Here is a 72,089-nt window from a genome sequence, read left to right on the forward strand (position 1 = left end):
AAATATTCTCTCCCAATATTGTGAAATAAGAAAGTGCACATCTACAGATAAACTAATAGACAACATTAAAATTGGAGACAAAGTCATTCTTACAGCAGCTTCAAGGTCATATACTTTATACAGGTGTGTTGTGTTATTGGGTGGCTGTATTTAGCCTTCTAATGGGCTCTGCAATCACTTATTGATTCATTTTCAGAATATTCCTGGGGTAGTACTAGTTGACGGTAGAAGGGTTTTGGATGGAAATAGAATCAAACATAGTAAAAGTAATGTAAAAAGTAGCAAAAAGGTGAACATTATTGATCATAGGAGGTGATATCTCTGTTTCAACTTACCTTTCACATGGGGAAGTGGAAAGAGTTCCAGCTGTGGTGTCAGATAGACCTGGGCCTCATATGTGGTTCTGCCATTTTCTAGTGGTTGGAATAGAGTTACTTAGACTCTCTAAGCCTCAGTTTTCTTATCTGTAAAACAGCACAGTGAGAACTTCACCTAAGAGCTTTGTGAAGATTAAAAGAGATTATTCATGTAAGGTGAGAAGCACACACTCCCTGCCACATGATACCCCTCATGAAATGTTAGGCTTCTCTCCTATAACGTTCACAGGAATTGACTGAAGTTAATTAAAATCAATACACGAAACATTAGGGAATTACACTTTATATTTATTTAGTGGCTTGTTTGGTCATCTGAAATCACATTAGCTGCCAGTAAGATTTTCACATGGACATTTGTCCTGCAATTTTTATTACATTCTGATGAGATTTGGGATGCAAGTGGAATTCACAGAGAAATGTAACTAAGAGATAGATAACAAAACCACCACTAATTTGACTTCGAGGTCATATTAAAAAGTGATTTTTCCAGGGACTTTCCTGGTGGCACAGTGGTTAAGAATCCGCCTGCCAATGCAGGAGACACGGGTTTGAGCCCTGGTCCGGGAGTATCCCACATGCTGCGGAGCAACTAAGCCCGCATGCCACAACTACTGAGCCTGGGCTCTAGAGCCCGTGAGCTCAGGGAACTGCCTGTTTGAGGTTAGTAGTCATATTTTTTAATACTCCCAGTTACTGCAAAGTTGGGAGGAAGTAAACACTGTCAAAGTTGCTAGATTCCATTTCCTTCATTTTTTGTTTTAAATTTTACACCAACTTTAAGGGCAGGAAGCAGAAGAATAGAGGTTTAGACTAGAATTCGAAGAGATTCCCAGGCTTAGAGCTACATATACCACTCTCCCCTCCCTGGGACATTAGAAAGCAAACAACCATCTGAATTGAGCTCTTTTTTTTTTACCTTTTTTCTGTTGTTATTTGCATGAACAGTCATACTGGGGCAAGAACATTAAGATAAGGGAGTAATTTGCAGGATTACTCCAACAATGGGCTTAGGGTGCCTAGGCATAGTTCATAATACCTACTGATATGTTCCTCAATTACATTGAATTTATTGTCACTTCCATTTCTCTGTCCCCTTTCATTTATTTTTCTTTTGCCTCTGCAGAAAGGATGAGAAGATAGATTAAAAAATAAATACAGAAAGTATAGTTTTTCTCTGATTATAAAAAATATATGTGATAATTGGCAATATAAATTATTATCTCATCACCTGGAGAACCCCCTCCCTAATATTTTAGCATAATTTCTTCCGGACTTTTTCCAGTCTATTTGAGTACATGTTTACATTTTTGTATGTAATTATTCTACAACAGAAATTTTCTTGGTTGAATTATATAAAATTAACTGAAACATTCACAAAATATTTAGTTATTTGGTGCATTACTAGTTTTTCTCGATTATGCTAAATTTTTGTTCATATCTTTGTTTCCTTAGACTACATTCCTAGCATTAAGAAATACCAGGTCAAAGGGTATGAACATTTTTCAAATTTTTGATACATGTTGCCAAACTGCCCTCTGAAATTTTATACCAATTTATAGTCTTATCAACTGTGCAAATAAATTTAAATCTAGATTTTCAAGCCACAAGAAATTACACAACTATTATAATAAATTTGATTCTGACGACAGCCAAAGAAATAAAAATGAATACTACTTTGGTCATTCCTTAGCCTCATTTCATGAACTGGGACTGCTGTTTTGCCCTTATCTACTTTGAGATATCTTTAGATAGAATGAGGATGTAGGATGAAGCCTGGATACAAACTAAAATTTGAAGTACTTCTAGAGGCACTTTGTGAAATGCTCAAGTGATTCTATTACTGATAACTCCAAAGGCTCCCTCTTACCTGCAAGGTGGAATCCAGATTCAGGCATCTCTATTCTCAGGCTCAGCAAGCAAAACATATTTATTGAGCCTGCTATGCTCCAAGCCTTCTTCAAGGCACCAGGGATACAGCGATGAACAAGATGAGGTCCCCTCTTCATGAACGTTGCAGTCTGGTAATCCCACTACATTGAGCCACACAAAATTGTTTGCTTTAGTCAGACCTGTATTATGCTGCTTTATGCTCATTCCTGCCTGATTAGTTATCTTTTCCCATAAACCCTAAGCCTTTCAGTCAAGGCTTATCCTAAGTCTCCTGTGACACTCTCTCCAGCTAGTCCAATCATCTAAGCACTTAAGTCTGTACTCACAATTTAGCACTTGATTAGTCATTTTCTTGTTCAACTCTCTAACACCCTCCTGAGAAAGGCTGCAAGCTCCTTACCCACAGCTGCCCCAAAGCACCTAGTGTAGTATATGTGCCAAGTGGTCCTTTCTTTACCAGAATATTGCTTTAATATAGTAGGGTGGCACACTGAATAAGGCTTCTCTGTCTTGGACCAACCCTGTCCAAGAAGATTTCATTACTTAGGTCCCAAAGGTCAGTTTAGTTGCAAGGATAAGGCAGAGCTCCTAAAGTGGGGGTTAGAGTGGGGCTCCAGCAAAGAGCACAGGTCTGGGAAGCAGGGAACCAGAGTTCATTCCTGGCTCTGCCACTCACATAGGTGTCCTTTGAAAACACAGTATCTTGGGAGAATCCTATGCTCCTTTGTGTTTTCGATTCTTTTGTAAAATGGGGTCAATGATACATTTGCTACCTATTTCATAGTGTTATTGGGAGGATCATACGAGAAGTTATATGTAAAAAGTTATATGTGCTAAGTGTTATAGTTTTCCTCTTTTTTAATTTATTTTTTGAGATATAATTGACATATAACATTATGTTAGTTTCAGGTGTGCAACATAATGATCCAATATTTGTATATATTGCAAAATGATCACCACAAAAGGTCTACCTAACACCTGTCACCTGGCATAGTTACCAACTTTTTCTTGTGGTGAATAGTTTTAAGACCTACTCTTAACCACTTTCAAATGTGCAATACACTATTATTAACTATAGTCACCATGTTGTACATTACATCCCCATAACTTACTCATTTTATAGCTGGACATTTATAACTTTTGACCACCCACTTTGCCCACCATCCTCAACCCCTGCCTCTGGCAACCACCAATTTGTTCTCTGTATCCATGAGCTTATTGTGTTTGTTTGTTTTTGTTTTAGATTCCCCATATAAGTGATATTATGTGGTATTTGTCTTTCTCTGCTTGACTTATTTCACTTAGCATAATGCCTTTAAGGTCCATCCATATTATTGCAAATGGCAAGATTTCATTCTTTTATATGGCTGAATAATATTCCATATATATATATATATACACATATAATATTCTTTATTCATTCATCCATCGATGGACACTTAGGTTGTTTTCATATCTTGGCTATTGTAAATAGTGCTGCAATGAATATAGGGGTGCATATATCTTCTCGAGTTAATGTTTTTATTTTTTTCAGATCAGTACCCAGAAGAATTGCTGGATCATATGGTAGTTCTATTTTTAATTTCTTGAGGAGCCTCCATATTGTTCTCCATGGTGGTTGCATCAACAGTGTACAAGGGCTCCCTTTTCTCCACATCTTTGCCAACACTTGTTATTTCTTGTCTTTTTGATAATAGACATTCTAACAGGTGCGAGGTGATATCTCATTGTGGTTTTAATTTGCCTTTCCCTGATGATCAGAGAAAATATCATGTCGTCTGCAAATAGTGACAGTTTTATTCCTGAGGTGTTTTTAAGGGTCAGGACACACAGATTCAACACACTGTGGTTAAAGGCAATAATCAGAAAAAAGTTACATGTGTACCCACCACTGTTCAATATACTGGGTATCAATATAAGTATTTTTTCTATTTCCTAAAGGACATCCTAGTCAGAATAGGTAATAAGATTTAATACTTATATCATAGAATGCTGCCATTTTTTCTAGCTCCATAGAGTTTTTTTTTGCACATCAAGAATTTATGAGACAGCAGCGTGAGTGATTTTCTCTTAACAATTTAGAAAAATAGGACTAATACACTTTGCACCTATTTCACTTAGCATACCTCATTGGAATAAGCAACTCAAATTGGTAAAATGATTCAATGAAAAGGTATTACATAAGAGGTGGTATTTTAATTTTTCCTGCATTTTCAATAATATTTCCCAGTAAGTCTTAATCATATAGCTCTTTCATTTCTAGACACAAAAGATCTAAACAAATGAGTCAGTCTGTAACCCACACTGAGGCATTAACTGGTGTCATGTAATTACAAGACAGGTGTATCAGCACTCCTAAGCCTGAAAACAACAGCATCCCAATAACACGGGGTCATGGGCAGCCTGAAATCCTGACCACCAGTGACTGGTTGCTGTACCCCACAGTTGTTAATAACTATAAGAGTACCGATTATGGAGCTGAACTCCATTTTATTTACAAGCCTTTCCTCCTATGTGTATTGGCAGAGGTCTTGGTACTGGTTACATAAACTGATCTCTGGTTGTAGGAAGTTCATGGAACTGATCCAACTGGCTTATACATTGAATAACCACTCCTCTCCCAAAAGAGATCCCGAGCTTGGAGAAGTGAGATATCTGGCAGGTTTAAGGCATTATCTGTTCAGGCTGGTGATGGATACTAATTACCCTTTGTTGTGTTTTAAAGAGAGACTGACTGAAAGGGGAGGGATAGAAGGAGGGGAGACTGCCAAGAAAGGGAAAACAATTTGTAAGAAGGACTGGGTTAGGCATGATACAGTGTAAAGGAAGGAGAAATAAAAATAAACAACAAAAGAGTGGAATGCTGAGAGGAGGAAAAGAAGTTATAGAATAATCAAGAAAGGCTGAGGTGGGAAGGAGAAGCCTCATAGTATGATTACTGGTTTTGTTACTTAGGTTTTGTTAACAGAACTGGGTTTGAATATCAGCCCCTACATTTTCAAGCCCTATGACCTTGGACAAGTTATTTCATCTCTCTGTGCCTGTTTATTAATCTGTAAAAATAAAGATAAGAATAGTACCTATTTGGTAGAGTTGTTGTGAGGATTGAAAATAGCATAAAGTGTGTGGCGTATGGCAGCTATTCAAAGAGTAGCTGATATTATTACTGTTGTTCTGGTTATTGTTATTGTTGTTAGAGGCAATAACATTATTGTTGTCAGTAACAGTACTGTTTGACAGTAATAAAACACAAACAAATCAGTTGCCATGAAATTCAGCAATAAAAGAAAGTGCAAGATGAAGGAGGCCTCAGATGTCAATTTTAGCAAAAGAAGCTAGAACATCGCTGTGCCTGGTGAAGGAAGAAAGAATTGCATTATATTATTCACATATTAGACATTCTACTGCACATCACTTTTAAATTAAAGAACTTCAGCCAAGCAAGAAGAAATAAATCCTATACTATATACACATGATTGGTTTTGTTCATAGCCCTTCTTTTTCCAGTTCTTTAGAATATGTTGTAATGTCAACTCCCAATTTGACCTTTATTAATTAGAATAAAAGATTGAGAATTCCTGCACATCAAAATAGATAGTGTTATCATAACTGTTCTTTAGTTGATTTTATCTTTTTTTTTTTTTTTTTTTTGTGGTACGCAGGCCCTCACTGCTGTGGCCTCTCCCTTTGCAGAGCACAGGCTCTGGACGTGCAGGCTCAGCAGCCATGGCTCACGGGCCCAGCCGCTCCGCGGCATGTGGGATCCTCCCGGACCGGGGCCGAACCGGTTTTCATTGTTACTAACAATTTAAAGAGTACCTCTAGTGGGTACATAATCAAAGTTTCAGGGTGATAGAAAAAGTAAATATTGGTGTCCTGAAGGAAGACCCTCTCTGTCCTGGGAGAGAACATTTATTTTTAAAAAAATCCACCTTAGCTCCATTGCCTAGTGTGATTCAGATATCTCTTATGTTAAAAAGTGCTTTGGTAAATGATATTTTGGAGAAAAATCTGCATTGTATGGGATGGTTAGTGACGCACCTAAGTGTTCCGTAGGCTCTAAATCCTATGTGTTTGTTACACCTTAGAGAACAATGTGTGTCTCTCTTTGTTTTGAAGTTCTCACTACTGAAATCCAGCCCTCACCTTGAACACCCAGTACTGATCATCCCCACTGTGAGTCAGTTGAATCCAAATCTCTCAGTGATGACCCTTGAAAATTGACAATGTGAGACTCCGCTGGGAAGGAAGCAGAGATGTTGTCTAAGTTGTGACTTCTCCTTCAGGGAGGGAATACAGATAAGCTTATTCAATCTCACTGAAGATGAAATTAAGCAGAGTTTCACCTATGTATACTGTTCTACTGGATATGGAGGGTCTATTGGTGCCTAATTACTCCATATCGCCATTAATGCTGATGGAATACCAAGCCCTATGCAGCAGGAATGCCACAGATAAAGCATTTTCTAACATCTTGTCCTCATGTTCTCATAGTAAAGTGGTCCGAGAGCACAGTATTTAGAGTCACAAAGTCTGGGTTCAAATATCAGACTTGTCATTTACTAGTTGTGTAACTTCTTTAAGCCTCTGTTTCTTCATTTGTAAAATGGGGGTTATACTCGTTTCTACCTCAAAGGGGTTCTATGAGAATTAAATGAGATCATAAATATAGATCACTTAACACAGTACTCCACTCGGTAAATAATTATTTCTTCTCTGTTCCCACCAAGCACCCTCTTCCTTCCATCTTCCTTCTGCTCCTTCCACAGCCCATTCTATTCCATGTGACCTTTAAAAATCTATGGGTAAAATGTAAAATCGATAGCTAGTGGGAAGCAGCCACATAGCACAGGGAGATCGGCTCATTGCTTTGTGACCACCTAGAGGGGTGGGATAGGGAGGGTGGGAGGGAGGGAGACGCAAGAGGGAGGAGATATGGGGATATATGTATACATATAGCTGATTCACTTTGTTATACAGCAGCAACTAACACACCATTGTAAAGCAATTATACTCCAATAAACATGTTAAAAAAATCTATGGGTAGTGCTGGTAGGAATGTAAATTGGAAAATCACTTAGGAAAACTGCTTGACAACATCTACTGAAGCTGAACAGGGTATACCTTGTGATCCAGAAAATTCACTCTAGCTCTATACCTAATAGAAACATGTACAGAAGACAATGTTGCAGGAAAGTTCATAGCTGCACACTTCAAAACAGCCCCAATCCAGAAACAGACCAAATGTCATCAGTAAAACAGATAAATCAATTGTGGTATATTCACACATTGGAATACTATACAGAATTACAATAGATGAACTACAGATCTGTGTTATGGTACAGTTGGGTCTCCAAAATATAATGTTGAGCCAAACAAAGTCAAGCATAGGGTGTGTATGCCATAATATTCCACTTATGAAAAGTTCAAAAACTGGCAAAACTAATTTACCGCGTTAAAATTCAAGATAGCAGTTAAACGGGAGGAAGGTAAGGAGGGGTCTTCTGGGCTTCTGGCACTGTTGTTTCTTGAACTTTGTGCATGGGAGTGTTATGTTTGTGAAAACTCATCAAGCTGTACACCTATGATTTGTACACATAATACTAAGAAAAGCTGTATGATATGCTATGGCGAATGTTAAAAAAATAATCATGAAATTTAACAGATTCACTTTTCCTGTTTAGAAAGCACCAGTATGAAATTATGCCTCAGGTGCCTTTGTTTCCTTTCAAGGGTCTCTGGCATGTTATCCTTTAGTATTCTGTAGGAAACTAGTAAGTGTTTTCTCTGTCCTTTCACTAGTTGACATAGCTAGAGAATCATTACCTCTTTGGCTGGCAGCAAGGAAACCTATGTGATTGTCTTTCCTAAGTATGTTTTACTTCCTAGGATTGAATGAAACTTTTTCAGAAATTATTAATATTTTGACTATGGGTGTCAAATGAATGAATAAAGTGGTTGTCTGAAACTATAAACTTTAAAGGGATAATTCATAAACACACATTTACTATGAGAGGATTTTTCCAGAAATATATTTCTTTTTTTTTTTTTTTTTTGCGGTACGTGGGCCTCTCACTGTTGTGGCCTCTCCCGTTGCAGAGCACAGGCTCCGGACGCTCAGGCTCAGTGGCCATGGCTCACGGGCCCAGCCGCTCCGCGACATGTGGGATCTTCCCGGACCGGGGCACGAACCCGTGTCCCCTGCATTGGCAGGCGGACTCTCAACCATTGTGCCACCAGGGAAGACCAGAAATATATTTCTTTTTCCTGTAGGTAGACTAGTAGGGTTCCTTCTCTTATACTTTCAGCTGGTGAAGTTTAATAGGGTTCTTCCAGATGAAGTCTAGAAGACAGTGTGGTTACTCAGTAAGGCACTGGGTTTGTGAGATTGTTCAACTGCCTTCTGATTTGTGCAAAATTTTCACATCCAAATAGCTAGAAGAAAGCCTTAGATAATGATACCCTTTTATACTTAGTGACTAAAAATAAGATCGAAGGGACTTCCATGGATAGTGACATAAATTTAATCTCAGTAAGAAGAGGAAAGAATGTGGGATATAACTACTGGATCAGTTTTTATTTTAATGTTTCTTTTCCTGGACAAAGTCATAGCTAGGAGCTGATTTTTAGTTGCTAATGACTTACTACTAAATAAATCTTTAAAATTCTGTCAATGATTTTTTTTTTTTTTTAGGCTAAGCAGATTCATGGCTGAGGTATGTGTGTCCTGGAGGAGACAGCCCATAGTTTAAAGTCCAGCATTGCACAACTTGATGCTTGAAGGTCATTCGTCATAATTTTGAGGTGTTTTTGCACAACAAAAATAGAGTGTGCTATGTGTGATTCCCAAGTTTACAATCACTTTACTATAGCTTACCAGACCATGGTTTAGGCCTGCGTTTAAAGGCACGTGAATGGTCACACCTTCTCTCTCCAACTTTATTTCTAACCCCAACAAACAGATTCATTTCATATTCTCCCATACTATGCTCATTCCTACCCTGTGACTGAGTTTATGTAGTTTCCTCTCTCTCATGCCTGTAACCGAGCAGGACCCTACAGGGCCTTCCTGGGACAGGTCTTTCCCCCATATCCTCTGCTTTAGCTCCTCTCTGAAATACCTAGAAAACAGTATTTAATGCACATTTCCTGAGTTGTTTTACAGATGTGAAAACCCCCCACCAAATGGAAGATGTCAACTATTTGATGACCATGAGCACATGGGCCCAGGCCTAAGGACTGATAATGTTAACCCTTGTGACACAGTCCTGTTACCTCACCATCAACCAGTCAGAGAATTGTGCATCAGCTGATCACATACCCCGTGACACCCCTCCCTCACCTGGCTTTTAAAAATGCTTTGCTGAAACCCTTCGGGGAGCTCGGGGGCTTTTGGGGGCATGAATCACCCATCTCCTTGCATGGCCTTGCAATAAACCTTTCTCTACTCCAAACTCTGATGTTTCGGTTTGTTTGGCCTTACTGTGCTTCGGGCACACGAACTTGTGCTAACATTCCCACTCAATTTCTACACTTCTTTCAAGTCCCAAATAAATAAAAGAATTCACAAACACAGTTTGTTCATCAGTGAATAAGTCAGACCCCCAAAGAAGAGAAAATGAGCTCCTGGTATTTTATGATCTTTTGGGGATGGATTTTAGACCAGTTGTCTTTTCCCTTCTTTGACCACAAAGTTATTAAATGGCCTTTTCTGAGTCAAATTTTCTAATAAACATTTCCTGAGTGCCTGCTCTGTGTCTGTTAGGTTTTGTGTTAGGCGTTGGAAATACAGGAATGATTAAGACAGTTTCCCTGCCCTCAGAGAATTTGCAGTCTAGAGGACTGTAAGCAAATAATTTCACACAATGTAAAATGAGTATTGAGTAGCATAGGAATCCAGAGGAGAGGCATCTAAACCCAGTTTGTAGTAATAGAGGCGCAACCATTGTGGAAAGATCTGGAGGAGGTAACACCTAAGCAGAGTCTTAAAGGATGAGTAGTTGTTAGCCAAATGAGGAAGGCAGGAATTTCTAGAAGAAGAAACAGCATGAGCAAAGGCACAGAGGTGAGTAACAACATGTATGTGCATGCACAGGAAAGGACACACAAGCTCAAGAGTTTGAGGCAGAGAATGGCAAGAGATGATACTGAAAAGGTAGGAAGAAGCCATGTCATGGAAATCCACGCATGGCAATGGGAATAATATACCTGAAGCAAGCAAGTAAACAAACAATACATTCTCTAAAATATCTTCTATCTTAAATTTTACACCTTTAAACTTTCAAAGTTGTTAGAAGCTTCTCTACTGTATAACAGGCAGGGAAAATTGCTGGTCGTTTCCTCTGCTTACCACCTACCCCTGGCATAGATAAATTCCTAGTCTCTATTCCCACGGTTACCCTCTGTTTCCAGTGCCCCATGCAAACAGAACTTTGATATGGGACTTTGATAGTTTGGTAAATGCTATTAGATTTGCTTTTTAGCTCATTCTTTCATAAAGAGGTTTATAAGTCTTCCTTCCTCTCTTCTCTTCTATGTCCAAGACAGGCTAATGTCATTCCTTCGTTTTAGCCTTTAGGTCACACCAGTAGCATATAACGCTAATCGGTCCATGCACGTGCACATGCGCACATGCACACAGACGCACACACAGACACACACACACCAGCCTGTGCTGTGTTCAGGACAAAATTAGATGAAACTTACTGATACTTTCTCCTTACTACCTTCCCACTTCACTCGTGGACTTTCCTCTGCCTCACCTGCTCAGATTCCCCAGGGTATATTTGTATTGCAAATGGAAGAACAAAGGACCTGCAACATAGGATACAGGATTTGGCTCGAGGCTGGTTCTTCCGTGTGCAGTGATTTGTACTGTGCTTCATAGAACTGCCATCATCTTTTATCTGTCTGATAGAGTTTAAATCCTTTGAGTTTTCTGATGAAAAGGTGCTACACTGGTAAATAGCATTATAATACTACTTTCCTCCCTGGCCAAGCTGGGATGCTTCCTCATAGTTTACTTTCTAGGCCTCGCCTTTCTTGCAAAGTGAAGTCTTTGGTTAGGGTTAAAATTTCCCGTAAACCTGCTCAATAATTTCTTTTGTTTGGCCTCTTTGAAATCAATCCCTGTAAAAGACAACGTTGTCCTGAAGGCTGAAAAAAGTGCTTGAGACTTGGGCTCAGAGTTGCTCTTTTCAGGTAGAGCCAGGTGAGTAATCTTATCTCAACCTGCTGCTTTTCAAGGTGCCCAGTTCTGGAGCTTTCCCTCTGGGAGCAGTGTTTGCCCCAGGGGATCAAGTGCTTTCTAGTGAGGGGCAAAACTCTGGGAAATCCCGGAGCCCAGGAAAGTACAGTCTGTTCAGGAGAATCTTGGGAACGGAATGGACCCCACAGACCATGCCCTCCCCACCTCCAGCCCCAGTGGAGATCAGCACTTGGCCTCAGGACAGAGACCAGACTAAGAGAGGAGGTTACGAAGAAGCAGGGAACCCCAGAAAGGAGGTAAGATTGCGAAGGTACCGCACGGCTCTGAGTCAATGGCTGTCAGTCATCTCGGCTCTGACTGCTCTGTTCTCTCACAGCCCAGCCCTTTCCCGGGGCCCGGGGCAGGGGATTGCTACATGCCAGCTTACCTGGGGAAAAACCGGAGCCTCACTTTAGTCCCTTCCAGTAATTGACACGACAGGGTGCTCAGGCGGGGGAGGAGAGAGCTTACCTCCATAAATGGTCCCACCCCTGGGCATCGTGTCTCACTCTGGCAGGTAGCGACGGGGGAGTGTGCACCTGCCACCAGTCAAGCTCCGCCAGACTGCGAGACCGGCAGAGCAGCCCAGGCAGCCAGTGAACCATGGACAAGTTGAAGTGCCCGAGCTTCTTCAAGTGCAGAGGGAAGGAGGTAGGAGTCTGGGAGCTATGGGAGGTGTGGAGGGCTTGGGAAGGGAACACAAGGGGAGGCAAGTCTCAGACTTTGCTCTCTGCAGCTGTTCCCTGTTTTCCACATTTCTGTTCAACTGCCTTCATGTGTGCCCAAGATGTCCCCATAGAGTAGAGGAAACATAGAGCAGTTCTTACTCTGGTGGCTAGAAGTCTTAGGGTCACCTCATCCTCTGCCTTGGGTGTGCCCACCACCTTGTTGTGTTTTCTGTCCCTCTCCAGACTGTGTCCATATGCCGGAGGGAAATGAGAAAATGTACTGTCCTTATCTGACCTGGGGAACTCTCCCCTGTCCTCTGAAGTGGAGCGAGCACTGCTCCACCTGGTGGGACAGGAGAATTTGTCTCTGAATATTATTTTGTGGCTTTCAGAAAAGCACTGGTTTTACTCTCCAGGATACGGAGAGAAGTTAAACTTCCCTGACAACTCCAAACATCAAAACTACCAGCCAGTATGAAAAAGAGTCTATGAATTTTTTTTTAGTAGAAACTATATTTCATCCTTTTTCTCAAATATCTCCTCTGATTTCAAGAGCATTGATTTTACCTAATTCATCTTTAAGACTTTTGTATTTGAAATTTTATTTTCCCACCTTCATTTGCCCTTCATGCTGGGTGCCACATGTACCCTTTCCACCAAAATTTGGATGATCTAACCCGAAGAAGTAGTAAAAATATCCACCTACAGAGCTTTTTTCATTTCATGGGATAAACGTTGTAAAGTAAAAGCAGCCATCCTCAGAAATCTCCCCAGCCTTGGAAAGTGTCCTCCTTGGCTATGGTTTTCAGGGTTCATTCTCTCAATCTCTCTTTGTCTCTCTCTCTGTCTCTGTCTCACTGTCACTCTGTGGATTTGTGAAATTATGCGTCTGTGGATTTTTTAATAGTAAAAAAAAAAACAAGCTCTTGATATTTTCCCTTTTCTAGAAAGTGACGGCTTCATCTGAGAATTTCCATATTGGTGAAAATGATGAGAATCAGGACCGTGGCAACTGGTCCAAAAAATCGGATTACCTTTTATCTATGGTTGGATATGCAGTGGGATTGGGGAATGTGTGGAGATTCCCATATTTGACCTACAACAATGGCGGAGGTATTTCTCCCCCCCCCCCAATTTATTTCCTCTTCAGTTTTAAGTGTGGTGTTTTATGGCCTCTGAGGATATTATAACAACTGAGGAAAGGTATATGATAATATGGGTTAGTGGGAGGATGGGAAATGAGCATACTGCGTTTTATTATTAGACTGAGTTTCTAGCTCACGTTGGAAAGCTGGCTTCACAAGATGTTCAGATATAAACTTGATAAAAGTTGTATATTTAGCACTTCTGAGCTTCTGATCTGAAATCCCATGTCATCTTCAACTATGACTTAGTCTTCTTAATTTACATCTTCCTATGATAATCTGTTCACACTCAAGTTGTGTTTTGCCTAATTTATAGCTGAACCTAAGCAAAAGGCAGGGAATTCTCGTTCTCATAAGACGCTCAAATAAATTGTTTGCTTAAATAAAATAAGGCATTACATTTTGGAAATTTAAGTGTAGAAGGAGTTGATTAAAAAGTAATTGAAGGTTTTGTACTTTAAGCTGCAATATTCAGTTACATGTATTTCAAATTGGATTGACCATGTAGAAGGTCCTTTGAAAATGCGATAGAATGTAGATCAAGGCTAGGTGTTTAATTTCTGCAAAATAATGCAGTTTATACCTCATAGATCACTAAGGAAGACTCCATTAGAACAAGGAGAAAAAAATAAGTCCGAAGTGACACACAAAAGGAAACAAAATGAATTGCACAATCTTCTAGTAATGTTGAAACCACTTTTCACTTACCATATTTTATTTACTTGTAATTACAGGTTCTGTTAGAAGTGTAAAGGTGACATCCCCTTATATTTCATAATTGGTTACCAGTGAAACAATGCTACTATAAGTATTCTTCTTGGTACAATAAGATTTTGTGTGGTGATATTTCAATCTTATATTCCTTATTAATTGGTTATATTAAACATTCACACTGGCCTTCAGAGAGTTAAGAAAGGGGCTCTGTTTATCAAACACTTTAAGTGTTGGAGACATAAATTACCCTATCTAGAGCATACATTGTTTAATCATGGGTTTGGTATAAATATGAGCTGGAAGATGACTCAGGAATCACAATCTTTTTGGTGTCTATGTCCTAAGGTCCGTGTGGTGGAGAGAAGCATTCAGGCTCCTTTCCAGCTTCTTATGTTCAAGTTTAGAATAGGAAATTCCCTGTGAGTTGACATCATACATAGGCCCAGTACTTACTATAACTTTCCAGGAACCATATTAAACTAGATTTAATAGAGAATTCTTAAACTTAGCTGAAATAAAATGGCATTATTTATTGTATGCTATTACCTCCTTCACCACTTCCTCTAAAAATTAATATATCATATTGGCTCTCAGGTTTTAAAGATCACATCATTTGGGTAATAGATGATCTAGTCTCTCTCAATTGCTTCTTTCTCTTTTACCCAAGAGTAAAAGAGGAACATGAAATTCAAATTTGTCAAATGTTAATAGATTCGATTTAAAATTATGGTCAGGCTTGAAAGACTTGTTAAAATCTGGAGTCATTTTTATCTGTAGGAGCTTTTTAACAGTTTATGAAAGAGAAGTATCAGACTACCTTAGGGTCTAGGTCAGCAGGACTAACAATTGGTGACCACTATATTGGAGTGATAATTTACCAGTTATGGTTGTTATTAATAATGAAATAATATAATGGGTGAAAAGCCTTATACAGCATTGAGGAAAATCCTTTTTCGTGTGTGTCTAAAAACCTATTTACATGGGGCTAGCAAAGCGTTGCTTATTGTTGTGTTTAAACAGGGATATTTTGTATTACTTTTTCTTCATATTTATCATTGGTGGGAATTAAACTTCTATTAGTCATAGTAATGATGTTATGTACATTGCAGCATCTTTAAAAACATATTTGTCCCTATGTTCTGGTGACTAGTGACTTGTATGTAACAAGTACTTTATTGTCTCCTAATTTTTTAAAATTAATTAATTAATTAATTAATTTTTGGCTGTGTTGGGTCTTCGTTGCTGTGCTCGGGCTTTCTCTAGTTGCGGCGAGCAGGGGCTACTCTTCGTCGTGGTTCGTGGGCTTCTCATTGTGGTTGCTTCTCTTTGTTGCGGAGCACGGGCTCTAGGCGTGCAGGCTTCAGTAGTTGTGGCATGCAGGCTCGGTAGTTGTGGCACACAGGCTCAGTAGTTGCGGCGCACGGGCTTAGTTGCTCCCGGCACGTAGTATCTTCCTGGACCAGGGCTCAAACCTGTGTCCCCTGCACTGGTAGGCGGATTCTTAACCACTGCGCCACCAGGGAAGCCCGATTGTCTCCCATTTTTAGTAGGATATATTTTTAGGGTTAGAAAAAGTGTAATTCCCAGGTATGATGTTATAGTACCATAATGGGAAAAACATATGAGGAAAAAAATGTAACATGGCTATATGAAATGTACATAATCCAAAGCCTATTTTTATTCCCTTATCTCCACATTTTCTTATTAAACTTTGTTAAGACTTCAAGAATACTTGAACAATAAGCTTAATATTCTGTCCCTGCCTCTACCAAAAATTGGGTCATAGTTCTAATGAATAGTATTATGTCCTAAAAGCGGGCAGAAAAAAAAGTAAAATAATAAAAGTTTTAAAACAAAAACCCCAAAATGGGCCTGAATAATCTAAATGTAGGAGAATTAGTCCTTATGAAATTGAAAGTTAATTCTGAATGCATCTCAATTGTTCAGATTCTTCTACCAAAAATAATGTTTCTTATTAACGTTGAGTGAAGACCCTTATGACTATTTGGAGAATACTGAACTTAGCTGCAGTAACTTCCACTTTGAACCACATTTAACATTTGAACCCTAAGTCTTAAAAACTGTTTATTTTTTAAGGAGAAAGGAGGGAACTTAACTTTAAAAATATACTATGTGCCTGCCCATTTTGCCAAGTGTTTTCACACAGGCTCTGTGATTTAACCCTTACCACAAACTGATGAGTTGGCATTGTTCTTCCCACTTATGAGGAACCCAAGGTTAAGAGGTTAGGTAAACTGCCCCAGGTCACATAACTGGTATATGATGGAGCCAGAATATAAAGCTAGGGCTATCTGGCTCCAAAGCCTGTGATCATTCAACTTCTCTGGATTGCTTTTTACGGACTCTTGTTTTTTTTTTTTTTTCGGCACGCGGGCCTCTCACTGTTGTGGCCTCTCCCGTTGCGGAGCACAGGCTCCGGACGCGCAGGCTCAGCGGCCACGGCTCACGGGCCCAGCCGCTCCGCGGCACATGGGATCCTCCCAGACCAGGGCACGAACTCGTGTCCCCTGAATCGGCAGGCGGACTCTCAGCCACTGCGCCACCAGGGAAGCCCCGGGCTATTGTTTTTAATAATCACAGCAACCTCATTAGGTAATACTAGCATCCCCATTTCATGGATGAGGAATCCAAGATTTAGAGAATCAACTATTTTCTCACAGACAGTAGTAAATTTGGAGCCTAAACCCAGTACTCTCTGACTCCACTATATCACAGTGCTTTCAAAATGTTGTGCTAGTTGTCAAAGTGCCATCAAGATTTGGGCATATAAGAGTGCTTTTGTTCTTTTTTTGTGTTTTCTAGGTGCCTTCTTGATACCTTATGCGATTATGCTAGCACTGGCTGGTTTACCTTTGTTCTTCCTAGAGTGCTCACTGGGACAATTTGCTAGCTTAGGTCCAGTTTCAGTTTGGAGGATTCTACCATTGTTTCAAGGTTGGTATTAAAATGTTTTCCTTATTGTGCTTATTGGTCTATTCCTGCGTATAGCTGTCCTCATATGAAAGGCAAAAGGGCATACGTTGCTTTTCTGACTATTTGACACTGTCGAATTTAGAAATCAAATGTTAATTTATATTTCTCTTTAGCTTGGGCTGCAGATACGGTAGGGATTAAGAAGGATATGAGAGAGTTGTAAAGGTGTCATTATTTTCCTGTTTTCACCTTTTGAATGCTCTTGGCACACAGTCTTGTGCATTAACTTTATGGCTCTGGCTTTTTTTCTACTTCCTATGCGGTCTTTGTCTTCTTGCTTTTGCATATCCTTTACAATGCCTCCTTCAGAAAAGTTGAAGGGCAGGTCACTATTTTTTCTTGGATGCTCCTAATGGAATAGGACACTAGGAGGGTTTTTTTTTTTTTTTAAGAGCTTTCATTGTTATTAAACATCCAATAGCCTTTCTGTTTGAAGATGAGATATCATTTTGGTATGTGCTAGCTGCTGAAAACTACTTGTAAAGGCTTCAGTGTAACGTCAAAAATGTATTTATAGCGAGGTGAATAGAATATAGTGCTGGAATATTAACGAAGCTACCTCAAAAGCTAGTCTTTTTTTTTCTTTGTTGATATGTCTCTTTGATCTTTTTTTTTTTTTTCAGAGGGAATGGGTTCAAATCCCCACTCTGCCACTAATTGGTCGTGTGGTATGCGACAAAGTATTTATTTTTTATTTTTTTATTTTTTTTCTGCTTTATAACAAGTTTAATCAGTTATACATATACATATGTTCCCATATCCCCTCCCTTTTGCGTCTCCCTCCCACCCTCCCTATCCCACCCCTCCAGGCGGTCACAAAGCACAGAGCTGATCTCCCTGTGCTATGCGACTGCTTCCCACTAGCTATCTACCTTACGTTTGGTAGTGTATATATGTCCATGCCTCTCTTTCGCTTTGTCACAGCTTACCCTTCCCCCTCCCCATATCCTCAAGTCCATTCTCTAGTAGGTCTGTGTCTTTATTCCTGTCTTACCCCTATGTTCTTCATGACATTTTTTTTTCTTAAATTCCATATATATATGATCTTTTTTTTAAACATCTTTATTGGAGTGTAATTGCTTTACAATGGTGTGTTAGTTTCTGCTTTATAACAAAGTGAATCAGTTATACATATACATATGTTCCCATATCTCTTCCCTCTTGCGTCTCCCTCCCTCCCACCCTCCCTATCCCACCCCACTAGGTGGTCACAAAGCACCCAGCTGATCTCCCTGTGCTATGCGGCTGCTTCCCACTAGCTATCTATTTTACGTTGTGTATATATGTGTGTATATATGTCCATGCCACTCTCTCGCTTTGTCACAAAAGCTAGTCTTAACATAGGAGTTACATTCAATATGCTTGCTGTATTTTGAAACTACTGAGTTAAAGAAATTTCAGAAGTTTAAATTTGGATTGTTACTGAGTTATTGAATTTTCTTTACATGCACTTGTAGAAATGCTGTACACTCTCCTTTTGGGACATTCATTCAGAGGATTTATCTTCTACTTGTCAAAATGTTGGTTTATATATGTCCATGCCACTCTCTCACTTGGTCCCAGTTTACGTAAAATAGCTAGCTAGTGGGAAGCAGCCACATAGCACAGGGAGATCAGCTCTGTGCTTTGTGACCACCTAGAGGGGTGGGATAGGGAGGGTGGGAGGGAGGGAGATGCAAGAGGGAGGAAACATGCGGATATATATATATGTATAGCTGATTCACTTTGTTATAAAGCAGAGAGTACTACACTACTGTAAAGCAATTATAATAAAGATGTTTAAAAAAATGCTGGTTTATAGATGAAGAGGGAAGTATTGGTCAGCGAGTCGATAGGATATGAGCTTTGAATAGTTTTTTTTTTTTTAGTAGTATCCACTCTGACCAGAATTTACAGACTTAATAAGAAAGAATAATGAACATGGTTTTCCCTTATGTGAATTTGATGGCTTAATACAGGCCTTTGATCTTAGAACCTTTTTCTGATCAACTAAAAAACTGTCTCAGAAAGTCAATCATCAAAATAATTTTGAGAAGAAAGCTACTCAGACAGTAGTACTGCCTCCCCACATAAAAAAAAAGAGAGAGAGAAAACATTGTTTGAAACAGTTTTCTCATTTTAAAATAGATTTTGTGGAAATTGAGATACAGCTTTATGAATTAGGAAAACAAATTTCACTTGTTTTTTATTTTAATTGTTCTCTTTTCCAGGTGTGGGGATTACAATGGTCCTGATATCCATTTTTGTGACAATCTATTATAATGTCATAATTGCCCATAGTCTTTACTACATGTTTGCTTCTTTTCAACGTGAACTACCATGGAAAACTTGCTCTTATTGGGCAGATAAAACCTGTAGCAGATCGCCTATAGGTAAAATTCATTTATTTATTTAAAAAATATTATTAACTCTGCATCATTCTTTTATATTTTCTAAGAAGATTAAAGGGTTAAATCATTTTCTAACCAATTTAGGTTCAATTTTAAGTGAGCCATAGGTTATTGATAAAAGCAGAATAAAGCATGTATAACCTGAAAATTGATTAATGCAATATGTTAATTTCTGAGGGCACCCAGTAAGGCTAAACCACTACTTGGAGTACTTCTTGCAGGCCTAAGTTGTGGGCATCAAGAAAAGGAAGAAAATGGGAAAGTGGTAAGAGAGAAAAGCACTATTTATGATAGTAGTAGTGTTTCAGTTGATGGTTGAGTGTTGCTAATCTTTGGGACAATGTAGCATCCATACTGTAGACTATTACCACTGGGATTGCCTGTGTATATTGGAGGATAAAGTGATAAAGATTTAACACTTCTTAGGAATTTAAAGGTGTCATTTATCTATATAGGTTAAATAAGTCCACATATGAAAAGTTCCTTAGAGCACTAAGTCCCAACTGAAATGATTGTTACTCTATAGCTGTTATTACTCTAAATAGAACCACAACTTAAAAAGGCAGATATTTTCATACTCACCCCCAGCTTAGTAGTAGAGAGGATTTCAGATGCTGAATGTGCATGGCTTATTCCATTTGTAAGATTTCTACTCCACCTTCACCAAGTAACAATTTAGACAGTACTTTAAATATTTCATCATTAAAACTTTTTTTTTCCAGGTAAGTACTCTTCTAAAACTAAGTATGTGTCTGTGTATGTATTCTTTTTTCTAATTTTTAGTGACACATTGTAATGTGAGTATAAAGCTAGGTGAAATCTTCCAAGTGAATAAAAGCTGGGTAGACGCCAACAATTTTACCTGCATCAATGGAAGTGAAGTTTATCAGCCAGGGCAGCTTCCCAGTGAACAATATTGGAAGTGAGTACAGTAAATTATCTACATCTTAAACGGATGTTATTAAAAATGTTTATAACCATAAAATATTGATCCGCTCTTTTCTTAACTCATATAAGTAGAAAAAAAAGGCAGGGGGGAGTCAAGTCAGAGCAAATTATACTTCTTTTGACTCAAATGTTTACCTAGCCTGTGTGAGTAGTAGTAGCCTGCAAAATTAGCTCATAGTTAATAGATTGTCATTTATAAATTAGTTATGAAATGGGCACAATGTTCTCAGTGATGATTTATACAGTGTTTATTAGCTATAAGCTAGGGCATTGCTTTGAAGGAAAAATATGCAACTTTTAGACTCTAATGAGCAAGTTCTAATGATAAACAGTTGGGTGATGAGTAATATTGGGGGCAAAATTGCTATTTAAGGCTGAGATTCTTCATTATCCATTTTGCTTATAATTGTCATCATATGGTAAAAATAGATGTTTGGGGTTATATTTGCTTTTATTAATTTTAAATGAGCTCTCTTTTATCTCCTTACTGTATACCTACCCTTTACCCTTACATAACTTCTTTGACTATTGCTGTAATGAGCTCTTCCTCAGCTCCATGTTGTTGCTCTTTGTGACCCTTTTAAAATTTGGACCTTGAAATGTTCCAAATATCAAGCTAAGAATTAAAATCCTAGACCCATATATGTCCCTAGTGGAAATCATGGAATTATACCTTTGAAGAAGGTATAAATAATGGGACCATTTAGGTTTGATAACTACAAGTATGATGAATAAGAAAATATTTAATACAATTTAAATGTTTTCTCCATCATTTGAACTTGAGAAAAAACTACCGTAACGAGTAAAATGAAATAATCTGATGTAAGGTTAATTTCTTTCCATACAGGAGCTCTGAAGTATTAGGGGAAAATCATAGCTAAAGGAATGAGTGGGTCTTTTATTCTGGGGTTTGGAACTTTGGATTGGCTGCAGTTGACCAGAAAGTTCAGAGCCTAATTTTTCACTGAACTATGTTTGCCCCTCCATACAATTGTATCAATAAAAGACTCACACAACGTTGATGTATTAATGAAGTACTCATGAAGCTTCTCCCTGGATGAAAGATATTTAAAAAATCAATGTATCAAGACAAGTGATTGTGTGTTCATCAAAGGGCTTATGTGTTTTCAGTAAAGTGGCGCTCCAACGGTCAAGTGGATTGGATGAGACTGGAGTCATTGTGTGGTATTTAGCACTTTGTCTTCTTCTGGCCTGGCTCATAGTTGGAGCAGCACTATTTAGAGGAATCAAGTCTTCTGGGAAGGTAATTTAGAAAACACATTAGACAGTGATGTAGCTGTTTTCCAATTTCATTGTAGTTCAATGCCAGGTAGTACCAAATGCATGTTTTTTCTATGATGGGAACATTCAAATGTGTGAAAAGCTTTCTAAGTAGGCAGCCTCGCTCTAAGAAAATACATAAGAACCCTGCTATTATTAAAAATAAAACAAAGCAAGCAAAAATTAGTACTAGATGTGTGCAGTTTCTCTAAACTTGGGCCCTTCTAGCTGATACAGCATTCTGAGGCTTGGGAGTATTTCTGTCCTACTATAATAAAGAAGCATCTTGAATGGAATTATATATTGCAATGTTTGGTTTGGAAAGTTTAGATCCTTGTTATATACGTTATATAGGGTGACAGTGTCAGGATTCCCCTTGTTAGAGAGAGAAGGAAAAAAACTATACCATTGTTCTCTTAAAGCTTGCCAAAATTGACTCAGAACCTTGTCTCAGCAGAGTCCTCTTCTGAAAAACATTTCCCACTTCATTGTTTTATTTTTTAAACTTTCAGAGAACATGGTGGCAATTTCAGAGAACAGTATGAAATTTTCTCTGTGAGCAGTTGGACAGTACTCAGAAAAGTAAATGTGTATGTGTTTGTAACTACTAGACTGAAATTTCCTTAAAGACAGACAACAGGAATAACTGTGGATACTATCTTTGTGTTCTGGTACAATATCTAGCACAGTCAATTAATGTTACATTGTAATGAGACATGCTGTTAGATCAGAAAAACACAGTGAACATCGCAAAGTCAGTGGAAACTTTCCAAAATAATGCTGCAATTGCACATTTTTGAAACCTTTGGCTCCTTTTTGATGTTAATATTGAAAGAATCCATTAAAAGCCATTTACCCACACAATTAATTTTTATTGGTCTCTGGATGACTTGTTTAAATCATCTCCTTGGGCATATTATCAAACATAGGACATCTATGGACCAAAGAAATCATCCACATTAATGAAAAGCCAGGCTCAAAGGCAGTCTGCTCATCTGGAACCATGTATTATCTAGGACACAAGCAGTTCACACGTATATATGTGTGCTATCAAACTCTCTTAATGGTAGCTTTAAGGATAATAATAGCAAGTGTCGATTAAGTATTCACTTAATCAACTTTCATGGGATTTGGACACCTACTAGGAGATTTTCCTTCTCCTTGGGGATTGAGTATCATTGCAGGGTTTAAAATCATTTCCCTTCCCACATCGATGCAGTAATTTACCAAGAGGTGCTATTCAGTCCCCTCAGACATTTATTAGGATACATTTAGGAAAGCACTCGATCTAGATTCCAAGTCACCGTTGCTAATGTATTGTGTATTTACAACACAAACCTGGTAAATATTGCTTCATACATCAGAGTGTTTTGAAAGTGGATCATTTGAGAGTGGTGAGAACAGAAAGAGAAAGTTATGCCAACATTGGTATTAGTATTATCAGACATTAATAACCTAATGAAATCTTTGATACTTTATTTTACTAATTTCAACTGGCTAATAACTTTATTTGTATATAATTATACACCATGATTTAAAAAAATAACATTAACTTTTGGTTGTTCTTCTTGGTAGGTGGTATATTTTACAGCTATTTTCCCCTATGTTGTCTTGTTCATCCTGCTGATCCGAGGGGCAACTCTGGATGGTGCATCAAAAGGCATTTCATACTATATTGGAGCACAGTCAAATTTTACAAAACTTAGGGAAGCTGAGGTAAGACAATTTGGATTTCAAATTATCTGAGGAGGTAAAACTTAAAAGCCAATATTGAAAATCTTTGATTGCCATTGAGTGTCATAATATAGTAGCTTGCAAAAGAATATGTACTTAAGTTTATTAGTGTTTCCGTCCCCTAGGATGTCTGATTTAACTATTTAACATGGCACTAATGCTCTCTTATTGGAAGTGAGACAATCATTTTTAGCAATAGGATTTTCAAAGTCATTTTATTCAAACTGATTCTATTTGACCAAAAGGATTTGGGGCTTATTAATCTGAAAAAGAATATTTCATGCATGAGTACCCACAAATTGATGACTAGGGCTATGTGACTTATCAGATAAACTCATAGTAGATTTAAAGATTATAGCTGATGGTTTAATGGTCTAATATAAATTTTAATTGTCTTCAAAAGTTAGTATCAAAAGTTAATATTATGAAGTTAAAACATAAATTTGAAATGGATGAAGCATTCCATAAACAGAACTGTTACCTGTACCAGACACATAAATATGTGCCATGAATATGAATTGGTAACCCCTTATAATATTAGTCCATCTCCAGACAATGGCTGTGTGTATCATAGGTACATAAAATCTTTTACAATTTTGACTGCAGACAGCATTGTCAGTAAGTGTACTCTATATACTATGCTTCTATTGATACAGGCTAATAACACTTTCACTTTTTTAGTAGTCATGTCACATTCTTGGAACACATTAAGCTTCTGGTCAGGTAAAACCCCACGATATTACATTAAAATCAAGAAACACTATAATATCTACCATATTAGTAGTGTTAGCCAAAATGGATATTAGTTTTAGTTTGCTATGGTATTCTTTGTGGAACTCATGCTAATTTCGAGCAATTGTGACTTTCTAAATACTCACAATCCAGATATTTAATTATTTGTTGTAGAACATTTCTGGTAAGCAAGTCAAATTTATCAGTTTTTATTCATGGAAATCCATCCTTTACCTTTTTGAAAATTGAGAGGTCAATCTCTGGCCTTCAGTTACCTTCTGTGTGTCCAAATAATTTTCACTCAATAATTAACCAAAAAACCCTAAATTATCTTAGAACCATGAACTTTTATTGTTTATGTGCTGGAGATTAACATAGTTTGATGTGTCCGTAGGCCACTGTTGATTTCTTCATTTATCTTGGGCCTCATATCTTTTAATCTTGTCTGTTAGTCTCTTTCCAACTAGACCATTTTTGGTAATGGATGAGAAGCAAATAAAATGGAAGTTGGGACTCACCATCTTCCCTCTCTTAGGTTATTAAACAAGATAAAATATGTTAATGTTCTTTGAAATGGTAAACCGTTATATAAATATGAGCACACAAGTATTTTAATTATTGCTGTTATATAATACTATATTATTGTAGATGCAACATTTTCCCTAAGAAGTGGACCCTCCATTTTCTTTAAACCTCATAACTTGGAGCACAGTTGAAAAGCCCCTTTGATATTCCTTTAAGTGGCTTTTACAAGCCTCAGATCACCTGGGCTTTATAGCTCCATGAAACTATCCAGAAAATTTTACATGACTATTTTATACTGGTCTGTGTTTCGGTGTCTCTATTGTCTTTAAAACATCAGAGCTAAGCCTAAAGCTCCTTATGAAACATACAGTTTAATCATCCTACCTCCTCTCCCCAACACAAACACTACCCTCATGCCTTCTTTGGGTTTGCTGGCAATGAGAATTTTTTCTTAGATGTTTTTTATTCCTCTCCAATCCATATTCTAAACATGCAATCATAAGTATATATTTTTTTCCTTTTCTTTAAGTATTTGAACTCTACTGATATCTCTAGGAGAGTAGATAACCATAGAAATTTATAGCTAGAGGGGCCTCCAGTGACTATTTTACTAACTCCGTCATTTTACAGTGATGAAGTTGAGACCCAGGAAGAGTCACATTTAATTAAATCTACATAGCCTGCTTTTGCATCTTGAATTAAGGTTTCCTAATCACTCAACTAATAATCTTGTATATAGCTATGAGATGGGTAGATACAGAGATTATAACTATGTTTGGAACTATATTTCACTTTTATTTGCAGCCTAGGTACATCATGGTATGCAGTAGCATTCTTACACAACCCAGACCTGCCACACGACCTCCAGCCTCCTTCCCCCCACTCACATATGCATACATAATGTATCAAGTCAAAGCAGCTGAGAGACCAACATAAGCCTGTTGTTCATTTCTTAATATGTACAACCGCCTAAGAAATAAGAGAGCATTTTTTTCTCACATGATTTTGTTATACATAAGTGAAATAACTGTGATCTAGCTGTCTATCTATCCATCTATTTATCCACCCATTTTACTTCCTACTGGCTTCCTGCCAGTATATATATTATATATATATTTCACTTCTATATAACAAAATCATGTGAGAAATAAAATGTAATAATAATCTAACATCAAGCTGTATTCTGAAGACCTAGTAAGTATTTATTTCACTCCTAACAACTTTATTTCAATTGAAATTGGAAATAGATTACATATCTTTCAAGGAGAAAATTATTGTTTTTAACTTCCACAAAAGAAACCGAGTATCAGTTTATGTTTCTCTTCCATAAAACCAATAATAGCTATCACTGAGTATCCTACTAATTGCTTTACATATGTTATCTCATTTAATTCTCACATCCTTCCTAGGACACATAATTATTACTACTATTATTATCATCATCATCATCTCCACTTTATAGATGATTAAACAGGCTTGAAGATGTTAAATAAATCAAATTCAATGAAAGTGAGACGTACTGGATTTAGGTTTCATTCTTTTTGACTCCAGAGCAAGAACTGTTAGTCACCATGTTATACGGCCTGCCTTCCACTGACCAGTCCTGTTTTCAGATGGACTAAAAACACACTTTTGCCTACATATATGCCAGCCCTATTATGTGAAGTCTTCACAGTTAGATTTTTCTTTGGGGTAATGTTATATCTACAGAATTTTACTATTAAGATGGATTTACCTAGGTTAGTTTCTAAGATTTATTATTGTCCTTTAGCAGAGACATAGGAGGGGTAAATTGTGAAAGGGGGAATGATAAAGGGGTCGAATTAGATGGAGAGATGAGGCCAGCCACGTGGGGCTCTAATCAAAACATGGAATGAGGGTACTGGATGACTGAGGGTATGCCTAAATGTATCATCATTCTTCAAAAACTGCCTAGTACCACCCTTGTTAAGAATTAATGTTTTTATTGTCCCCAAGTTGATATGTGGAGTAAATAGAATTCCAACCAAATTCCCAGCACAGTTTCCATGGAACTTGAAAATTTATTCTAAAATTTATGCAAAGGAGAAAAGGCAAAAAAGCGAGGTGTTTCTGAGGAAGTGAGGAAGACTTGTCCTACCAGATATGAAACAATATTATAATGCTATAGGTATAAAAACAATGTGGTGTTAGCCTAGGTATAGACATACAGACCTGTGGCACAGAATAGTAATCTCGGAAACAGATTCATGGACATATGGAACTTGATATGTGGCAGAGGTGGGGATGCAGGTCAGTGGGAAAGGGATGGACTATCCAATTGATATAAAATTGATATCCAAATGATATAATTGAAAATATCAATTATCTTTGGACATAATTGATAATATCAATTATCTTCAGATCATTGATATTCCATTTAGAAAACAGTGTGTTGGGATTTCTAATTTAATATGCATAATATCAATTTCAGGTGAACTGAAAACTTAAGGCTATAAGCAAAACTCTAAGTCTTTTAGAAGAAAATATAGGATAGTAGCTTTATGACCTTGGGCTAAGGATTCTTTTTTTAAGTCAGAGAAATCAAGAACAATACATAAAAGCAAAGATGAATACCTTCAGCTACATTCAAACAAAATCTTTGGTTCGTCAAAGGACACAATGTCAAGAGGTGAAAAATATAAGCCACAAATTGGGAGAAAAAAACTAACATATATAACAGCTAAAGGATTAGAATCCGAACTACATAAAGAATTCCTAGAGCTCAAATAAGGCGAATAACCCAAACAAAAAATTGGCAAAAAGTATGAACAGGAATTTCACAGGAAAAGACTATGGAATATATATATACACATAAAAACATGCTAAACCTTATAAAGTACTTAGGGTTATCAAAACTCATTTCACAGCCACTAGTTTGGACAGTATTAAAAATTCTGACCAGTGTTGGCAGGGATGTAGGGGAATGGGAACTCTCATACCAGCTGTTGGGAGTGCAAAGTGATGCAACTACTTTGGAGCATAATTTGGCAATATTTAGTGGGGCAATACAGCAGTGGAAAAAAATGTTCAGAACTACATACATTTAATTGAACCATAGGAATTTGCCTATATTCTTTCATTTTTGAGTTACAAAATTGAAATTTCATAAGGTTCAAATTGATAATGGATAAATCTCATACACTACTGAATGGAAAAAGCAGGTTGTATAAGTTTATATGCTTTAAGAAAACTTTTCTATAAACTCAGAAACATGTAAAGCTAAATGCCATATTGTTTAGGTTAGTTAAAAATATAAAGAAAATTGAAGAAATGATAAACACGGAAGTCAGGATAGCAGTTACCACTGAGGTTGGAAGAGTGATATGATCAGGAAGGGGCACAGGGAGGTTTTAATAGACTAGTAACATTTTATTTCTTAAGCTGAGTAGTGGGTACTTGGGTATTTATTTTGTTCTTGTATGAATATTTATTCATTTGTATATATGAAATATTTTATACAAATGAAAAATTAAGAGTGTGTTTTTAAATATTATTTTCTCTTGTAGGTTTGGAAAGATGCCGCCACACAGATATTTTATTCCTTGTCAGTGGCTTGGGGTGGTTTAGTTGCTCTGTCATCTTACAATAAGTTCAATAACAACTGCTTCTCAGATGCCATTGTAATTTGTTTGACAAATTGCCTCACTAGTGTGTTCGCTGGATTTGCTATTTTTTCTATATTGGGACACATGGCTCATATATCTGGAAAGGAAGTCTCTCAAGTTGTAAAATCAGGTATGTAATGCTATATATTATTAACTTTGATTAACTCAATATAGCTCATTTAAGAAACACTGATATATTTTACAGCAATTAAAGCACTCAAGATTTAGGGTATTGTGTTTTCTTTCTCATTTCATCTTATATAACTTGATTGTTTTAATGATTTAATAATTCTTAGATGATCTGAGAAACAACAGTACATTCCAGAACACTTGTTTAAGAATATCTTTTCCAAATTTTGTTTAGTCCTTAATAGGAACTACTTACTGCACAATTGCAAGTATCAGGCATCATGCTATGCACTTTACATGCATTATCTTCATTTGTGTGTATGTATATCTATATACACATACATATATATACATGTGTGTGTTAATATGTATATATGAATATATGAGAGACTATATATAAAAATTAATCCACGTAAAATTACACTATTAGGTCTGAATTTTTAAAATGCACAAGTGTCATACAGATAGAAACACAACTGACTGAGTATACAGCTGTGTCCAACTTGAAAGGAATCTGATTAGTGAACTTCCTAACTTTAAAGACATTAACTAGGGATGCTTAATTATCTGGCTAAAGATTCTCAGGAACAGAATTCTAGGGTTCTTTTAAGTAGGACTTTCTTATTAAATTTCTATTTATGGTTAGTATCATTTGATGGAGAGATTGATGAATGAGAATAGAATGTTAGGACTAGAAAGGACTTTGGAGATCATCTAGTATCCAGCTCCTCATTTACAGAGGAGTGGATTGATGCACAGAAATGTTATGTCTTGCAGAAGATCGAATCATTAGGAAGTGACAGAGCCTAGGCTAGAAGCTAATTCTCCTGACTCCTAGGTCAGTCCTCTGGGAGGTTGGAGAAACTTAAAATACTTAAAACTGAGTATCATATAACATGACTGAAATTTTTTAATAAAGCGTCTCTAAAGGTAACATACATCAAATAGAATGAATTGGGCGATTGGGATTGACATGTATACACTGATGTATATAAAATTGATGACTAATAAGAACCTGCTGTATAAAAAAAATGTGCCTTCTTGATAAAATGTTTAAAATAAGTCAAAAATAAAAACAAACAAAAAAAAACAAATAGAAAATAAGATTCAATTTATAGTTTCATTACATACAATTTTGCAGGTATCCATATAATAATTAAAACGGCACTAAAATTACACCCATTACCTTGTAATAACCTATAATGGAGTATAATCTGGAAAAAATACTGAATCACTATGCTGTATATCTGAAACTAACATAAGATTGTAAATCAACTATACTTCAATAAAAAAAATAAAATGGCACTACACGGCTGTGAAATGTACAGTGAAAAAAATAATTAAATGGCACTACATATAGTAATTTTGGGTAAACATTTGGAAAGAGAGTTAAAGACTAAAAAGTTAATTCCATGAACATATCTTTCTTGATAGTGTAATTTTTTTAGAACTTCTAGGCTAAGGTGACCTAATTTAGGTTTCTGGAGTTTAAGACAATTGTTCTTCATTAATTAAAAAATAAATAAAATCAGCTGAACAAAATCATTGATATAGTTAAGATTTCTTATGTGAGAAATGTACCATTTACAAAATTTATCTCACTAGCTTAATTCACGTCACATGTTCACATTATCACATCGTAGAACAACCCAGTCAAACGCTTTTAAAAGTGAAAGTGAAACAGTTGCTAAAGAATGTATATTTTGGATTGGGTTGCCAAATTAAAATGAGATTTTTCTAGTATCTTATTTTGAAAATGTTCAAATATGTGAGTTTTCTTGGCAACTAATTTTAAATTGAAATGCCATTCATTTTTCTTAGGTTTTGATTTGGCATTCATTGCTTATCCAGAAGCTCTAGCTCAACTCCCAGGTGGGCCATTTTGGTCCATATTATTTTTCTTCATGCTTTTGACTTTGGGTCTCGACTCGCAGTTTGCTTCCGTTGGTAAGTAATACTCCCAATGTTAACATATCCCTCTTATATTTTACTCATGTTTCCTCTACTTAAAAACATCCTTTTCGGGGCTTCCCTGGTGGCACAGTGGTTGAGAGTCCGCCTGCCAATGCAGGGGACACAGGTTCGTGACCCGGTCCAGGAGGATCCCACATGCCGCAGAGCGGCTGGGCCCGTGAGCCATGGCCGCTGGGCCTGCGCGTCCGGAGCCTGTGCTCCGCAACGGGAGAGGCCACAGCAGTGAAAGGCCCGCGTACTGCAAAAAAAAAACAAAAAAAACAAAAAAAAACATCCTTTTCTTACCCTTGTTGCCTCCCTCTAGCTTTTACTCTCAGAATCATCTTTCTGAAAGTTCTTTTTAACTTAAGTTTTAAATATGGAAAAATCCAAAGTACTCATGTATCAGACACCCAAAAGGAGCAGAGATTAATATTTTATATTTGCTTCAGATATTTTTTAGAAAACTAAACTGTTATAGATAAATTTGAAGTCCCCTGTGTCTCTCTGTCTAATACAATTCACATTTCTTCCTTCTTAGAAGCAACTGTCACCATGCATTATGTATGTTATTCAGACCATGTTTGTATACATTTTATATGTATCCATAAATAACATATAAATTTTTTAAATTTCACATAAATGTGAAGTTTCATAGCATACATATCATTCTGACAGTTGTTTTTTATATGTATTATGAATCCATGTTGACACATAGACATATAGTGCTAATTAATTCACAATCTGTTGCCATAATGATGGGCATTTGGATTATTTCCAATTTTTAAAAATTACACACACTGCTGCAATGACTATTCTTGCACATGGTTCTGTGTACACATAGGGATTTCCCCTAGGGTACACACCTAAAGATTCTGAATTTCATCATATTGTGCTCTTACATAAACCATTTTAATAGTTTACAGGATAAGGTCCAGCTTCCTCTAGTTGACTTTCAAAGCCCTCCAAAAATCTCGAATATGTTTCTTAATCCTTTTACTCATATATCCTTCTACTTTTAGCCAGTACCCTGTTTCACGAACACATTTATTTCTTAAACCTAGAAGGCCTTTCTGTCTCCATGTTATTTATTCAAATATTCACCTTATTTAAAAGTTCTACTAGAATTCTTCCTTCCCTATAACCCTCTTTCAAACTACCTCAGCCCTTGGGAACCTGTTACCTTATAATTGCTACCAATGAAAAACCTTATAAAACAGACTAAAAACAACAAATAGAGCCCCATTTGATTTTTATCAGAACTGATGAGTGGTCACTGCCAAGAGAAAGGACCCTGTGGATTTTTAAAAGTAAGAAGTAGGGCCCAGCGTATATTCTCAACACATATTTGTAAGTTTGATTAATAGAAGTTGATTTCTGTGATTAAAATTATTGGCAAATGAGTTGACATGTCATTTTTTCCCTTCTGAAGAAACGATTACAACAACGATTCAAGATTTATTTCCCAAAGTGATGAAGAAAATGAGGGTTCCCATCACTTTGGGTTGCTGCTTCATTTTGTTTCTCCTTGGCCTCGTCTGTGTGACTCAGGTATACTACAGTATTTTTTCATAGACAAAATATTAGTTGGAATGTACTTTATAATCTAAATGAGGAAGCCAAGGTTTAAGAGGATGTTTAGTGACAAGTCCAAGTCTGACTTGCATCAAGATTTTCTGAGTTTTAGCCCAGGTTTTTTCCCCATTATAACACAATTTCAATAGTAAGTATATTTTGCAGAGGGGGAAAAAGCCCAATAATGGACAATTTCCCCAATACAATAAAGTTATATACTTTAAACATAGGCTGTATTTCTTGGCAGCTACTACAGAGCACACACGGCATATCATTTTGATAATCAACTATTCTAAATGCTTATTTTTTAACAGTGACTCAGTATAGAATAAAAGGTACATCCTGTTTGAGATATTTAAAGCCACGTTTGTGTTTACATTTGAAAACATTCCTTTTTGCATTTTGGCAGAGGTGAAACCAAGGAGCATATGTTAAAATCAAATTAGTAGATTCAATTTGAGTACCTCATCAATCATAGAAATAATTAAAAATACACTTAAAAGTAACTGATTTTTTTTGGTAGGCTGGAATTTACTGGGTTCATCTGATTGACCACTTCTGTGCTGGATGGGGCATTTTGATTGCAGCTATACTGGAACTAATAGGGATCATCTGGATTTATGGTAAATAGTGACTATAGAATTATCTACACATTTTACTAAAATGACTTAGTTTGATTCCTTCTCATTATGTTTACTGTAATAGCTAAGTGTAATATACTGGACAAAAATTTATTATGAATAAAATGTAGTTAAAGGTATATATATTCTTCATTGCTGTAGTATTGGAAAAGGTTTAGACATAGAAAGCTAACTTGGGGCCACAATGATTAATGAATGAAAGTATAAATAAGGGCTGAATGCACTCTTTGTTGTTTTTAGGAGGCAACAGATTCATTGAAGATATAGAAATGATGATTGGAGCAAAAAGGTGGATATTCTGGCTATGGTGGAGAGTTTGCTGGTTTTTCATTACGCCTGTCCTTTTGACGGTAAGTATTAACATGCCATGAATTTGGTATCAATAATATATATATATATTTAAACACTTCTAAGGTAAACTTGAATTATTCACACTGAATACAGTAAGGCAAATTAATGTCATAAAGTAATGATTTTCAACTTTTACTTCATGACTGGCGCCTCCAAGTTGCCTAAATTACAATGCCTTTCTTTGTAGTATTATTTTTGAGGCCATAGGCTTAAACAGTTACCATTTGAGAAAATAACCAGGCTCCTATAGACTTAAAGGTCCTAGATACTTAAAAATTATCAATAGGATACATTTTTAAAAGCCAGTCATTTGTTCATTCCCTAAAAAATATGCTGAGCCATCTACAATGTTCTTAACCTCTCTGCTTAAGACCCAGTCTCTGCCTTCAAGGAATTCAATCTAAACATACTAATTGCTAAGAAACAACACTCAGTTGTTAATGCATATTTTTTTATGGGAAGTGTTTAGTATCTGAAATTACTAAAAGAAACTCACGTGTGTCAATAGAGGCAATAGTTTATGTTAAAAATTGGTGCTATTTAAGGAGCTGGGGGAAAGCAAAAGATGTCTTCTTGGAGAAACATGACATATAGACATGATATCTTTAAATAAAAGCTCAGGACAGTAAAAGGCTGAATGCCAAAATAAACACTTAATGGGACAGAGAATTTCTATGGACTAGAGATAATGGTGGGGGTGGGGCAGTGGCAAAGCCTTAGAGAGGATGCTTTGGTTCTCACTGCCCCCATGCTTCAAAGGTTTTCCTAGAAAAGGCCATTACATAATTTGATCTAGAATTTGTTTTAGAGGGTGTTTTTAACATTATAAGGTCAGGTTGAAGTAGTGAGCGATTGGGAACTGGGTGTGCTGAAATAAAATATTTGTATGCTCCATATTCTTGCTAAATGATTTTCACAGTGCTACTAAATGTTGTTTTCCTTACTTCACAAGTCTTCACAAGTCTCCATAATAATATAAGTGCTTTACCAACTTAGAAGATCTAGCTAGACTTTTTAGCCGGCTAATTTTCACTGATTACTAGGTTTGACAACTGGATTTACTTTAAAATGCAAAAGTATTAGATATTAAATGATATACATTATCATCTATTTTGTATAAAGTCATATATATTAGATTCCACTATCCCTCAGCCATTCTCTTGTAGTTATGTAAAATTATGGTAATTGTGAAATAAACTTAAATTACTGTAATGAAATGAAAGAAATTAATCAATTTAATTCTAAAATTAAACTTGAATATCTATAAAATTCAAGACAGGTAAATTTAGAGGAACTACTAGATGATTTTTTAGTTTTTGCTCATTTTGTTTTGTTTGCTTTATAGATTTCTAAATAATTAGTTTTAATGCTGCAACATTCTAGTAGGTTTTTTTTTAACACTTTTAAAAAAACTTGGCCTTAGTTTTCATCTTGAAGAGTCACTGTTTTGCCCAAACATATATTGAGCTTGTTTTTTTCTCAATAAGAAAGTGAAGCGTTCTTTGGTAATTATGTACCAATGTGTGAATGTGTGTGTGTTTTGGGTGTGGAGTAAGGGGTGCTCTGTGTAGTAGAAAATAATAGAAACAACTGCTAAGCAAGGTGCAGAGCATGTTCACTAAAGTGTACTTTACATTCTCATTGAATTGATTGATATGCTGGCTAGCTTATAGAACAGAATAAAACCATGCTATTATAAGTGAAATACGTGTTGTATTTCAGTATTTTATTGAAAAACATGTTGTGCAAGTATTTGTATCTTTTATAAGTATATGGAAGTGCTAATTTTGGAAGAATCTATTCAGAGCCAAATACAAGTTATTTAGATTGGTTCATTTAGTATTTTATCTTCTGGCTAGTTACCTGATTATCTTAGTTGGCTTGAATGTATTTTCATTTTAATTGCTTTTGATAAGGAATGGAATCAAATTGCTAATACTTAGTGCAAATGAAATCATTAGTGCAATAAAGTTTAATCTTTACCATTTTCTTTTCATATTTTACTTTCACAGGCAATCTTGATCTGGTCATTGGTACAATTTCATAGACCTAGTTATGCCCAAATTCCATACCCTGACTGGGGAGTTGCTCTAGGCTGGTGTATGATTATTTTCTGCATTATTTGGATTCCAATTATGGCTATTATAAAAATAATTCAAGCTGAAGGAACCATCCTTCAAGTAAGCATGTTAATATTATTTATACTTTAAAAGTTATGGTATCTATACCCGTACTGAGTTCTACTGAGATGACACAAAGCAAATGACCTTTTTCCTTTATATCTATAATTTTCACCCTTAAAACTTCATCTGGTTATAATACATACTGTAATAGCATGTTAAAGCTGGAAAAACTCTGGTAAATTTCTTGAACCCAGTCTAGACCCTGAGTTATCCCTCTTCCATGAAGGTCTAGGGGAGTTGATTATGACATCTCAATAGGACAATGACAGGGTAGGCTCAGCAGGCAGATTGGGTTCAAGATCTAGGTGAGTGCTTTGTGGATCTAGGTCAATGGTTTGACCCTCGCTTTGGTTCTTGAAACTTCCCAGGCATACACTGGTTTAGATCCTCACTTAACCCTCACCCTAAGGCCAGGATAGAAATGTCTGAGAATTCAGTGAAAGTATATGAAGTGATATTGTTGCTTGAATGGGCTCACAAAACACTTTCTTTTGAAATCATTTACATACTCAATTATCTTGGCTTTGTAGTTAATACAATTCTATTAACAATTGGTTACATTTGAGTGTCTTTTTTTTGGTAGACAGTATATTAAGAATTTAGATGATCATTTTTTACTTTTCTATGGTTCTTATTTCATTTTGGTTAGCAAGGAGACTTAACATTCTAAAACTTCATTTTTTTTTCTTTGCTTTTCAGCGCATTGTAAGCTGCTGCAGACCAGCTCCTAACTGGGGGCCATACCTGGAAAGACATCGTGGGGAAAGATATAAAAATATGGTAGATCCTAAAAAAGAGACTGACCATGAAATACCTACTGTTAGTGGCAGTAGAAAACCAGAATGAGATCTAGTTTTTAAAAATATGTGGTTGTGTAATGTGATTATTTTAGAATAGAGGAAATTTTTATTTATTTGAATGTTGAGTAGAAAAACGTATATACTAGGTTCATAATAGTATGATGAGCTTTTTTCCTATTTAAGCAGGAATGTAATATAAAAATGTGAATCTACTAATGTTTAGCAATGTGATTATTATATTTCTTTTAAGATTATCTTAACACACACATAGCTGCCTCTATTTCACAATAAAATATTAAAAATAATATTTTTCAAATATATTGAAGGCTTTATTTTGAACTGGTTATTTAGAAAATAGTTATATTTTCTATTATACAAGTTTTTAAATATCACTTGCTTACGTTTTCTTAGTACATAATCCTTCCTTTCCATAAAGCTGGGGAAAATAAATCAATATATTTAAAAGACGGTGTTAAAATTGAAAGCCTCACTTAATTAGAAATGCCATATATATGAAAAACATGGACTGTGTATATAATATGATGACTGTAGCTTAATACTTTTGGTTCATATGTCTAAAAACTTCATGTATTCATGGCTCACTTTTTCTAGGTGAACTTAGTGGTTACATTCTTTATTTACAAATAGTGAAGTAAGACAGAAAACTAAGGATCCTATGGCCAGTAAGTGATAAATCTAGAAAATGGAATCCAGAAGCTTTGATTACTTCTAGTTAATAGATCAAGTAGAATGATTTTGTCTTCTCTGAATAAGTTACTACTTATGGGTGGTAACTTATTTACATACTTACAGGAGATAAACCTGTGAAACTTGTCAAGAATGAGGGCAGCCAAATTAGAAAGTCCTATATCCCAGTTTGCTTCCAAAAGATAATGAAAACATATTATATCACTCGTAGATTTTTTTTTGACAACTCATGGGAGTTCTAAGTGCTCCATCCCCTTTTTTAAAATTTAATTTAATTTATTTTTTATACAGCAGGTTCTTATTAGTTATCCATTTTATACATATTAGTGTATACATGTCAATCCCAGTCTCACAATTCATCCCACCCCCACCCCCACCACTTTCCCCCCTCGGTGTCCATACGTTTGGCCTCCACATCTCTGTCTAGGTTTTTCTAGGTTCCACAAATATGCGTTAATATACGATATTTGTTTTTCTGTTTTTGACTTACTTCACTCTGTATGACAGTCTCTAGATCCATCCACTAATAGGTTTATACATTGATTATATATCACTGACAACTGGTTTACTATCACAGCCTAGGATGGTGAATATTACCTAACTATGTAAGAAACTTTTCATTTATTAAGGTTCTTAACCTGGGCTTCAGAGAATGTAGGAAGCTGAAATTACATGTAATATTTTTCTACGTGTATGTGTGTATGCATTTTTCTAGGGTGAGAGTACATAGTTTTCACCAGAATATCAAAAGTGATCTGTGACTCAGAAAAGTTTAAGAACCACATATACTACTGCTGGCTTTTTGTTCTTGTCAAATGAGGAATAAAAGAATAATTTTAAGCCTTAATTTCTTATACATTTTAAATTCCTTTTCGTCTTCCTTTTGATTGAAGATTAAAGGAGTAAGGGATTAACGTGTTTCTTTAATTTACACTGGTAACTTATTTTGGGGGGAGGGGGCATGAAGGTAGGTAAATAGGTAGGCCTGTAACTGAAAAACCTCAGTGAATTATGTACATACATAAGATGAACTCGTGTTAGATATTTTGAGGGTTTTCTTTGAGCGTAGATCAAATGCTGTTAGTGAATGTCAACAGATTGTTAATTCCTCAGTTATACTGGATTTTATAAAATACTATTTGAAATAGATAACTACAGCTTAGACGTTAACTTTAATCCATATTATATTACATGCATTCTACCCTTATATTTTGGTGTTATTTGAAGTGTGGATTTTTCACCAAATAAAAAAATGCATGTAATTTTCTACGATGACTCTTACAGTTCAGGGAAGATTTCTACAGTTCAGGCACACTTCTAATGAAATACTGATAATATCTAATTGGTGGTAGTGCTGGTACTGGAAAGAAATCCACTTCAAGAGCTGACTACAAAGAGTAGTTAAGAGTTTCTGTGACTATCTTTACAATTGTGTAAAGTACAGACCTTAACAGAGTGCCTGGCACATTTTAGGGTGCTCAATGATAGCTCTTAGTATTATTATTACACAGATTCAACAGTGGTAAGAAAGAGTTCCACCAAATCCCATTTACTTTAATGCAAACTTGGAGGCATTTACAGTATTGTATTGTAAACCATTAGAAAAAACTGTTTTTCACACTTGAGTGAAATTAAAATCACTGTATCTCAATATTCTTTTTAGTGTAGCTTATTAAAAAGAAAACAACTCGAACTGTTTCTTTTTCTATTGTGCTTTCATTCCTTTCCCAGTGAAATATATATTAGCAACATAATCAATTCTTTAAATGTGAGTGAGCAAACTGACAGATGTCTGAATTTTGTATCTGACTTGGCATCCCCTCCCTTTTTTTTTTTTTTTTTTCCGGTACGAGGGCCTCTCACTGTTGTGGCCTCTCCCGTTGCGGAGCACAGGCTCCGGATGCGCAGGCTCAGCGGCCATGGCTCACGGGCCCAGCCACTCTGCAGCATGTGGGATCTTCCCGGACCGGGGCATGAACCCGTGTCCCCTGCATTGGCAGGCGGACTCTCAACCACTGTGCCACCAGGGAAGCCCTCCCCTCCCCTTTTAAAATAATAATTCATTTATAATTAAACACATATAATCAAATGAATCCACTCAAAGTGCCTTTAATGATTGCCTCCAGTGTCATTACATTCTGTAGGCTTGTTACTGGATTTCTGGTTAACTTAATGCACGATTTAAACCCTTAGTAACTAGGAATCGTTCCAATTCAGCCAGATTGTATTCCACGATGCTGAGGTTTACAAATATTTTCCTCTCCATGGCTATCGAGTTTTGGAGATTAATATCCCATTGACTGTTGACTGAAAGACACCAGTATTGCTCTTAGTTGACTGAGTGGAAGAGGATGATCTCACAGGCACAAGAGAAGTCGATTTTGATGACATTTCACCAGTGTTTCACTCTTTTTTGTTTTCTGTTTCTTCTGGTCCGCGGCACGCAGGCTCTTCATGGACAGGGGGCGGCGGACGACGGCGCGGACCCGTGTCCTGTGCCACAAGGGAAGCCCCACCAGTGTTTCTCTGTAAGGGAAGGAAATTATACATATGTAGTTTATTGAGTTTAGTAATATCCAAATACCACCAAATAACATCCTTAGTCTTGGTTTACCAAAATGAACTGATGGTCCTCCCCCAAGGTTAAAAATCTGTTGAATGAATACACTGATTTGGAAATATGCCCTTCCCAAACACAGACTGAGAAAAAAAAATTAAAGTAGCCTTTTAATGCCCAAATGCCATACCCTTGGCTTACATTTCTTGGGCATTCCAGTAGGTCTATAATTGGATCCTGTCTGATTCCTATCTAAAGGCACTTCACTTGGAACTTTAAATATCACCAGGAAACCCACATTTTGACCTTAATTACTTGTGAATGCCCCCAAAAGCTCTTATAAAGATGGCTGAAAAGGCAAATACAAGGGAGGAAGAGGCAAACAGAAACACATGTGGCAGTAGAAGCCAAAGAAGAGAGAAAGTACAGATTCTTAAAATGGGAGGTGGTGCTGGGGAGTGGGTGCTTTCTGCTGTACTTTTCAAGTGGGTGAAAAGCTGACCATATCACTTAGTGACTTGGGGCTTTTTATAACATACTTCAGCTGTGGAACCACTGGTCAATATGAGAGAAGTGTGCGGGTAAAAACTCAACATCTGGGTCTCTTTCAAAAGAAAAAGGAATGAGGTGACCTCCCCCTTACTCTTATTTATTTTTATTTTTTGCGGTACGCGGGCCTCTCACTGTTGTGGCCTCTCCCGTTATGGAGCACAGGCTCCGGACGCGCAGGCTCAGCGACCATGACTCATGGCCCCAGCCGCTCCGCGGCACGTGGGATCTTCGCGGACCGGGGCACGAATCCGTGTCCCTTGCATCGGCAGGCAGACTCTCAACCACTGCGCCACCAGGGAAGCCCCCCCTTACTCTTATTTTACTATCTTTCTACTCTCTTAAACACGGCCCCTCCCCAGTCCATGTATTCATCGAGCTTCATCTAATTCCAATTGCTCTTGTACACTTTACCCGAAACAGGGTTTTCCAGAAGACAAACGTGAAGGTGAACAGAAAGTAGCTCACTAGCAGGAACAGGACTCCGCTCATGGCTCCTCTACGGCCTCTTCACTTTTCTTGGGCACCAAAGCACTCAGCTGGCACTTGGGAAGCAGGGGGCTGCTAGCCGCCCAGACCACAGAAGCCGCTGGCCAGTATGCTAAGCGCGCCGCACCGCCTGGTGCGACTGGGACGCGCGGCAGCGTCCAGCCTTTTATACTGGAGAGGGCTTGTGACCTCACAATTAAGCACACGCAGCGGGGCGCTACTCACAACCTGATGACGTAACACCGGCTTTCAGGAAACCAGGCAACGCCTAGTAACCGCCCACCTGGTTACAGTGTTAGAGACGACGGGAGAGTTTGGGATTTTCGGGAAGCTGAAACATGGTAGAAGTACAGACTCTAAATTGACTGGTTAAATACTAGATTTTAAAAATGCTCCCCCCCCCCATTTTTTTGTTAAGGTAAATTTATCTTTGCTGCAACCACTCCATTATTCATTTCAAAAACAAGTTCAAAAACGAAGCAGGGCTTCCCTGGTGGCGCAGTGGTTGAGAGTTCGCCTGCTGATGCAGGGGAGACGGGTTCGAGCCCCGGTCTGGGAAGATCCCACATGCCACGGAGCAGCTCGGCCCGTGAGCCATGGCCGCTGAGCCTGCGCGTCCGCTCCGCAACGGGAGAGGCCACAACAGTGAGAGGCCCGCGTACCGCAAAACAAACAAACAAACAAAGTAGAAATGCTGTAAAAGTAGTTACCTACAAATTGTGAGTCTTGGCCAAATACCTCCTCCCTACCCCCGCTGCTATTTTAGGATTCACTCCAACCCTATTCACACTGGGATAGTGAATGTACATTTGTGTCACTGTACCGTTTAAAAAGTAATTCCAGGGTCATTCCTCCACATAGTTCTCACAATAATTTTGTGCTATAGGTATTTTTAATACTGTGTCTACTTTTGGAAATGCAGAAACAGATTCAGATGTTAAGTAAACTCATTTGAAACTAGCAGCAAAAGCACGACTTGAACCCACAGAGTTTGAGTCCTGAGATAAACTCTCCCATTCCCTTACCCTCATCCCTGTCCCCAGGACTTCTACCTACACTTGTGAGCCTCAAGTATATACTATTCTCCACCCAAGGAATTGAACAGTATATTTGGATTAGATAATGAGAGGGGATAGATACAGGAATCATTGTACTAGACAAGTTAGAAGCATTCAAGAAGTTCAGGTAAATGTACAAAATGGCACTGAACTAAAACGCAGAACTAAAAGCAATAGCCAGGGTAATCTTAAGATGAGTGTCAAAGTGTAATCCAGTAACCCTGCTTGGGGAATAACTCAAATCTTCATATAGACAGGAAGGAGAGGAATTACATTTATACATTTTTCATATCAAACTTATTTCCCAATTATGAGTTCAGAGCTTAAAGATTTATTTAACACGTATTTATTGAACACCCACATAAAGGGTGGGCACTGTGCTGTATTCTGGGAATATGACTTTGAGCAAAAATAAAGTCTCGGGGCTTCCCTGGTGGCGCAGTGGTTGAGAGTCTGTCTGCCGATGCAGGGGACACGGGTTCGTGACCCGGTCCGGGAAGATCCCACATGCCGCGGACCGGCTGGTCCCGTGAGCCATGGCCGCTGAGCCTGCGCATCCGGAGCCTGTGCCCTGCAATGGGAGAGGCCACAACGGTGAGAAGCCCGCGTACCCAAAAAAAAAAAAAAAGTCTCTGCTCACCTGGAATGTGCACTCTAGTGTGAGAGATAGACATTAATCAATCAAATACTCACAGAAATCATGTAAAAGTATTAATGAGATAAGTGATAACAAGAAGTACATGATGACACAGGAGCTTATACTAGGATATGAGATGTAAAGGAGAGTGAAGGTCCTGGCTTTATGGCCTACTCAATTGAATGGATGGGAAATAACCAAGTATGGGGGTGCTGATCATGAATTTGGTGTTGGACATGTTGAGTTTGACTTTGAAACATAAAATAATTGATCTCAGGGAAATAAGTGAAAACATACATTTGGGAGGCATCTGCATATAAATGACAATTGAAGCTCTAGATGTGTAAGAAATTCCCTCATGTCAGTGTAGGGCGTACAAACTGAAAGAGAAGTAAGAATAGAGCATTGAAGCATTTAAATATTTAATAGTTGGGTGATAACACTTCCTTTGGCATGTAATTGTGGTTATATTAACATTTAATTTCTTATTTCATCAAATAAAATTGAGTGAAGCCCAGTAACATTGTCTCTAACAATAGCATTTTGAATTTTGATCTTACTGGTATCCAAGGGAGCACCTCAAAGATTTTGGAAAATAATCTCATCATGCACATTGACTGTTGCTAACATTGACTTTTTCTGGCATTTTTAAAATTGTCATAAAGTATATAAAATATACAACTTAACATTTTAACCAATTTTAAGTGTACAGTTCTGTGGCAGTAGGTACATTCACATTGTTGTGCAGCCATCACCACCATCAATCTCCAAAACTTTTTCATCTTTCCCAACTGAAAATCTGTACTCATTAAACACTAGCTTCCTATTCTCCCCTCCACACATGCCCTGGAAACCACCATTCTACTGTCTGCCTCTATGAATTTGACTATACTACGTACCTTATATAAGTGGAATTACACAATATTTGTTGTGTTGTGACTGGTTTATTTCACTTAGCACAATGTCTTCAAGGTTCATCCATGTTGTAGCCCTTGTCAGAATTTCCTTCCTTTTAAAGCTGAATAATATTTCACTGCAACAATAACTTAAACAAAAAGAGCTGATTAAAAGACAAGCAATTCAGTGTGGGCACGGGAGATTCATAAACGTATTGGGAACCCTGGTTTGTTATACTCTGTCGCTTTGTCATCTTCAACATACATCTTCCACCTCGTGGTCCAAGTTGTTGCTGAACTGTTCCGTTACCAGGCTGGTGGAAAACGTGAAGAAGGACGTGCCTCCTTTCTTTTAAGGACATTTCCCCAAAGTTGCACATGATACTACCACTCTCATTTTACTGGCCAGAATGTAGATACATGGCCAAATTTAGCTGCAAAGGAGGCCAAGAAATACAGTATTTATTCTGGGTACTGATAAGCCCAATCAAAATTTATGGTTATGCTACTGAGAAAGAGAGGATGAGGAATTATTGAAGGATGGCTATCAATTTCTGTGACGTCTTCTAGAGGAGGGGATTTAGAATTTGTCTCAGGATACCAACCATCCTTGCACCCATAAGACACACATGAACTCCATCATTTGTAAGGACTTGGCTGATATTTGAAGATTAGGGAAAACAAGGGGGGAGGACAGCAATCTGGCTTGTTCAGAATTCCACCCATCTACATCTTCCACCTTGCTTTAATTGAAATTGTCTAAAAATGGTTCTTCCCTTCCAATTTGTTGTTCTTCGAGAACAAGTTCCGAGTAGATCACACCTATTCAAGGCCATGTGACTGGACCTACTGCACTAACCATTTATATGTTGATACTTTTTCCTATTAACTGACATAATTTTGTGCTGATTGCTGTAAAAACAGAAGAACATAAAATGTTTATTTTATGAAATTCAATTAGGACATATTTTAGAGAAACTAAACAAAAATGAACTAAGAAACATATGCTGAATTTTTTCTTTCTGATCATGCATTCTCTAGTCACATATTTCATCAACAGAGGGCATTGTAGGTTTATTTCATTTTTTTGGTTGCTCTGTACTTTTCAATTACAGCTTCCTTTCATTTGGAATTGCACCATATTATCCAGGGCCAAATAAATAAGTGATATGTTGTATTTGTTAAATATAGCACAGATCATTGATCTGTGACACCATAATCCAGACTTCACTACATATAAATTGCCATAGAATTTTGCTGAGAACATGTCCTTTCAAATTAATCATATTTGAGTCAAAATTACTAGACCATATTTCTTTTATTTGAAAAGAAAAAGGATAAAGACTGTGTATGTTATGATCAACCCTAACCTGAGACATTTTTTGTTCCTCTACCCCCATATCACCTCTGATGTTGTAATATAGGCAAAATAAAAAGATTATATTAAATGAATGATAATGCTTAAGTCTGGTATTTTATTTTCAGTGGCACTGTTTTACTTTAAGTGACATTTAGAGCTTATTTTAAGTGACCTTTAGAGCTGTAATATGTTCTGGAAAGTATTATGGGACTTGGAAGAAAAATTGCTTTTAGCTTTTTTACTAAGAGAATGAGCTACAATGTCCATCTCAAATTGAGACTTTAACAATTCATTATGTTTGTCACTGAAACTTTGAAATGCCAACCTGAAAATTTTATTAAAATATAATATGCAGCTTTTTTTATAACTTGTAATAATGGAAAATATGATCATTGTTCTTAATGTCAGTGGGAAATTTAAGTACAATACATGATTTTTCTAGTAATACATATACTTGAGTTGTCTAAAATAAACCAGTGTTTTTTTTTTGAGGGGTGGTATGTGTGTGTGTGTAAGTGACGCCCTAGAAGAGCTTTATAGAGCAAAACACGGGATAAATCAGGAAAAAGAAACCTTCCAAACAACTCTACCAAAGGTCCAGGAGACTATTCATTACTTTCCATTTATTCAACAAACGTTTACTGAATACCAGGTACTGTTCTAGAACAGTAGAGATACAGCTGTGGACAAAACAGACAAAAATCCTCCTTGCAACTTATATTCTATTGGGAAGCTATATTCAAATTCCCAGACTGATTATTTATGGGGTTTTTTTCAGATTTTCATGTAATATTTAATTAGCCAGTAATTTAAAAAGTCAGATCTTGGCAAAAGAGGGAAGGCTCCCTAAAGCATTTTTTGAAGCTAACATAACCCTGACATAAAATCTTGCCAAATATAGCACAGAGAATTTAAAGACTGATTCTCTTAAAATGAAAAAAATCTAAAATAAAGCACTAAGCAAATAAAATATGGACAATATTAAAAAAATATACCAAATATAATTTATTTCAGAATGTTAGGATGACAACATTAGGAAATCTTTCAGTATATCATTTCCACAGGTAAAAAAAAAAAGACGATATTATAAGACTATCTCAATAGACGTCGAAAAGAGGCATTTACTAAATTTCAACACCCATTTCTGGATTAACAAAACTAAACATTAATTTTTTAAAAGCCTGGGCATGAAAGAATAGGTCCTTAATATTATGATATTGAGGTGAAAGCAATAACCAACAACATCTGTAACAGCGACACACTGGAGACATTATAATCAACATGAAGAAAAAGACAACTGTGCTCCATCACTATAATCATTTAATAATGGTATAGAAATTCCAGTGAATGCAGTAAGAAAAATGCTGCATAGAAAACCTAAAAGATTCTACATAAAAAATCTTAGCTCTAATGAGTTTAGTAAAGTGCCTGGATGCAAAGTAAATGAACAGATTAAAGAGCTTTCTTATATACTGGTAATAATGAGTTAGAAAATATAGTAGGAAAACAAGACCACTTACAATGACAATATAATATACAAAATACCCAGAGAAAAAAATTGGCTGAAGAAAATTACAAAACTTTACTGGGAGAGATACAAAATTTACATAAATGTAGAAGAATAACATGTTCCTGGATAGGAAGACTAAACAATATAAACATGCCAAGTTTTCAAAAATTCAGATGTAATTTTACTGTAATTCAGATCAAGATCTCAAGAGGATTTTTGAAACTTGAGAAAATGCTTTTAACATTCATCTGGAAGTTTTAAAATATAAGACAGCCAAAAAATTTTTGAAGAACAAAAATAAAGAGAAGATACTTGCTTATATAAAAATGTATTAAAGAAACACTTTTTGAAACAATGTGGTGTTAGAACGGGAATATTTCGACATGGAAAGAGACTGGAAATCTCAGAACACAGATGAATATTCTAGTAGAAAATTGGTAAGAACATAAAAAAAGAAGTAAAACAATTGACAAAAAATTATAATAATAATAATGCTCAGTCTAATTAGCAATCAAAGAAATAAAAGTTAAAGTGAGGTGTATATATTGATATTTGACTAATATTTTAAAGAAACTAATCCTCGACGATAAATGTGGATACTCATTCTTCTTTTTCCATTCATGGTTGTTTTCATATCTTGGCTATTGTATATAATGCTGCAATAAACATAGGGGTGCATATTGCAAATCAAACCCACAATGAGATACCACCTCATATCTGTCAGAATGGCTATCATCAAAGAAACAACAAATAACAAATACTGGCAAGAATTGGAGAGAAGGGAACCCTCACGCACTGTTGATAAGAATGTAAATTGGTGCAGACACTATGGGAAACAGTATGGAGGGTCCTCAAAAAATTAAGACTAGAGGTACTATATGATCCTTTCATATGTTTATTGACTATTCATATTCCTCCTCTGTGAATTACTTGTCCATATTCTTTGACCATCTTTTAACAAGTTTTTAAAAAAAACAAATATATAGGAGTTCTTTGTGGATTCTTGACCCCCGCCTACCCGGTTTTGGTTATACGTGTTGGAAACGTCTCCTCCCAGTTGTATCTTCTAATTTTACCTTGTCTTTTGTCATATGGAAAAATTTAAATTATTGCATACTCAAATTTTGATATTTTACTGTATAGTTTTAGCTTTGGGTTCTTGTATGAGAAAGCCATTGACACCCACAAGTCATACAGATAGTCCTCTATATTTTCTCCAATAGTTTTTTTTTCATATTTGGTTTTTACATCCACTTGGAATTGATTTTTATTATTATGTGATGTTGGGTTCCAATTTTACTTTTCTTCATATATACTCAATTGAACCAACACCATTTATTGGAAAGCTTGTATTCTAATTTTAACATCATCTCTATTATATGCTAAATTTTCATATATGTACAAATGTATGCATATACACTTGGCTTCATTTCAGTTTTATTAGTCTGAAGGCTCCATCAGTATCATGCTGTTTTAATTACTATAGTTGTAGAGTAAATTCTCACATGTAGTATTTTTGTGATTATTTAATTCTAAATATATAACCATTTCCTTTATGATTTCTTCTTTGAACCACTGATTAAGAAAAAATGTTCTTTTTTTTTTTTACAAATCCATGCTTTCAGCGTGGTTTTCATTTATTTCTATAATCTCTATAATCATTTTAGATATTTATAGTCGCTTTTCTATTGTTCTATTACTGTATTGTGTTTGGAGAATGAAATCAGTCATTTAGCATAGGTTTTCTTTATGGCCTAGTAATTTTTTAAAGGAAACTTTAAACTTTAGAATAGCTATACATTCATAGAAAAATTGCAAAGCTAGTACAAAGAGTTCACATATATCCATACCCCTATTATTAACATCTTACATTAGTATGGTAAATCTGCCACAATCAATGAACTAATATTGGTACATTATTTTAAACTAAACTCCATACTTTATTCAGATTTCCTCAATTTTTTTTTAATCTAATGTTCTTTTTCTATTCTAGGATCACATCCAGGAAATACAACACATTTAGCTATCATGTCTCCTTACGCTCCTCTAGGCTCTCAGGTATTTTGTAGAATATCCCTTAATTGCAGTTTCTACTGGTGTCCTTGTTTTACCATTCTGAGTGAAATATTGAAATAGTACCTCCCTTTATGTCCCTTTTCTCCCCCTGTTTTTTAATATAGTTGTCTTAAATATTTCTTCTACATACATTTATAACCACATCAAACAGTTTTACTTTTTTTTAAACCATCAAATATAATTTAGAAAACTCAGGAGAAGAAAAGCACATTGTATTCACCAATATTTTTGCTTGCCATGCTCTTTCTTCCTTCCTGATGTTCCAAGGTTCTTTCTTTTATCACTTCCCTTTGGTTTAGAGGAACCCTTTTAGCCATTCTTTTACAGTATGTTTGTTGGCAAGAAATTCTCTTAGTTTTTCTCTCATCTGAGAATGTCTTGATTTTCCCTTTATTACTGAAGGGTATTTTTGCTGGATATACATTTATGGGGTTGCCAATTTTTTCCTTTTAGTTAATTCAACATCTCTGTCTATCCTCTTCGACTTGGCATTTACTGATTGTCTATTCTTGTTCTGTTTGGGATCATCCAGCTTCTTAGTATGATGAGTGACTTTCTATTGAAATTTGGACATTTTCATATTATGAGATTCTGGATAGCACTGAAACCTTCAGGATTTTTTGCTGATTTTCTCCTTTCTCTGACAATGCTCTGGCAGTGAAAGAAGAGATGCTGCCTCATTACTGTCAGTTTGAGAAGAAGTAAAGATTCCCAACTTGGCTTCCATTGACATCTGAGTGTTGAAGAAGGGTGAACTCATTTCTGCTGTTAGGAGTGGACTTCCAGCTCCCCACATGGTCTCCACTGACACCGTGGTAGGGGTGACTTCACTGCCTCTCCGTAATGGTAAAAGTCCTGACTCTCCACTAGATCTCCTTTGACACAACCTCAGCAGGGAGGGAATACAGCGCCTCATTAATGGTGGGAGGGAAGTAAGCTCAGGACCCCCATGTAGTATCCACTGACACCATGGGGATGGGATTCGTTGCAGGGATTGGTGTTGAAAGTCCCTGTTTTCTATTTGACTTTCTCTGAGCCACCTAATCAGGGGTGTTGGAGAGCCTTATTACAGCCTTGTGAGCATAGATGTCTAGGTTCCCCATTTGGCCTTTGCCATCATGGGTAGGGGTCGGGCCACATTTTTTTTCTGTGGTGCCTTAGTGTAGTAGTTAGGTTCTAAGATGAGGATCAGAGCCCACTGTTTCTATTGTCTGGGAAGCACAGTCTCTACAAAATGTCAGATGATGCTTTAGACACATACATTCTACAGGTTTTGCACAGTTCATTATGTTTTCCATGAAAGCCTGCTCTGGACAGAAGAGGTTAAGGTGGATCCAATGAAGATATGGTGAAAGCCCTGACCGAAGTCACATAAATTTGAAAGGAACTGCTGTCCTCTAGTCTCCACATTAATCTAGCCCAGTAACTATTGGAAGATAGACTGAATGTGAAAAGTGGTTTAAAATATAGGTATTTTTTGTTTGTTTTTTTGTCCATTTTTTTTAGAATATTTTGTTTTATACAGCAGGTTCTTATTAGTTATCTATTTTACACATATTAGTGCATATATGTCAATCCCAATCTCCCAATTCATCCCACCACCACCCCACTTTCCCCCCTTGGTGTCCATACGTTTGTTCTCTACATCTGTGTCTCTATTTCTGCCTTGCACACCGGTTCATCTGTACCATTTTTCTAGATTCCAAATATATGCGTTAATATACAATATTTGTTTTTCCCTTTCTGACTTACTTCACTCTGTATGACAGTCTCTAGGTCCATCCCCGTCTCTACAAATAATTCAATTTCATTTCTTTTTATGACTGAGCAATATTCCATTGTATATATGTACCTTCTTTATCCATTCTTATGTCGATGGGCATTTAGGTTGCTTCCATGACCTGGCTACTATTGTAAATAGTGCTGCAATGAACATTGGGGTGCATGTGTCTTTTTGAATTATGGTTTTCTCTGGGTACATGCCCAGTAGTGGGATTGCTGGGTCATATGGTAATTCTATTTTTAGTTTTTTTTTTTTTTTTTTTTGGCGGTATGCGGCCACTGTTGTGGCCTCTCCTGTTGTGGAGCACAGGCTCCGGACGCGCAGGCTCAGTGGCCATGGCTCATGGGCCCAGCCGCTCTGTGGCATGTGGGATCTTCCCGGACCAGGGCATGAACCCGTGTCCCCTGCATTGGCAGGCGGACTCTCAACCACTGCGCCACCAGGGAAGCCCATATTTTTAGTTTTTTAAGGAACCTCCATACTGTTCTCCATAGTGGCTGTATCAATTTACATTCCCACCAACAGTTTTTGACTGAGGAGAAAAACTCTTTTTTTTTAAATTTTATGACTTTATTTATTTATTTATTTTTGGCTGTGTTGGGTCTTTGTTCCTGCTCACGGGCTTTCTCTAATTGCAGTGAGTGGGGGGCTACTCTTCTTTGCGGTGCACGTGCTTCTCATTGCGGTGGCTTCTCTTGTTGTGGAGCACAGGCTCTAGGCATGAGAGCTTCAGTAGTTGTGGCACACAGGCTCAGTTGTTGTGGTGCACGGGCTAGTTGCTCTGAGGCATGTGGGATCTTCCCAGACCAGGGATCAAACCTGTGTCCCCTGCATTGGCAGGCAGATTCTTAACCACTGCACCACCAGGAAAGCCCTGAAAAACTATTTCAACTAAATTGAAGTCATTTCTATTGAAAAAATATTCCTGCTTATGATTATTACTGAATTTTATATCTGTTTTTAGATGCCAGTTCTTATGTTTTGCTTTATTTATTCAGCTTCAGGAAATGACTGTGGCCAACTGTATACAGAGAAATAGGAATTGTACCTTAAAATAAGCTAGACTTTTTCTTTCCCATTACATCATATTTATTTCCTGGTCTCTTTTAGTACTAAAGCTGGTAATGGGGACTTTTATTCTGGACTCTATTTTAATATCAGTCTATAGTACACTGGACTTGGTATTCTACTGTTATTATTGTTCCTTGAATTTTACTCTAAATTATATTGTAATAATTCAGTAGAAAGTGTATTAAAATTGTACTCAAAAAAAGAGTAGTCAAGTTTTAAGAAATAAAGAGTGGATGAAATTCTACAAATTGATAAGAAAATATGGTGAGATTGAATGCTGAACAAAAATCTATAAGCCTCCAAAGATAGTAACAAAACTATCCTTTTAGCAGGTTATTACTTAAATTCACCTATGAGATTTGACTGTTCATTGCTACCTTTTTTGAATCAACTTTACCAAAGTTTAGAGATGTATTTGAATATACAATTTTAAGTTTTTGCTTTTAGTAATATTATGTGCACTTGTGTGTACATTAGAAATAACAAATGCCCTTTCTCCTCCCCCCAGAATCTAGTCTCATTGACTTGATAGTTAAATTTAAAAAATTTTAACCTCCCTGAAGGACTTTTCAGCCTATCTGTGACTCTACATATTTCTCTAGTTCTCAGGTAGGAACAGTTACATTGTAGAAAGAGAATAGATTTTTCTAGTCAGAAAATTAGTATTCAAATCCTCTTTGTTTCAATTATAATCTTCATAACCTGAGGCCAATTATTTCATATCACTAGAACTCAATTTCCACATCCATAAAGTGGGAGAATTTTAACTTCTGCTGACAGTCCTGTAATTAGGACTGGGCATTTTTTAAAAACATCTTTATTGGAGTATAATTGCTTTACAATGGTGTGTTAGTTTCTGCTGTATAACACAGTAAATCAACTATACACATACATATACATATATTCCCATATCTCCTGCCTCTTGCGTCTCCCTCCCACCCCCTAGGTGGACATCAAGCACCAAGCTGATCTCCCTGTGCTATGCAGCTGCTTCCTACTAGCTATCTATCTTACATTTGGTAGTGTATATATGTCCATGCCACTCTCTCACTTTGTCCCAGCTTACCCTTCCCCCTCCCTGTGTCCTCAAGCCCATTCTCTATGTCTGCGTCTTTATTCCTGTCCTGTCCTTAGGTTCTTCAGAACCTTTTTTTTTTTTTTTGCAGATTCCATATATATGTGTTAGCATATGGTATTTGTTTTTCCCTTTCTGACTTACTTCACTCTGTATGACAGTCTCTAGGTCCATCCACCTCACTACAAATAACTTTATTTCGTTTCTTTTTATGGCTGAGTAATATTCCATTGTATATATGTGCCACATCTTCTTTATCCATCCATCTGTCAATGAACACTTAGGTTGTTTCCATGTCCTGGCTATTGTAAATAGAGCTGCAATGAACATTGTGGTACATGACTTTTTTTGAATTATGTTTTTCTCTGGGTACATGCCCAGTAGTGGAATTGCTGGATCATATGGTAGTTCTGTTTTTAGTTTTTAAAGGAACCTCCATACTGTTCTCCATAGTGGCTGTATCAATTCACATTCCCACCAACAGTGCAAGAGGGTTCCCTTTTCTCCACACCCTCTCCAGCATTTATTGTTTGTAGATTTTTTGATGATGGCCATTCTGACTCGTGTGAGGTGATACCTTAATGTAGTTTGGATTTGCATTTCTCTAATGATTACTGACATTGAGCATTCTTTCATGTGTTTGTTGGCAATCTGTCTATCTTCTTTGGAGAAATGTCTGTTTTGGTCTTCTGCCCATTTTTGGATTAGGTTGTTTGTTTTCTTGATATTGAGTTGCATGAGCTGCTTGTATATTTTGAAGATTAATCCTTTGCCAGTTGCTTTTTTTAAAATTTATTTATTTATGTTTGGCTGTGTTGGGTCTTCATTTCTGCACGAGGGCTTTCTCTAGCTGTGGCAAGCGGGGGCCACTCTTCATCGCGGTGCGCGGGCCTCTCACTATCGCGGCCTCTCTCGTTGTGGAGCACGGGCTCCAGACACGCAGGCTCAATAGTTGTGGCTCACAGGCCCAGGTGCTCCACGGCATGTGGGATCTTCCTGGACCAGGGCTCGAACCCGTGTCCCCTGCATTGGCAGGTGGATTCTCAACCACTGTGCCACCAGGGAAGCCCTGCCAGTTGCTTTGTTTGCAAATAGTTTCTCCCATTCTGAGGGTTGTCTTTTCATCTTGTTTATGGTTTCCTTTGCTGTGCAAAAGCTTTTAAGTTTCATTAGGTCCCATGTGTTTATTTTTGTTTTTATTTCCATTTCTCTAGGAGGTGGGTCAAAAAGGATCTTGCTGTGATTTATGTCATAGAGTGTTCTGCCTAGGTTTTCCTCTAAGAGTTTAATAGTGTCTGGCCTTACATTTAGGTCTTTAATCTATTTGGATTTATTTTTGTGTATGGTGTTAGGAAGTGTTCTAATTTCATTTTTTTACATGTAGCTGTCCAGTTTTCCTAGCACCACTTATTGAAGAGGTTGTCTTTTCTCCACTGTATATTCTTGCCTCCTTTATCAAAGATAAGGTGCCCATATATGTGTGGGTTTATCTCTGGGCTTTCTATCTTGTTTCACTGATCTATATTTCTGTTTTTGTGCCAGTACCATACTGTCTTGATTACTGTAGCTTTGTAGTATAGTCTGAAGTCCAGGAGCCTGATTCCTCCAGCTCTGTTTGTCTTTCTCAAGATTACTTTGGCTATTTGGGGTCTTTTGTGTTTCCATACAAATTGTGAAATTTTTTTGTTCTAGTTCTGTGAAAAATGCCATTGGTAGTTTGATAGGGATTGCATTGAGCCTGTAGATTGCTTTGGGTAGTAGAGTCATTTCCACAATGTTGATTCTTCCAATCCAAGAACATGGTATATCTCTCCATCTGTTTGTATCATCTTTAATTTCTTTCTTCAGTGTCTTATACTTTTCTGCATACAGGTCTTTTGTCTCCTTAGGTAGGTTTATTCCTAGGTATTTTCTTCTTTTTTTTTGCAATGGTAAATGGGAGTGTTTCCTTAATTTCTCTTTCAGATTTTTCATCATTAGTATATAGGAATGCAAGATATTTCTGTGCATTAATTTTGTTTCCTGCTACTTTACCAAATTCATTGATTAGCTCTAGTAGGTTTCTGGTAGCCTCTTTAGGATTCTCTATGTATAGTATCATGTCATTTGCAAACAGTGACCATTTACTTCTTCTTTTACAAGTTGGATTCCTTTTATTCCTTTTTCTTCTCTGATTGCTGTGGCTAAAACTTCCAAAACTATGTTGAATAATAGTGGTGAGAGTGGTAGGCCTGGCTCTTTTTATAAGTAAAGCATTTGTCTAGTTTGTCACATGATTTGAGGGATTCAATGATAATTATCCCTAAATATTTCTTCCATGGATATAGGCTTAGTATTTAAAATTTCCATATTATATTTACATACAAGGTATTGAAGGTTTATTTTAATATGTACATTTTTCTGAACAAGGTAGAATTCTGAGGCCATTATTAGGTAGTAAAAGTTGATGAAAAATTTTTTCTGTCCCCTAAAACCTTGCTATTCAGAGTGCTGTCCCCAAACTAGCAGGTGTGGGCTTCACCAAGGAGCTCGTTAGAAATGTAGGCCCCAACCCAGCCCTACTGTATAAGAATTAGCATTATAACAAGAAACCAGTGAGTCATATGCACATTAAAGTTTGAGAAGCACTTATCTGAATGACTTCTGGAGAAATGGGATACCTTTTGAGATGAGAAAGTGGTTCAAGTCTGGGCAGGAAAGAAGATGATTACCATAGTAGAGGGAGTGAACATTCAGATGATAGCAGGAAGACAAATACCAAGGAGAGAAGACAGAAAGAGGGTTGCAGAAGGGACATGCAACCTATTTCCCAACCCCTAAAGGAATGTATCCTTCAGGACAAAGAGAATTGGTAAACTGAAGAAAGAAAAAGAAAAAACAGTGAGAATGACAGAGTGCTCCAAGTGCTACAGGGACAATTTTCATTTTTATTTAAATCTTTATCAGTTCAAAAGAACAATTTCTTCAAGGCTAGTAAAACATCCTAGAGGCCTTGGAACCATGAGCAAATTTACATGTTAGTTCACGTTCATCCTACAAAGCATAAAATGCCTGATAACTTCTGGTACATAAATCTAAGACATATTCTACTCAAAAGCCTTATTCCTGAAAACCCATTGGCTTTGAGCCCACTTATGAAAAGGTACTTGGTTTCATCCAGTCAATGAGACCTATGTCTTTGTATAAATAAAAATCTTTCTGAAGTTTTAATAATCATTCCACTAATTGTATAGCAGGGCCATTTATTTTTTCTTTTTTGAATTTTAGTCCACAATGTGAATTAATTCGTTGGATGAGAACACAAGTTAAAAATAACCAAACTTTGGCTGTGACCTCTGGAAGGAAGTGCCAAGAAGTTTCTGCTCCAATGCTTTTTCTCAATGATTCACAGCATGGCATCAGCAGCATTGCTTCTGGAGAAGGCATATCATCTCGTTTGCTATTTGAAAAATGGATGAATTAGAAGTCAGACTGTGAGGTAAAATTGAGTGAATGACAAAAAGGACTTGGGATTTTTTAATTAATGAAGGTAGTGTATATTGAAGCTATATGAGTTCATATATCCATATGTCTAATACCTATAGCTATATTTACTTTTATGGAAAACATTTGTTGGCAATGTATATTTTAATAGCTTTTGTAGTTAAGGAGGAGAGATGTTCTGATAGCAGTATATTCACAGGTAATCTTACTCTTTGCAGAATAGTAAAAGTTGTTTCATTTTTTCAGCAAATATACCCTGTATCACTTGCTTTACCCAAAGAACTAAGCTAAGCATTATGGTGGTTACAGATTGTCTTAGAAAAAGACTTTATGCAATTATGGTCTAGTAGGGGAGACAAGACATTCTAATACAATGCATAAGTGCTATAAACAAAATGTTTCTGGAGCTCTCAAGAGAGTGGGAAATCAATTCCAGCTTAGGAGAAGTCCCAAAGCCCAATGGAGGAAGTGGCCTTGGAATAAAACCTTCAAAAACAAGGATTGTAATTGGCAGACGTGTGAGGCGAATGCATTCTAAGCAGAGAGAACAGTACAGTATATACAAATAAACAGGAAAGGCAGATGGTATTTAAGGAATTGCTATAGTCTTGTTTATGTGTAGTGCAGCAGAGGGAGATAGGACTGGGAAGGTGTGTTGAGAAGATGGTTTTCAAACAACTCTGCACATCAAAATCTTCTGGAGAACTTTTGGTAATATCAAATTCCTGGGCCCCACCCTAAGAGTTTTTGATTCAAGAGGTCTGGGATGGGGATCCCAGAAAGTTTTCTATTGGAAAAAGTCTCCCAGGTGATCCGAGGCCCACTGTGTTGAAATCACGGAGTTAGGGACAGATTGCAAAGGTAGACACTGAGGTAATTTAAGAAACATTACTCTGGCCTCAATGATTAGAAAGGATTGGAGAGTGGAAAGGGTACACACAGGACCAAAGATTGAACACCAAGGTAATAGTCCAGCTGTAAGACAATAGCCAATAACTGGGCAGCAACAATGGAAATGTAAAGAAAAGCCAGGATGTGTGAGATATTGCTCTGAAGAAGGATAGGATATAGGGACTCCATTGGGGGTAAGAGAAGTCCAGGAAGCAGGTTAGATCAATGATGATTGTGAAATTCAAGTTTAGGTGACTGAATGAACAGGAATACCATTATCCAACTTAGAATATAAAAATTAAGTGATGCTTAATGTGTCACTTATGTGTCATTATGAAGAGATAACGTAATAAAAAGCATTTCTTGACACCCGTGACTTTAGGTTAATCTCCCTATTATACAGTTTCATAGCACCCTGTACTTTTCCTTGTAGCATGTCTTAAAGTGTAATTTCATATTAATTTGCATGGCACTTTGATTAATATCTACGTGCCCTATTAGACCACCAAGTCCATGATGGCAGGGAAACACGATACCTGGAATATCATAGGAACTCAGTACATTTTTAGTTGATTCAATTTTTCTACATGAGCGGTTGAATAGACAAGAAAAATGAACTTTTCAGTAACTCATTAAGATTAGTAGTATATATTACTGGTACAAAAATATTTACATATGAAGGATTAAATGGTAACCATACATATTTTTATTCCAAGTATTTCATAATACATAATGGTAAAATTATGCATTTTCTCTCAAGTTAGTGGGACAAAAAATTGAGTAAACTAGTTTTGATGAGTTTTTGTATGCTTACTTGGACAAGAAAAATTCCAAACATTTTAGAAGCTCCATCTATCTGTTTGGTTATTGTAAGAAAAGTATGTGCACAATAGATTTGCTTTTATAATTCAAGGTCATAGCACATGATTCTATGTGAATTTTGGAAATTCCAGGTTGCCTTTTTATAAAATAAAACAAAATTACATAATGAACCCACTCTCCATTAAACCATAAGGATTTGGGTCTGTACACTACTGCATCCTGCATTATCTAAAATAAAAATAACCCAGAGGAAATTTACAGAGATAAAGTTCTTTTTTTGTTCAAGATCTGCCCAATCTTCTGCCTTACTTTTGAATAATAATGCTCCATTGATCTTCTTCTTCATTTTACTCAGAAGAAATGGAAGCTAAAAGGATTAAAAGACTTGATGAAAATTCTACATTTAGTTAGTGCCAGAACTAGACAATTAGGGATAATATTTATCGAATGTGTCTTGTATGTGACAACACTTTACACATATTTCTATTTAAATGTCACAACTCCACTACATGATAGATGCTATCCCATTTTTATAGACAAAATATTGATGCTTAGGATAATGCACTTTTCCTATGCCATATAGTAAGTTGTGGAGTGTTGATCTATTTGATTTCAAACCCCATGTTTTCTTCCCCACAATGCTTTATTTTCAATTAAATATCAAAACTAGAACTAAATAAACCAGGCGCTGCATTGTAGAGCCAGTAATATTTTACAATTATGATTATTTGGCAAATTAAGGTAACAGACCAGGTAGAATGGCAAAAATAAGCTACCTCTATTTATATTATAATTACAGTACTCTCCCTTATCCAGAAATCACATATCCAGAAATAATTAGTTATATGAAAAAGGCTGAAAAGCTAACAAAATTAACATTTGTACGATTTTTAAAACTGAAATATAATTGATGCACAATATTACATGAGTTTCAGGTGTACTATATAGTGACTTAACATTTACATACATTATGCAATGATCACCATGATAAGTCTAGTAACCATCTGCCCCTATACAAAGTTATTACAATATTATTGACCATATTCCTTATGCTGTATATTACCTCCCTGTGGCTTATTTATTTTATAACTGGAGGTTTGTACTTCTTCATCCCCTTCACCTATTTTACCCCACCACCCCTCTCCCTTCTGGCAACCACCCTTTTGTTCTCTGTACCTGTGAGTTTGTTTTCATTTTGTTTTGTTGTTTTGTTTTTTAGAATCCACAGTACTTGTCTATATATATATATCATATATATATGACATATATATGAGACATACTTTCTATAAGTATAAAGATATATATATATATATATATATATATATATATATATATATATATATATATATATATATCTTTATCCAGTCACCTAAACCCCATGCTTCTTTACAGCATGCTGTGTCCTAATTCTGCTGATTTCCACTATGGGGTTCCATACTGATATCTTTCTGGGAAACACAGAACAATTTCAGCAGGAACATTTTCATCCAGCTGTAAGCAGAATGAGAACTTACGTGATTATTGGCAAGGTTGAGGAGATAATGCAGGTGTCATCTGAGTGACATGCAGCACTGACTCAGCAAGACCAGACCTAAAAGAGGCAGAAAAATGTAGCTCTGGGTAGACAGAGCATACCAAGAATCATCATACAATTAGGGAAAGGTAGACTGGAAGTTGGCATATGAGTTGGAAAAGGGCAATTGTGAGTCACCAAGGATGACTTGGTCTACTTTGTAATTTTTCTCCTGTTCTTGTTTTCCAGATTCTTTTCTTTTTTTTAATTGTTGTGAAATATACAACATGAAATTCACCATTTCAAAGTGTAAAATTCAATGGTGTTTAGTACATTCACAATGTTGTGCAACCAACACTACTATCTAGTTCTAGAGCTTCATCATCTTAAAAGAAAAATTCATACCCATTAAGCATAGATTCCTTTCTTTTTAAAGTCAAGTTAGAGAGCAGCAGTTCAGGCTGGGATAAAAGCACTTAGCTGTAAAATAACAAGGTTTCTGCTGAGAAAATATCAGGACCATCTCCAAGTTTCCCAGTCATTCAGCTTCTTCCCTCTGCTGCAATGTTCAGGGTGGAACTATCTCTTGAAATCCAGCCCTTAGATCAAAGGCAGCCATCAGAGAAACCATTCTCTCTGGTCAGTCCATAGGCATAGACTGACGGCTGGAATTTAATGAACCAAGTTGGTTACACACTCATTCTTGTCGTGAACAAAGAGAATACCATTCAGAACATGATATAAGACTCTGATGGGATAGTGCACTTTGGTCATTAAGACCTCCCTTACCACCCATGCACATAAAAACCCTGACAAAACTTGGTATGTGTGGGTAGGGGTAAGGAGGAATTTTTTGTAGTTATTGCTTCAAAGGAGAAAAGAGAAGTTTGTGATAAAATGTTAACACATGATTTAGTGTTTCTAGACAAAAAGAAATAAGGAAAGCACCTAACATGTTGAAGAAATATTGCACAGCAGTGTACAAGAGGAGCAAATAGAATGAAGACAGCATCGAATGAGGAAAGCTGAGGCGCTAGAGCTTAAGTCTTATAAAAAGCTTTATATAATGGAAGCTACAGCATAGTCCACTGGAAGGTTTCTTGAATGGAACAGAGCAATCCCGCCTCCAATTGAAAGAGAAAAAGAAACTGATAATTGATTTTCTTCCCCAACAAGCAATGCTCCATTCACAGTAACTGGGCAGGGTATTGTCTGCAGAAACCCACCAGATGGTCTGAGGAGAGAGAGAGAATAAGCAAGATGATATGAGGGAATTCAAATCAGTCACTTTTATTGCAGCATTGCTTGGAGTTTGATGGGAATGGCAGACGGTAAGAGTTTTTTAGTATGCATTTGATATCTTTCTTTTGGGAGCCAATTTATTTTGATATTTTACCTCAAACATCAGAATGATACACAGAACTGAAAGCTCTCAGCAGGCTTCCTTAGCTTGTCCCAGAATGGGGCCAGATTCAATCGCCCAGCCTCTCAGGTTACTACTCATTAGAAGGGAGAACAAGACGACTAACAATTTGAGACAAATGGACCAAACATTTAAAAAGAATATTCAACCATTCTGCGTACACTTCTTGGAACGTTTCAGTAGGCAGAGGAGAGAATAATTTTGACTTTAACGTGGCTTTAATACACTTTTCTTAATGGACAAAATAGTCTTAAATATTCTGCTTTTAGAATACCAGCAAGGAATGTATTTATATCTTCCCAGAAAGAATCATGATATAGGAATTGAGGTAGTCCTCAACTAAAGAAAATGGGTGGGCTCTAATATTTCACTGTATGTTGGTTGCTTAGAATTTGTAATACATTTTTCTTTAAAGACAATTTCCAGAATAAATACACAAGTCAACTTCCAAGCCCGGACTGTAACGCAAAACTAAGTGTGAGGTCCTGGTTTTGGATCATGAAATAAACGAATGAGATACGGGAGGAAAAATAAGAAATTTTTTTACCCTCTTTCCAGGGTGAATGATCAGTTCAAGGTAAAATTTTAAAACAAGCAAGTTTGGTCTTTGATTTGGGGCACATACCAGTGTCTTCAGAGCCACATAAAACTCAATGCCCTCAGGCTGCCCTATATAGCCCCCTGCCCACTACTGTGGGATTCCAGACAGGCCTGATCTGCTTCTTAAAATGCTGCAGGATCCAACATTATCTATTTTATTTGCCTCTAATAAAACTGCCGTACTTTCCTTTCAGATAATTCATTTTACATCCCAGTGTTAAGAAGAAAACAATCTGCTTTAAGTCCCTTTTAATGCGTGGATGATCAATGATCCCTTTTTTGTTGGCATCGATGCTTAAATTGCTCAAAGAGAATTTGTGTTAATCCAAAAATATCACTAATTAACAGACTTCCTTTGTGTTAATAACATGAGGTGAAACTATTCAAGCAGTGTAGGCAGAATTTTTTTCCAAGCCGGAGACCACCAAACAGGTTAGTTATTCCTGAACGGTTCTCTCTCTCAGGAGACATTTTCTCTAAGATGTTTCTGATTTTTAGCTTCTTCCTCTTTTATTACTTTTGTATTAACAACAACAACAACAACAACAACAACAGAAAACCTTTTTACAGTGACATAGTGACTCCTGAGGCAGCGTTGGTGATGACTCAGTATCAGGGACTTTAGCAGAGATGAAGCAGGGACAGGAATAGCAATCCTGATTTGTGAGGTATAGGTGTTTTAAAGTGGAGAAATTGACTGTATCCCCTCTTGTGATCAAATTCACTAGTTTTCAAACACTGGTTTTCAGTTCACTCTTGTCTACAGCCCAATGAATCATCAGCAGTACAAAAACAGTACACATGGCATTTGACAATAATAAACTGTAAGACGGTAGAATAACTTACTGTAGATCTTGTATGAAACAGAGTTGTTTTTCCTCCATGGGGTGATTTTTGCTGGGATGCGCTGGAGAAAGTCATGAATAGGCAACATAAACATTAGCACCTAAAAACTAAATTGCAAGGCTAACACAGATTTCATTCATGGTATGTGTTACTGAGCAACACAACTTGAAAGTTTATTAAAAAAAAAAAGATGGGGCCTCCCTGGTGGCGCGGTGGTTGAGAGTCCGCCTGCCGATGCGGGGGATGCGGGTTCGTGCCCCGGTCTGGGAGGATCCCATGTGCCGCGGAGCGGCTGGGCCCGTGGGCCATGGCTGCTGAGCCTGTGCGTCCGGAGCCTGTGCTCCGCGGCGGGGGAGGCCACAGCAGTGAGAGGCCCGCGTACCACAAAAAAAAAAAAAAAAAAAAAAAAAGATGAGTGAGCCATTACAATTTCTAGAAAAACACGATTGAAATTCATTTACTTACTGTCCTAACCCTCACCAAATCTTTAAAATTTCTGTATCAAATAAAAAGTATAGATGAAGAATAACAAGCAAGTATAAATTTTTTTTTAAATTTGATTAACTTATTTATTTATTTTTGGCTGTGTTGGGTCTTCGTTTCTATGCGAGGGCTTTCTCTAGTTGCGGCGAGCGGGGCCACTCTTCATCGCGGTGCGTGGGCCTCTCACTGTCGCGGCTTCTCGTTGCGGAGCACAAGCTCCAGACGCACAGGCTCAGTAGTGTGGCTCATGGGCCTAGTTGCTCCGCGGCATGTGGGACCTTCCCAGACCAGGGCTCGAACCAGTGTCCCCTGCACTGGCAGGCAGATTCTCAACCACTGCGCCACCAGGGAAGCCCGCAAGTATAAATTTACCTCTCTGGGAAGCATCAACCAGGCAATAGACAGGCCAGAGAAGGAGATGATATCTCAGAAAGTAAGCAGTAATGAAAGTATTCTCTTCAAGGACCAATAGATTTTTTCACTGTGAACTCATCGGTTCCCTAAGCATGGCCAGTTTGGGAGAGAGTCCCATCCCAAATGGCTGTCCTCTGAGGACAATTCTAGCTAACGTGTAGTAGATATTTCCCATCACTTCTCAATGACACATTTCTGGAGATTCCAAACTACAGAAGTAATCTTGCTAATAATGGATAAAATATATCATGTATTAATTATGTGCTGGGTTTGGTGGCAATTATTTTATGCACATTATCTCATTTAATTCTCATAACTCTATGTGATAAACATTTTAACATCTTCATTTTACAGATGAGAAAAATGAGACAGTGAGATCGTGCCTTCCCGAGGTTACACAGCTAGTAAGTGGTGGAATAGAGATTTGGAACCCAGATCTGCCTGAGCAAATCCATGCTCTAAATCCATGGTCTTAAAAGTGGGTACACGCATGCTAGCAAGTGTACAAGAAGATTCACTTGGGTGCTGGAAGTTAGTAATAAATTGTATATTTAAGAAAAAACAAAAAATGAAAGTTTACCAAAATTTAGTATTATAGATTGACACAGGCACCCTCACTAGATCTGCACGTCAGATGGTCGAATACTACATGTGGTACATGACTTATTTTAGGGAAGTGCAGACATTTCATTATGCAGAGGGGAAGGCAGTGGTGCCCTGTTGCTTTTGGCGTATTGCCACATGTAACAATCCGTGTGCTCATTTTAGTGCATTTATGGATTACATTATGCACTTTTGAATGGAAAATTATTTATTTATTTAAGAAAACATTGATTATAGGTAATACCAATGTGTAAGCACGAACGAACAAAAAAAGATGGAGCAGTTCCCTCTGGAGCATTATTTAACATATAAGTGAACTTGTCTACTATAGCATGTTTGTAAAATCATATATTTTTGCCTTATTGTCTTTACTTACTTATCTCTTGGAAGTTGGTTTCCTGGGTTTTCAACCCTATGAAGCACTTATCAGCTGATTTTCTTCAGCAATTGTGAGATAATTAGATATGATTGGTACATTAATATTTTTGTGTTACTATATCAAATATATTTTAAAACATAATCTAGGTCATGTGTATTAATTTCCCTCTCTCACACATGACAATAGAACCTCTTGAGTCAATTTTATCTAATAGTGTTGGTGCTGTCATACACCTGGTGACAGCTCCTTGAATTGCAGCAAAGATGTAGAGAAGAAATGCCTGGGTCACCAAAACAGAGGAGGAAGAGAATTCTAAAAAGGAAGGAAAACAAATGAAAAAGCAAGATACAATATAGTTTATATTTACCATTTTTAAACTCAATGACTTTTTATAAAAGCTATACAAGTAACTCTGAAAGTAAGTTGACTCAAACTGCAAGACCACAATTAATATTTACAAACTATTTAGAATTATTTTATAAACTAGAAATAAGGAGCTTTAGGGAATTCCCCGGTGCAGTTAGGACTTGGTGCTCTCACCCCAGTTTCGATTCCTGGTCTGTGAGGCGTGGCCAAAAAAAAAAAAAGAAAGAAGGAGATTTAGTGTTAAAAGAAAATGGCAGGGTATTGGCAGTGAATACTTAGTTTAGATTTATTTTATATTACAGCTGGAGTCTTTTCAAGGAGTACACTAGATTCAAGAATATGTTTTAATCCCTGTGAATAAATAGAACTACTGCACTGTGAAATGACTAAGCAAATTGAAAAGTTCCGTACAATTTTTTTATTAGCTATAATGAGAGATTTTTATTATCTGTTAGGATCCATAAAAACTTGCCCTAAAATCACATGTCATTTTGAGAGTAATCGCAGCTCGGATAGGACCAGAGCATGTGTGTGTGCGTGCGTGTGTGTGTGTGTGTGTGTGTGTGTGTACGGACTGGGGGAGGGAGTCGAATTCCTAGTTGAAAGGATTGATAAGAGGGGCAAGAGATACGCATATGTATAGAGAAGGGACAGTTCGGGGAGCTGAGATGCATCTTAAAGGAAAGAGGCAAGTTCAAGGATATTCCATACTGAGGCTGTGCATGCCCCTGAGTTGAGGAGTTTTTCTGAAATGATGGGGGTGGGGGTGGGTGGAGGCGGGGTGGTGAGAGGCAAATACTCAGGAAGGACAACATTTCCTCAAGTATCCTAGGAGGTGAGATAAATAGCTTAGGCTGCCAGATAGAAATAGGAGTACATGATCAAGAGAGGACAGTGTAAACCCACATATGAGGCTAAAAGGGAAATCTCGAACAAGAACCAAGTATTAAAAACAGGAAATGTTGAATAAGTATTTACACTAAGTCAATTGAGCATAAATGAGGAGTTTTGTACCTGTAATTTGACTATTCCATAGATAGTCTGCATCCTGAGATTCCCCTGTCTTCTAGTAAAAGATGTCATAGACATTTACTTAGACATGATGTAAAAAACACTGGTGGGCACTGTGGAGTTTCAACTGAAAAGGTTTTCATTGGAGGATATATTGTTTTAATGCTTGTGAAATTAGGAAAGGGAAAGCTATGAATCCTAAGGATACTGTTTTTGGAAAAGAAATGGAAAAAAATCATACATATTCTTCAGATGGTAGAAGCAGAAAGGTACCTACTATTTCTCATTCTCTCTGTATATAGTGTATTCTTGAATTCTGTAGGAGATGCAACTGGTTTACTGTGCGCGATCAGTCTGATCTTGGTGGGTTACAATTATGGAACTTTTGTTCTCTCTCATCATTGCTTCCAACTATGCTACTTCTGATATCCCTTCCATAATAGGTGACAAATACCTTAAAACTATCTTGACCAGATGCCATAGCTTTCTGGTCACTGGCCAATTTCAGTTATTTTAATAAGTCGTCTAATTTAAATACTCCAATATTGAATCTCATATTGGATTCAGTGCTTTCCTCAGAGTGATATCAGGAGACATCTCTCCACCACTGACAGGAAACCTGACCTCTTCCTCTTCAAGCAAAACTCTATAGGAGGGACTTCCCTGGTGGTCCAGGGTTAAGAATCTACCTTCTAATGCAGGGAACACAGACTCAATCCCTGGTGGGGGAACTAAGATCTCACATGCCGCGGGGGTAACTAAGCCTGCACGCCGCAAGGAAGAGCTTGCGCGCCACAATGAAAGATCCCACGTGCCACAAATAAGACACGACACAGCCAAGCAAAAAAAAACAAACAAAAAATTCCTATAGGATTGGGAGATAGAAGGAAGAATAAGAGAGATTGCAGGGATCATCTTACATAACTAGTCTTCTGTCAGCTGCTGGTGACTTTTGCTAATATGTCGTCATTGATGGAGTAACAGGATTTTTCAGGCTCTGTTACAGTAATAAACAACTCTAAAATCTCAGGGCGTTGCAAAAAAAAACCCTTTTTCATTAATCTTACAAAGTCTTCTGGAGTCTAGGTGACTCTTCAGTTCATATGCCTCCATATGTTGGCTCAGCATTCCAGGATGCTTCAATCAACATAGCACCTCATCAATAAATACTTCCACAATCACTGCAGTGGGCAAAAGTAGGCTGTAGCACCAAACACTGGCAATTAAATCCTTCAATATAGAAGTGATGCATGCTACTTCTGCCCACATTTCATTGGTCAATGCAGTTCACACCTCATGGCCACACCACACAGCTTCAATGGGCAATTGCTCCATGTGTACAGAGATAAAAAGGCTTTGAATATTGATAAATAATGGTAATGCTTACCACAGATGTTTTTGTTGTTTTTTCTTTTGGTTTTGTGGAGGTTGGGGCAGTGTACAGAGTACAGTGTAATCTCAGTGAGCCTCCTATTTGGCTGATGATATGTTATAGAGTCACACCCCAAGCCCTTCTCTGATTGAGATGTTTCCTCATTTTTTGGCTGCCTAGGTAGCCCCACTGCAGCTGTCCCTCCTGTACCATATACTCCTTCGTGTGGATTCAAGGGAACGGGTGAGGTCCTTTTCTGTACACTCCAGTGCTATTGAGTACTGGGTAGTGTTCTGTGTGAGGATTCTCTGCTTCTTACCAAGGACACCACATGACATCCCCTCCTTGCTCTGACTGTACTAGCAAACTCCTTGCCTCCAGACATTTCTAGTAGAGAGACAGGCAACAATAGCTATGTCTCCATATACCACACACACTCCAGGAGGTGCATGCCATGCTCTCCCGTAAGCTCCCTCACCACCCTCCACTACACTCCTACAACAGTGCCACAGGCAGGCCATAACCAGCACCATGCCAAGGAGTGAGATACTTATCCTCCTATACGTTCAGGGAAAGGAGAGAGAAAAGCTGCTGTAACTTGCCATTAAGGTGCTTACTAAATGCTGACTTACCTTACCTCTCATTAGCCTTTTGCTCTTATAGATTTTGGCAGTGGCCTGCAGAGGTATTTTAGGCTCACAGAGACAATTCTGCGGCTTCTTTATAGTAACCAAGGGAGATCTCTGGCCCCAGTTACGGACTGGGCCTTGGAGGGCCTCCTTAAAATGTAGAGAGTTTAACTGTCCTTTCTTTCTCAGCTTTGGGCTGCAGATACTTATTCAAAGGCAAAAAGAAAAGTCACCCTCAATGTCCTCTTACGTTGGCAGTCTTTGTTTATATTTTGCTTGCATAACCCTTAAAAGAAATTTGAAAAAAGTAGGTACTCCCACACATTTTTAAGTTGATATCTAAAAATTTCCCCAAGTTTAAAAGGTTAGAAAAGACTCCATTTCTGGCACATTGTAAATGTTGATTTTGAAATTTTAGGAGTTTATATGTGGAATCTAAAATAATGGGACAAATAAACTTATTTACAAAACAGAAATAGAGTCACAGATGTAGAAAACAAACTTATGGTTACCAAGGGGGAAGTGGGGGGAGGGATAAATTGAGAGATTGGGATTGACATATACACACCAATATATATAAAGTAGATAACCAACAAGGACCTACTGTATAGCACAGAGAACTCTACTCAATATTCTGTAATGGCCTATATGAGAAAAGAATCTAAAAAAGAGTGGATATATGTATATGTATAACTGATTCACTTTTCTGTACAGCAGAAACTAACACAACATTGTAAATCAACTATACTCCAATAAAAATTAGTTTAAAAGTAAAGTTATTACAAAATAATAAAAGAAATAAAATTTTAGAAGAAAAATTTCAAGCCTACATGAATAAGATGATGTACTCCCTATGCCCATTACTTTTTTTTTTTTTTTTTTGCAGTACACAGGCCTCTCACTGCTGTGGCCTCTCCCGCTGCGGAGCACAGGCTCCAGACGCGCAGGCTCAGCGGCCATGGCTCACGGGCCCAGCCTCTCCTCGGAATGTGGGATTTTCCCGGACCGGGGCACGAACCCGTGTCCCCTGCATCGGCAGGTGGACTCTCAACCACTGTGCCACCAGGGAAGCCCGCCCATCACTTTTTATAAGAGAAACGTAATGTAATTCTCAGCGAACAAGCCAACAATAGTTCTGTGATGATCTGTTTCAGTTCTCTACTGCTGTGTGCGGTAGTCAGCCTCCGAGATGATGGCACATGATCCCCACTTTCTGATATTCTTAGATAGTACCTTCCCACATGGTACCAAAGTTAGCCTATGTGACCAATAGCATACAGCAGAACTGATGATATGTCACTTCTAAGATTAGGTTAAAAACACTGTGGCTTCCGTCTTGTGTACTCTCTCCCTCTAGGGTCACTCATTCCGCGAAAAACAAGCTGCCATGCTATGAGCTGGCCTATGGAGAGGCTCACATAATGAGGAACTGAAACCTCTAGCTAACAGCCAGAAGGAGCAGGGGCCTGCCAACAACCATGTGAGTGAGTTTGGAAGCAGATTTTCCAATCCCAGCTCTGGCCAAAAGCTTGACTCCAACCTCATGAGAGACCTTGAACCAGAAACACTCAGCTAAGCTGCTCCAAGACTCCAGCCTCTCAGAAACTGTGTAATGTAACAAATGTTTGCTGTTTTAAGTTTCTAAATTTTAGAGTAATTTTTAAATAGCAGTAGAAAACTAATACACTATGTAAAAACTAACCCCCGCCCCCAAATTTAGTGGCTTAAAACAGCAAGGTTTTATTTATTATTTTTATAAATGTGAAGTGACTGGGCTATTCTGCTGTTCTTGCCTGGGCTCGCTCATGTGGCTGCATTCAGCTGACAAGTTGTCAGGGGGCTTGACTCATTTGGAACATCTGGGATAGCTGGACCTTTCTCTTCACAGAGACTTTAATCCTGGCCTTTTTCAACAGCATGTCAATTTCAGGACAGCATTTTAAGTGACTGAAGGCAGAATTTTCAAGGCTTTCTCTTTTTAGGCTTAGACTCTGGATTACATACGATGCCCCTTTTATCATATTCTGTTGGGCACAATAATAGGGAAGATCAAATTCAAGGAGTGGGGAAACATATGTCAACTCTTGATAGCAGGAGCTGTAATGTATTGTGGCCATGTTTTCCAATCTACCACAGTTTTCTTCTAGGCACAATTATTTATATCCCTCCCTTGTATAAAATAGTTTATACTTTCTCCCCAAATTCAAATCCCATTACGACATTTAGCTCAGGCTCAAAGTCCTAATTTCATTATCTAAATCTGATCTAGATATAGATTAGACTCATTAGATATAGTTCAGCTAGTACATCTCTGGAGGTGCAGATCTTCTTGATTCTGAGACCTGTCAAATAAGAGACATGTTATCTACCTTCCTCAGATATACCCAAAGGTAAGACAAAGATAGGGTTACTACAATGGGTACTCCCATTTAACAAAGGGACGTCCAAAGGTAAACAAAATAGATAAATCTTTAGCTAATCTTACCAAGAAAAAAAGGGAGAGGACTCAAATAAAATTATAAATAAAAGAGGAAAGACATTACAACTGGTACCACACAAATACAGAGGATCATAAGAGAATATTATGAACCATTATATGCCAAAAAGTTGAAAAACCTAGAAGAAATGGATAAATTCCTAGAAACATATGACCTATATGGAGACTAAATCATGAAGAAATAGAAAATCAATTACTAGTAAAGAGATTGAATCACTAATCAAAAACCTCCCAACAAACAAAAGTACAGGACCAGGTGGCTACACTGGTGAATTCTACCAAACAATTAAAGAATAATTAACACCAATCCTTCTAAATTCTTCCACAAAATAGAAAAGGAGGGAACACTTCCAAACTCATTTTATAAGGCCCGCATTACTTTTATACCAAAGCTAGATAAAGATACTACAAGAAAAGAAGATTACAGGCCAATATCCCTGATGAACACAAATGCAAAAATCTTCAACAAAATATTAGCAAACTGAATTTGATAGTACATTAAAACAATCATATGCCACCATTAAGTAGGATTTATTCCAGGGATGCAAGGATGGCTCAACATCTGCAAATCAATTATGATATACCACATTAACAAAATGAAGGATAAAAAATCATATGATCATCATGATAGATACAGAAAAAGCATCTGACAAAATTCAACATCCATTCATGATAAAAACTCTCAACAAAGTGGGTATAGAAAGAACATACCTCAACATAAGAAAGGCCATATAGAACAAACCCACAGCTAATATCATACTCAATGGTGAAAAACTGAAAGCCTTTCCTCTAAAATCAGGAGCAAGACAAGGATGCTCACTCTTGCCACTTTCATTCAACATAGTACGGGAAGTCCTAACCAGAGCAATTAGGCAAGAAAAAGAGATAAAAGGCATCCAAATCAGAAAGGAAGAAGTGAAATCGTCTCTATTTGCAGATGACATGACATTATATATAGAAAACCCTATAGACTCTACCAAAAAACTGTTGGAAGTAATCAATGAATTCATCTTTCATTTCCTGTACTTTGTCATGCATAGCTAGGAGAAGCCAAGTGTCGTATTCAACATTCTACAGAGACTTGTCCTTAGCCAGAGCTATAAGTTCATTTATGTATACTTCCTATTTTCCAAGTTTACTCGAGTGCTGTTTTGTTGGTTGTTCTGCTACTCCACAACATGAATTCTCTTTTTACCAGATTCAAATGGCAGTTCTTCACTGCCTTTACATTCTTCACTAGCTGTTTAACATTCCTCAAGTCTTTGCCAACAGATTCCTCACTATTTTTCTAGCCTCTGCATGCTTCCTGATCCCATAGACAATGTCACACCTTTTAGTGTTTTATTACAACATCACCATGTTTCTACATACAAATTGCTGTATATCTATTACTAAGTAATAAGCCACCCTAAAACTTAGTGGTTTAAAACAACAATATTTTATGTGACTTCCATCACATTTAAGACAGAGAACATCCCAAAATATACCCTTATTCCCCTTTCCAGTTCATTCCCATCCTTGACCCCAGATAATCACTGATCTTTAACTATAGAGTGGATATGTATTTTCTCTTTTCATGTAAGTAGAATCATGTATTATACACTCTTGTGTCTGTAATCTTTTTCCCAGCATGATTTTGAGATTTAGCCCATTTTTTTTTATGTTTAAGAAGACCTATGAACACAAAGTAAGATAAATACTAATGAAACTACATCTAGGTGCTATAAAACTGATGAAAATGATGGAGAAACAGCAAGCCTTAAAGGCATCCAGAGGAAAATAAAGGTAGATTGCCTCCAGAGGAATAACATTAGATGATGGCTGAATTCTCAGTAGAAACAATGGAATTTGGAAATTATGAAGATCATATTATCTGATCATAGTGCTATTGGACTGGATGTATTAAAATTCAAAAAGGGCTTCCCTGGTGGCGCAGTGGTTGAGAGTCCGCCTGCCGATGCAGGGGACATGGGTTTGTGCCCCGGTCCCAGAGGATCCCACATGCTGCGGAGCGGCTGGGACCGTGAGCCATGGCCGCTGGGCCTGCGCGTCCGGAGCCTGTGCTCTGCAACGGGAGAGGCCACAACAATGAGAGGCCCGCGTACCGAAAAAAAAAAAAAATTCAAATAGATAACTAGGAAATACTCATATATTTAGAATTAAGAAATACAATTATAAATCATCAAAGGGTAAAAAACTGATTGTAAATTAAAAATATTTTGAGCTGAATGAGAAAGAAATGTCAACATTTCAACATGAAAATTTGTAAGATACAGCCATAGCTGTTTTTAAAAGGGAATTGATAGGAGTGACATCAGTGGGAAAGGTGGACAAAAGACTGCTCAGGATGCAAACTGGTATATATAGAATGGATAAACAACAAGGTCCTACTGTATAGCACAGGGAATTATATTCGATATCCTGTGATAAACCATAGTGGAAAAGAATATGAAAAAGAATGTAAATATATGTATAACTGAGTCACTTTGCTATACAGCAGTAATTAACACAACATTGTAATTCAACTATACTTCAATAAAAAATAAATTTAAAAAAGAGACTTCTCAGTATCTACTCCTCCATAAAAAATAACAAGAATCCTGGCAAAATTGTCAAAATAAATTTTTTTGGAACTCTGGAAATTAGCCAAAGGTTTGCAACAATCACAACAGTGCTTAATCAAAGAAAATGACTGGGTCTCAATAAGAACAGTGAGCTTTGTAGTGTTTTAACGTACATTATTACCATCCTCCTCTCCCTAGCTCCATGATAGTTTTGGAAATAAATGGCCCACAAGCATGGTAAAAATCAACAAGCTAGTAGTTGATGGAGTGGTCAAAATGGAGTTTAAGCTTTTTCAAGTCCTCATTTTTAGAAAATTGTCATTATTTGACCTGAGAGTTCCCTAGAAAACTCCATATGAAAAGCTTACCTTTATTTGATTGGATACATAGATATCTCAGTGACAATAGCCTTTGTCCTGGGAGTATTTGTCTAAAACAAGAAGTAGCAATGGTTTAAAATCACAGCTGCCTCAGAGTGTGATAATAGTTGAAGCAAACAACAAGCTGACCAAGAAACAAAA

General features: G+C 37.1%; 1 protein-coding gene across 1 annotated transcript; it reads left to right on the forward strand.

Moving 5' to 3' along the window:
- Positions 1-12,117: 12,117 nt before the first annotated feature.
- LOC307069440 (sodium- and chloride-dependent neutral and basic amino acid transporter B(0+)) lies at positions 12,118-36,223 on the forward strand (the record flags this gene model as incomplete). The annotated part of the gene is made up of 14 exons (XM_079727796.1): positions 12,118-12,165; positions 13,130-13,295; positions 16,865-16,996; positions 19,246-19,407; positions 20,209-20,347; positions 21,505-21,637; positions 23,230-23,370; positions 28,173-28,401; positions 30,222-30,347; positions 31,786-31,904; positions 32,452-32,551; positions 32,810-32,919; positions 34,933-35,100; positions 35,803-36,223. The coding sequence occupies 14 exons, from the start codon at positions 12,118-12,120 to the stop codon at positions 35,947-35,949; spliced, it is 1,920 nt and encodes a 639-aa protein (XP_079583922.1). The 3' UTR covers positions 35,950-36,223.
- Positions 36,224-72,089: the final 35,866 nt, after the last annotated feature.

Source organism: Hyperoodon ampullatus (genome assembly GCF_949752795.1).
Source record: "Hyperoodon ampullatus genome assembly, chromosome: X".
Classification (NCBI taxonomy): domain Eukaryota; kingdom Metazoa; phylum Chordata; class Mammalia; order Artiodactyla; family Ziphiidae; genus Hyperoodon; species Hyperoodon ampullatus.